Source organism: Mercenaria mercenaria, chromosome 4 (assembly GCF_021730395.1).
Source record: "Mercenaria mercenaria strain notata chromosome 4, MADL_Memer_1, whole genome shotgun sequence".
NCBI classification, from domain to species: domain Eukaryota; kingdom Metazoa; phylum Mollusca; class Bivalvia; order Venerida; family Veneridae; genus Mercenaria; species Mercenaria mercenaria.
This window is the reverse complement of record NC_069364.1, coordinates 15,227,849-15,284,676: the sequence shown is the minus strand read 5'-3', so window position 1 is coordinate 15,284,676 and position 56,828 is coordinate 15,227,849. Positions and strand designations below refer to the sequence as shown.

The following is a 56,828-nucleotide window of genomic DNA, read 5'->3' as shown; positions in this document are numbered from 1 at the left end:
CACACAACAACAACAAGAACAACATTTTAAGGATATCAGTCACTTAACATTGTATGTTTTGCGCAATTAATGATACACTGTATCTTTTTTTGTTACATGCATGGATCATAACAATAATATATATTTGTTCTAAAGACAATTTAGCTAGTTAAAACATTCCAAATATAAACGAAAAATACATGTTGTGGTTGCAAATTTCGAACAGCCTTTACGGAAGTCGTTTTACATGGAAGTGAAATCGACAGCTTTTGCTGCCCAAAACACGATCCTTTTAAGTAGCCCGGAAGCTATTACTTTAGTTTAGTAAAGTTTAAACTAATTAACTGAAAGCTTTGAACATAAAATAGTATGGTGTCCCGTTAGGGCCGTCGTCTCCTCTCTGATAGTAGCCGTGTGCTAAGCGTGAGATCGTGATATCAAAGCGCGAGATCTCGAAGCGCGAAACATTACACCATGATAGTGAAGCGAGAGATCACGATGACGAAGTGTAAAATTACGAACTATTTGCGAATTCGCGCCTTGTATTCGCAGTCTCGCGCTCCGCCATTGTGATTCCGCGATTCTCCATCTTGATCTTGCGCTTCGTGTATCGCCTTTGCATAAAGACGAGGTGCAAGATCAAGATACCGGAGCATGAAATTACAAAAATCGCGATTTCGCACTTCGTCATCGTGATCTCACGTTTGCAATCTTGAGTTCGCGCTTAGCCATTGTAATGTCACGCTTCGTGTATCGCCATCGCGTGATGGAGAAGCGCGAAGCGAGAAATCACGATAACAAAACACGAGATTACGGTGGCGAAATGCGAAATCGCGAATATTTCGTAAATTTCGATAAAGTATCGTGAAATAACGATGGAAATGAACGAGATCGCAATGGGTGCGAAATAATGAAACTTTCACAATTTTATTTTCTCCATCATGATCCCGCGCTCCGCCATCGTGATCTCACAATTATAAAAGAACGAAGGCTATGGCTCTAGCGGAACACCGTAAAATAAACATTGTAATAGTTGTACAACGTTACAACCACCGACAAAGCTGCATTATTTCTAGCCTTACATAAAACGTGTGTTACAATTATAAAAATCATGATCAAATGCGAAATAAATGAAGTGTTATAATCATTTCAGTCTTTTCTATTTCAAATGAAAATACTTAAGAAGTATGCATTGACCAGCCCTATAACTATTTGTGTTTGTTCGGCCGTATAAAGGTTAACAGCCAAATAAATGCCCTTGAAATCAAATGAGTTTCAGTTTTTACGACTTTTCTGCTGCTATGTGTTACCTCAACCTGCGTAGATAACAAACGCGTTTCTTCCAAAGTTTTAGGTTGTATAATGTGTCCTATGTTTTGTTTGGTTTGTTTTAGAGTCACATCGACATAATTTAGGTCTCCAGCGAAGACTCGAGGTGTAGAACCACCAACATTTCGTAAGCCAGCTGAATGGCTTACTCAGATGAAGAATTCTACGCCCCATTCGAGGTTTCAAACCCATATCGGTAAGGGGTAAGTGATTCGAAGTCAACGACCTTAACCACTCAACCAAGGAGGCCCCTTGCCTCCCATGTACCTACCCGAATGCTCTCCTGTGTTTTATCTGCTACACCTGAATCAGTATCATTTTCATCCGTTTAGTCCGACGTAAAGCCTTTTAACCTTAACCCTGCTATAATTCTAAAATGGACTGGCCCATCACTCAATTTGAGCAGCACTACTTGTTTATCAAAGGCGTGTTCACTGAACACGTGCAGGCTGACTTGGTCTGCACTGGTTGTCAAGGCAGAATCACTTGCCGCCAGCAAGCTAAAGGTTAAAATATAAAAGCGGTTTCAACGACCAAGCTACAAAGTAAATGTCATGCCCGGTGCTAAACCATGACATTGTCATGCAAACACTCCATAAGAGCCAGGATTCTACACAACAATTTCTGACATGTACAGTATCTTTAAATATCCTTTCCGCAGCCTTAACGTACTTAAACGTATTAGCGTCTGATGGCCCTTTCACGCTTCCGTAGAAACAACATTTATTACATACGGTGTTCCGTTTGGACAATCGTGACTTTTTATTTAATACTAAACCGTGATGCACGATAGGTACGATGGTGAATTTCTTCTCACAGTATACATTGAGATACATTCATCTATTGTTTACAAAAATACAAGTGTATGGGACTACGCATTTCTAACCGGAAGGCGATGGTACGATGGTGAAAACGCGATGCTACGATGGTGAAAACGCGATGGCACGATGGTGAAACCACAATGGTACGATGACGATATCGCGATGGCACGATGGTGAAAACGCGATGGTACGATGGTGAAAACGCGATAGTACGATGGTGAAACCACGATGGTACGATGATGATAACGCGATGGTACGATGGTGAAAACGCGAAGGCACGATGGTGAAAACGCGATGGCACGATGGTACGATGATGAAAACACGATGGCACGATGGTGAAAACGGGATGGTACGATGATGAAAACGCGATATTACATCGACATTTCACCATCGTACCATCGCACCATCGCGATTTCATCATCGTGACATCGCGTTTTCACCATCGTACCATCGTTGTTTCATCATCGTGCCATCGCGTTTTCGTCATCGTACCATCGTGCATCGCGGTTTAGTATTAAATAAAAAGTCACGATTGTCCAAACGGAACACCGTAATTACAAGAAATTTATTTTGAAAATACGAAATTACAAAAATCGCGATGTCGCACTTCGTCATCGTGATCTCGTGTTTGCAATCTTGATTTCGCGCTTAGCCATTGTAATCTCACGCTTCGCGTATCGCCATCGCGTGATGGAGTAGCACGAAGCAAGAAATCACGATAACTAAACACGAGATTACGATGGCGAAATGCGAAGTCGCGAATTTTTCGTAATTTCGGATCACGATAAAGTATCGTGAAATACCGATGGCAATGAACGAGATCGCAATGGGCGCGAAATATTGAAACTTTCACAATTTTCTTTTTCTCCATCATGATCCCGCGCTTTGCCATCGTGATCTCACAATTATAAAAGAACGAAGACTATGGCTCTGGCGGAACACCGTAAAATAAACATTGTAATAGTTGTACAACGTTACAACCACCGGCAAAGCTGCATTATTTCTAGCCTTACATAAAACGTGTGTTACAATTATAAAAATCATGATCAAATGCGAAATAATTGAAGTGTTGTAATCATTTCAGTCTTTTCTATTTCAAATGAAAATACTTAAGAAGTATGCATTGACCAGGCCTATAACTATTTGTGTTTGTTCGGTCGTATAAAGGTTAACAGCCAAATAAATGCCCTTGAAATCAAATGAGTTTCAGTTTTTACGACTTATCTGCTGCTATGTATTACCTCGACCTACGTAGATAACAAACGCGTTTCTTCCAAAGTTTTAGGTTGTATAATGTGTCCTATGTTTTGATTGGTTTGGTTTAGAGAATTACATCGGCATAATTTATGTCTCCAGCGAAGACTCGAGGTGTAGAACCACCAACATTTCGTAAGCCAGCTGAATGGCTTACTCACATGAAGAATTCTACGCCCCATTCGAGGTTTCAAACCCATATCGGTAAGGGGTAAGTGATTCGAAGTCAACGACCTTAACCACTCAACCAAGGAGGCCCCTTGCCTCCCATGTACCTACCCGAATGCTCTCCTGTGTTTTATCTGCTACACCTGAATCAGTATCATTTTCATCCGTTTAGTCCGACGTAAAGCCTTTTAACCTTAACCCTGCTATAATTCTAAAATGGACTGGCCCATCACTCAATTTGAGCAGCACTACTTGTTTATCAAAGGCGTGTTCACTGAACACGTGCAGGCTGACTTGGTCTGCACTGGTTGTCAAGGCAGAATCACTTGCCGCCAGCAAGCTAAAGGTTAAAATATAAAAGCGGTTTCAACGACCAAGCTACAAAGTAAATGTCATGCCCGGTGCTAAACCATGACATTGTCATGCAAACACTCCATAAGAGCCAGGATTCTACACAACAATTTCTGACATGTACAGTATCTTTAAATATCCTTTCCGCAGCCTTAACGTACTTAAACGTATTAGCGTCTGATGGCCCTTTCACGCTTCCGTAGAAACAACATTTATTACATACGGTGTTCCGTTTGGACAATCGTGACTTTTTATTTAATACTAAACCGCGATGCACGATAGGTACGATGGTGAATTTCTTCTCACAGTATACATTGAGATACATTCATCTATTGTTTACAAAAATACAAGTGTATGGGACTACGCATTTCTAACCGGAAGGCGATGGTACGATGGTGAAAACGCGATGCTACGATGGTGAAAACGCGATGGCACGAAGGTGAAACCACAATGGTACGATGACGATATCGCGATGGCACGATGGTGAAAACGCGATGGTACGATGGTGAAAACGCGATAGTACGATGGTGAAACCACGATGGTACGATGATGATAACGCGATGGTACGATGGTGAAAACGCGAAGGCACGATGGTGAAAACGCGATGGCACGATGGTACGATGATGAAAACACGATGGCACGATGGTGAAAACGGGATGGTACGATGATGAAAACGCGATATTACATCGACATTTCACCATCGTACCATCGCACCATCGCGATTTCATCATCGTGACATCGCGTTTTCACCATCGTACCATCGTTGTTTCATCATCGTGCCATCGCGTTTTCGTCATCGTACCATCGTGCATCGCGGTTTAGTATTAAATAAAAAGTCACGATTGTCCAAACGGAACACCGTAATTACAAGAAATTTATTTTGAAAATACGAAATTACAAAAATCGCGATGTCGCACTTCGTCCGGGTGATCGTGATCTCGTGTTTGCAATCCTGATTTCGCGCTTAGCCATTGTAATCTCACACTTCGCGTATCGCCATCGCGTGATGGAGTAGCGCGAAGCAAGAAATCACGATAACTAAACACGAGATTACGATGGCGAAATGCGAAGTCGCGAATTTTTCGTAATTTCGGATCACGATAAAGTATCGTGAAATACCGATGGCAATGAACGAGATCGCAATGGGCGCGAAATATTGAAACTTTCACAATTTTCTTTTTCTCCATCATGATCCCGCCTTTGCCATCGTGATCTCACAATTATAAAAGAACGAAGACTATGGCTCTGGCGGAACACCGTAAAATAAACATTGTAATAGTTGTACAACGTTACAACCACCGGCAAAGCTGCATTATTTCTAGCCTTACATAAAACGTGTGTTACAATTATAAAAATCATGATCAAATGCGAAATAATTGAAGTGTTGTAATCATTTCAGTCTTTTCTATTTCAAATGAAAATACTTAAGAAGTATGCATTGACCAGGCCTATAACTATTTGTGTTTGTTCGGTCGTATAAAGGTTAACAGCCAAATAAATGCCCTTGAAATCAAATGAGTTTCAGTTTTTACGACTTACCTGCTGCTATGTATTACCTCGACCTACGTAGATAACAAACGCGTTTCTTCCAAAGTTTTAGGTTGTATAATGTGTCCTATGTTTTGATTGGTTTGGTTTAGAGAATTACATCGGCATAATTTATGTCTCCAGCGAAGACTCGAGGTGTAGAACCACCAACATTTCGTAAGCCAGCTGAATGGCTTACTCACATGAAGAATTCTACGCCCCATTCGAGGTTTCAAACCCATATCGGTAAGGGGTAAGTGATTCGAAGTCAACGACCATAAGTACTCAACCAAGGAGGCCCATTGCCTCCCATGTACCTACCCGAATGCTCTCCTGTGTTTTATCTGCAACACCTGAATCAGTATCATTTTCATCCGTTTAGTCCGACGTAAAGCCTTTTAACCTTTACCCTGCTATAATTCTAAAATGGACTGGCACATCACTCAATTTGAGCAGCACCACTTGTTTATCATAGGCGTGTTCACTGAACACGTGCAGGCTGATCTTGGTCTGCACTGGTTGTCAAGGCAGAATCACTTGCCGCCAGCAAGCTAAAGGTTAAAATATAAAAGCGGTTTCAACGACCAAGCTACAAAGTAAATGTCATGCCCGGTGCTAAACCATGACATTGTCATGCAAACACTCCATAAGAGCCAGGATTCTACACAACAATTTGATTTCTGACATGTACAATATCTTTAAATATCCTTTCCGCAGCCTTAACGTACTTAAACGCATTAGCGTCTGATGGCCCTTTCACGCTTCCGTAGAAACAACATTTATTACAAGAAATTTATTTTGAAAATATTTCTGAAATGCCTTGGTCTGCAGCTCTCAAATACGGCTATATCTTACATCTGAGGCATATACTGACACTGTTAGACAACATCAAAAATGACATTTTGAGCGATTTGATGAAGTTCCAAAATTATCAATGTACCCTTGGTCCGTTACGGACCCCTGTGGGATTTGTGTTTATCCCGAGCTGAAATATATTTTCGTAGATGAAAAGCTGACATGTCATACTAAAGCCCAGGTAATTTCAATTCGTAAGAAAGTGCTGAAAATTGACTTCCCAAAAGCAAAAAAAAAAAAAAAAAAAAAAAAAAAGTCCACGCGCATACATTTAGACGGGGTGAAACCTGCGCGTGACCCCTGACTATCTACGAATCAAAATACGGCTTTCGTTTTCTACTTTCATTTTCTTTACTTCCGGAAATAGCTGAAGGTCGAGTGACGTCATTTTCTGTGTTGCCAAAAACATACATTGAATAAATATGTGCTGGCCGTCCTAAGGTTATATTAAATGTGCATCTTTCACAAAAATTACTGATGTTTAGATACGCGCTTTAAATGAAGAAACTCATTATCAAATGAATTTAACTTGAATACATACACTAACGAAATGTGTTTGTGACGATATATTCACAAATAGAGACATGTTATGCATAACAGTCATTTGTTAAAAAAACTGTTTCCGGTTTTTTGTAGTGCAGATAGATAGAATGTTTAGGATTTTTTGCGGATGCGGCCTTAATTAAACCTACAGTACGTGAGTATCATTAATTGACAACGACGCCGCCAACAACAAAAACAAAAATAATGACGCGAGTGTAATTGAAAGTAAATGTACATTACAATAATTATAGAAATTTTATTCATTATTAACGACGAAGGAAGTTTGGATATACACTACAATCATGACGAGACGATGATGACGATGAATACGTTATATCCTATCTCATGACGCTTTAAGATAACAGTGAAGGTCAACACTATTTAATGCAAGTGGACACATTTTATGCTGTGACATATTTTAAAACAGGGTTTGTGATTTAATTCTTCCTTTCAAGACAGACTCGTGTTTTGCATTGGAGATACATGATTTGTTAGTTACTTTTTAAGCAATTTATTTTACATAGGATTGTGTACATGTAAGATAATCCATCGGCTATTGGTCATGTATTCGATTTGTCAGAAAGTTTAACGAATAATCATTTACTCAAGAAGATTATCAAGGGTTTTTAAAATTTGATTATTCTAACTTGGTCGATTTGATAAACGTACTAAATGATTGTAGTATTACATTCTTTAAAATTTGCATTGAAAGTAAAATATTTAACAATAATTCAATAGAAATGCACGTTTCTGATATAATTATTACGTCCCGCTTTTATCTTGTTTGCTCAACCATTGCTTTTGATGCAAGTCGCATTCATATGATGGATTTTAAATGATGGAGGAAGACCCCTGCCACGAGTGTTCCTCTGGGCTTTTGGACTTTTTTTCAGACACAGACTGGCAGCCAGGTAGAGCTACCGACCTCATTTATCAAGCATGAAGTCTTCCTTGTTAAGCCACCAAGATAAATTGAAAATAAATCTGTTTTATAAGATTGTTGAAAAATCCAAATATGGATGCTTTTCTTGGATTTGAAAGCAAAACGCAGCTTTTAGAAAATTAAAAGGGAGAGGTATCTAAGTGTTATAAACGACAATTAAACATACATTTCTGAAATAAAGGACCATTTTGTCCCCCTAATAAAGAATATACGAAAACTGAAAACTGTCACAAAATGTTGCTTAAATGTGATTCAAGAAGTGTTATCAAAATTAGATGTAATAACAGTAACTTTTAACTTTTAATAGCATATGAACGCTGAGAACACCCCTATAGATATTTCCAAGATGGCGGCTTCCATAGGAAATCTCGGTGGAAAGGTTGCACTAATTACAGGTTAGTTATGTTTAGTAATATCTTTACTATGCGATACATAAATACACACTTAAATATTTAGACACATACTCGGTGTAAATAATATGCTAAATGACATCTACAATGTGTAAAGCACTAGATTAAATGACCGGTTTTCCTGTGTTTACATTGTCGTGTTTACATCAATGCAGACTAAAGTGGAGGGGTCGTCTCAAAATGTATTCGTATTGCGTACTATATAGCACATAGAATAGAAAGCGGATGCAGTTTATTGCGTATCGTACCCAATATTAATGTTTTCTCTGGTAAAGTAGAATGTTTAGAAGCATTAAGGGCGGAGAACGCATCCAGAGGCACACACCATAATTAACCCATGCCAACCATATTTTTGACACTGTACTTTTTTAACATAGTGGAAAAATATAACAGGCTTAGTGCTACACACACTCATTTTTAATGTAAATAAAACGAAAGAAGAGATGGTATACAAGGCAAATTACATTACATATGCAAAAAAAATAGATAACAAAACAGATAAAAATAAATGAAACTATGGCTGTCACCACGGAACGACTAGATCTAGTTACTTTTTTTTTTAAATGATACTTGTTTTACACGCATTTATAGCTAGCAAACATCACCGATACCTTTAATAAATATGATAAATCCAAGGTATAACTGTCAGAACACAAAAGGTTTAACTTTTAAGGACATGCTGTTTTTTATTGAGCAAATTTATAAATGCAGATCAAGTACTATTTTAAAAGTCGGTCAGTTTTTGAAAATATAACTGCATGCACAACTGATACCGTAAATTGCTTTAGTGAATTCATTTCTTTTTCCTGCCCTGTAGGTGCAAGTTCCGGGATCGGCGCAGCAACAGCCAAGTTGTTTTCCAAGCTCGGAGCCTCAGTGGCTTTGACGGGAAGAAATGAAGAAAACTTGCAGCGTGTTGGCCAAGACTGTACGAAGGTATGGCATTCGTTTTGACTATATTAAAATTTGATGTCTAAAAATATTGGTTAAGACGATTCGAGCTCCTTCGGGGAAAATATGCATTTATTAAATTATTACAATGAATAAGCCCAATTATGTCCATTCCAATCCATACATTATCAGTATGTGTAATGGCCAGACATTACGAAAATTATCCGGAATTTAATCGTTTTGCCTGGTCTAATACAACTTCTTTAAAAAATAAAAAAAATAAAAAAAGATGTCCGTAAGAATGTAAACGACAAGTACATGTTTCAGGCACCTGCGATTATTTTATTAACATGTATTTCATTTAACATTTTAAAGTGATTATATAATAAAATTTTAAATATACATGCGTTTTCGCAAAGCCCTGTAATAAAGCCTCGTTCTGTCGTATAAGCCCTAGGCTTACGTACGGCAAAACTTGGAACTATTATTGGGTCATTATGAAAACACAACATCTTTATTAGCGTCATGATAATATCCTATTTTTAAAGTCGCGGTTAAGCCCAATGTGTTATTCTTTCTTTTCAATATCCAAAGAGTCTCAGTATTTTAATAGGGGAAGTAATCCTACATTTGTATGTACGCAGTCAAATATGACGATTTTCCTCCCCTGGACTGTTGTATTCTGATACAAGTATAAGGTAAATATATGGTGGCTGCTTTATGCCATTTCGTTATTTCGTTCTGTCGCAGCTGTACACTGACTATAACAAGAAATCGGCGTTACATGTCGGCAACACAACGATTATTCATTTTTCTCCTGTTGTATGAAATTTACCAAGCTCTTGATGTATTTCTTTTAATTGAAAACCCGTTCATTTAGCTAAAGAACGTCATATGAAGGCCGCGAGTTTGACAGAAATTAGAACGCCCTTTACCCTTGGTTCATGCTGGGAAGTTGTCAACTTTAGAACAAATAAGTGAACATGAACATTAGGACAGCTATGATTAAAAATATCATTGAACGTGGCGCTAACTTATCTCATATAAGATAAATAAAAATACTTTGTTTTTTTTATTTAGAAGCATATTTACCTAACTTTATGACGAAAATTAACTTATATAGGTGATAAAAAGGTGAAGGTTAGTCACAAATAACATTTTGTTATAGTAAACAGGTTGATCAGATGAAATCTGATGATTATATTAATGTTTAAATGTATTAAATCGTGTTTAAAATGGTTCTGCATAGGAAATTTGAGAAACTTTTCAGTATAAATTGCATGATCGCAGTTCTTAAAATCGTAAGAAAAACAATAATAATGAAAACAAATAAAGATTCCGGTATTTTATTGTTTATATTAAACGATAAAAGTGTGTTGGTCGTCACGTAAAAGCGTCGTCTAGTTAAATCTTTCGAAATTCATTTCATTTTGAGAAGGGCATTTATTTTCAACCTACTGGGCAAATTGGACAAAGGTTAACACAGACAAAAAAAAGGAGAGATCTTTTTTAACGTGAAATGAAATGAATCATGAGAAAGCGTAAAAGAACGCAGGAGAACCTTTTCACTATAAATTCCGTACTTTTTTCGCTTTGTCTTTTGTTCTCCACCATCGTTGTATAATTTGTTTTTTTTTTTTGGGGGGAACGTCGCACCGACACAATTATAGGTCATATGGCGACTTTCCAGCTTTGATGGTGGAGGAAGACCCCAGGTGCCCCTCCGTGCATTATTTCTTCACGGGCAGGAACCTGGGTAGAACCACCGACCTTCCGTAAGCCAGGCGAATGGCTTCCTCGCATGAAGAATTCAATGCCCCGAGTGAGGCTCGAACCCACATCGGTGAGGGGCAAGAGATTTTAAGTCAGCGACCATATCCACTCGGACACGGAAACCTGTGGCGGGGCGCATAATACTTTAGTATTAGTAACCAGTTGAGGGAAACTAGTAAATGATTGCATTTCAATTAACTGAAATACTAGTATACTTACGTGAAACCTAACAAATCTGTATACCTCCAAACATACGTGCCACTGAGTACTTTCTGAGGTCTGGAAAGTTTTGCTTTTATGTCCTTTTAACAACAATAATTTTTCCTTTGCTCGTAAATCTAGCACGTCAAACGAATATTTCTGTTTTACGACATTGACAGCTATTACGCTTTCCCATTTTATTATTTTTCTCAGTATATGTTAATTTGAGTGCATTAGGAATAATTGATATTTGACATGATGGCAATAAAATTGCATTAACTTGTAAGCAAAAAACAAAATAATAAAAGTTCCAACATTCTTCATTCACGTGACATTTGAAATTGAAGCAGAATCTGGAGTGATCTGGTGCGATTTGTCTATGGCACGGTAAAGAAAATGCGAATCATTTTTCCCAAAAGCAATGATTAAAATATGAAATATTAATGACAAATATTCAGAAATGATGCACACTTGATTAGACCTAATTGAATTTTATCATTACGTGCTGACTTATACAGCGCGTACCGTGCCGTAACAATGATTCTTCGTCAGTTACGTGTGTACTCGGGTAAATCAAGTTTCGTGTGTACGTCTAGTTATATCATAAGCTCAGTTTTCAGTTACTGGTTGCGGAAGGCATTCAGTACTATCTAGGTGTCCGTCTGTACTTTCTTTTAATTAAGGTGAGTAAAGTCTGTATTCGGCGTACAGAAATGAAAATCATTTTATGAATTAATGGCAACCAGTGAGTAAATTTATTTAAATGGCACTGTTACTATCTTTTGATATTAAAACGTCTGACATGTTAAATAACTCAAAATAATGTCTTAAAATTAGCGTGAAATGTGTGGTTCACTTTAATCATGGTCACATATCTCAAAAATAAGCACAGGTATCTATACATTTTATTTCATCACATTTACAGGCCAAGGGCTTATTTACAATTGTGAGAAGTTTCATTGAAATATGTTGAAACATTTCTATGCGCGAAAATGTTATGGAAGTTAAGATTTTCCCATAGACTCCGATTTATGAAAAATTGCGTGCGGACCAAGTTTTTCAAATCTGTCTAGCAAACAATCAAGCATATGACCCATCTTTTTTATTTGCTTAATTTTCTAAGTATATACTGAAGTTTTGAAAAATCAAAGTTTAATCAAATTCTACATTGTAGAAAAAAAACTCGATCCGAACGTGCAGAACTGTCTTAACTAGCACAATTTAAAATGCACGAACGAATAAACACACATTTCTTTTTGAAATTCTAAGCAAATGTTGAGGAATGTAGAATGCGGAAAAGTTTATTTACCAAAATACCTAGGTGACAAATTGTAAGGATTTATTATTACCTGCTTTATTTTTTTATAAATGTAATCGGTTCTGTACTTATTCTGAAGATACCCATCCTATATATATGTGTGTGTGTTTAAATGAATTAATTAGTATATGTTATTTCACTTCTGTTTTGCGAGGACGTTAATTTACCAGGAAACAGTCTCAATATATTTATGACATTACATTTGCTATATAATCGTTCTGGAACACGTCAAATAACGATGCATTTCGAGGAAAACGCTAACAACGAGAGTCTCAAGTTGTTTTTAGATATGTTTTTTAGTTTTTTAAGATTAGTTTCTTGAATGTTGTTTTACAATCTGAAAATGATTTTTTGGCCCATTAGTTTTTCGTTTTTCATCACAGACACATGTTTTGTTTTCCATTTTCTAGAGAGGTTCTGATTAAATGTTTTCCGCTAGCGTTTTGATTGGCATGTAACATGAAGTCACTGTTGCAATTTTCTGACGGAAAAAATGTTTTACTGTAATATTTGTAATTGAGAGAGGATATGTGTTTGTTTCAGGGTAAACTGAAATATTTTTATGAATAAAAACCAGATGCAATATTTTCACGAGTGGCCTAGCCAACAGAGAAATGTAAGATATGGTGTTCATGAGTGAATGATATTCTGATCTTGCATGTAGAACAAACAGATTTTCTTTTCATTTCATGTTTTGACTAAATTTACCCATTTTATAGTTTCTTACCAGTGAAAAAAATATTCGATACATTTTACTGTGAAAATATTAGATATATTTCACTCTAATATTTCGGTAACACACTGAAAAGCATGCAATTAAAGTATGTCTTAATCCCTGCATGTTCGAGTTACATTTGCAGCAGAATGTAACGAAATTCGTGATTGGAAGACATTGAACACTAGCCATTAATCCCACGTATTTTTTTTTTCAATTACATAAAGATGATGTTTAAAAAGAAATAGTATAAAAAAAGCTACTCACGAGCAGTGTTTTTGTAGACAAACATTTTGTTAGCATTAATGTTCCCACCTTAATATATGTATTTGAAATTGTATTAGAACGTACTAGTTACTAGTTCTAAAATGTTTTGAAATTTATGAATATTTCTGTAGAAAATAGTCTCAAGTTTACTTCTCAGAAGATTCCATTTCTTAAGACTGAAAGATTTTAACCCTTGCCCTGCTAAATTTCTATAATGAACTTGTCCATCTTTTAATTTGGAAAGTACCATTAACTGTTAAAAGGGATGCATACCAAAACGATACTAACTGAATGGCGAACTGTGTAGATTACGGATGTGCAGGCTGATCATGATCTGCACCAGTCGCAAAGGCAGAATCAATCGTGTCCAGCATGATAAGGGTTAAAGGCACTGACCTCCAGATTTTGGCTAAAAATGATCTTTCTTTAAAATTGCACTTTGGTCATATTATGAACATAAGGATATGTTTTTTTTTACTAAACTGTCTAAAAATGCTAAATCAAGAAAAAAGATGCAACCAATGCACCATGGAGGAATACGTATTCAACGATTGTTAATTATATATATTTATAGTTAAGGCAGCTCACCTCGAGTACCCCGTTAAAACGCTTTTCAGTTTTCAATGTAAAAGTTATTCTCATGTAGGCTGACAATATATCATATAGATTTGTGTCTATTATTGTCTTTGTAACTTAATATTACCCCTGTAAAGTTTCTGTCGGTGGCGCTTCTTCATTACTTTCATTGTTCTCTATTACATTTGGTCTAAAATTTTGCACTCCCCAAGTATGCTTCCTATAAGGGACATTTGTGAATACGTTGAATGTCTAGCAACATGTCCAATTAACCAACTGTCACGATGTTTTATTATCTAAGTGTTGTTAAAAAACTTTAAACTTAATACAAACAAACGAAATTCTCACATATAGTTATGGAGAACTTCCTTCAGTATATTTCTTTCTCATTTTACAAACATTCTTATAGGTTGACTTATTCGAGTTATACTTTCATTACTGTGACGAGTGTACGACCGTATTGGATGTGTACCATACGCCGGACAACGCCATTCCTGTGGACATCTAACATTTGGTGTTTATTTATTTTTCAGGCTTTGGTAATCCCTGGAGATCTTGTGAAAGAAGATGATACAAAGAAAGTATTAGAGACAACAATAAGTCACTATGGATGTCTTGATGTATTGGTATGTAGTGAATGAAACTGATTTCTAACTGACTTTGTAAAAGGCAAACTCTTTTCACAATCTATCATCATTTGAAATACTGAAGAACTTGTTTGCCGTTCTTCTTTAATTTGGGTTTTCGGGTTAAACTGGCAATTAGAGACGAGAACAGAAATGGGCCGATAGTCTGCTTGGACATAAGAAATTTCATTTTCATTCATTAAAAATCACAAGCATGTATGCCTCCAGTTTTTTTTAAACGGATAAAATGAATAATTGCAGTCATACCAATTATAATCAGTCTTTATGATCCCAAAGGAAGATAAATAATGACAACGCTGAGTCAGATATTGACCCATAATGTTTTTTTGCTAATGAAAACACAATGTTGCTAATGAGTAAGAGATCAAATTTCAGTATTGGAATCTCTTCCAAGTTTCTATGTTTCATCCTGTATTCATCCCAAATGGAGGCTGGCGTCCTGTTGCATGTTTGATGAAATAGATTATGTTACTGAAGAACATTAATTCATGTTTGTGATTCATTACTTCCTGGTTGGATATTATGTTCAGATTACTTTATTCAGCGCGGGTCGATCAATGCAAATCTTGAAGTTAATGTTACCAAAACAGAGAGCATAACTTAACCAGGAGTATGTTAACTTCTTGTAAGAGCTAGTCAGCGCCCCGTTTACTATGCTAATGTTTAACGTAACTGAGACTGAATTAAGAAGTACATATACTGGTATAATACCATCAACCATTTACGCAAAAAGGAAACAACCGTCATTTTTGGGTTTATACATTACTATAGCTGGTACTCGGCTTGACAGTGCATCTGCTGGCACAGTAAATAAGGTAAAAACGCATCAATGGGATTTCGAGAAGTTCTGATTTTTTTCTTATTTCTAAATGAAAATCTTGTAGTTATACTTACCTGTCGAGACTGGTAAACCAAACAATTATTTCTGTACATGTTATTGCTAAAGTTCAGTACTGTATCATGTTTTTATGCCCCCTCCCCCTCCATGAATGGTGGGGGCATATAGATTTGGTCTTGTCCGTGCATCCGTCCGTCCGTCCGTGCGTGCGTCCGTCCGTGCCCGCGAAATGATGGTTAAGTGACTGCATAATGGTACTTTCTCTTTGATGTCATTCATTCTGTTCTTTTTTATGTGACTGTTAGAACAATAGAGAGAACAATGGGGGTGTCACATAAATACCGTTTCATTAGAACTTCCGTCCGTCCATCCATCCGTCCGTCCGTCCGTCCGAAGTTCGTGACGCGCCTAGCTTGAAAAGTATTTGATATAATTGATGAAACCTTGCATGAGTCTTTATCATGACATGAACTTGCGCCCCTCCTATTTTTCGTCTGGCTCCTCCCCCTATTTTCAGAGTTATGGCCCCTGAAATAGTCAAAAATGCACATTTTTACCTTGTGACGCGCCTAACTCAAAAAGTGTTTGATATAGATTCATGAAACCTTGCATGAGTCTTAATCATGATATGAACTTGCGCCCCTCCTATTTTTCATCTGGCTCCGCCCCCTGTTTTTTGAGTTATGGCCCCTGAAATAGTCAAAAATGCACATTTTCACCTTGTGACGCGCCTAGCTCAAAATGTAATTGATATAAATTGATGAAACCTTGCATGAGTCTTAATCATGATATGAACTTGCGCACCTCCTATTTTTCGTCTAATCGGCGATATATGACCTTTTTGTGTCGATTCGCCGTAAAACCCAACTCATTTATTTTATTTTTCGTCTGGCTCCTCCCCCTATTTTCTGAGTTATGGCCCCTGAAATAGTCAAAAATGCACATTTTCACCTTGTGACGCGCCTAGCTCAAAAAGTATTTGATATAAATTGACTAAACCATGCATGAGTCTTTATCATGATATGAACTTGCGCACCATCTATTTTTCGTCTGGCTCCGCCCCCTAATTTCAGAGTTATGGCCCCTGAAATAGTCAAAAATGCACATTTTCACCTTGTGACACGCCTAGCTCAAAAAGTGTTTGATATAGATTCATGAAGCCTTGCATTAGTCTTAATCATGATATGAACTTGCGCACCTCCTATTTTTCATTTTGGTCCGCACCCTATTTTTTCAGAGTTATGGCTCCTGAAATAGCCAAAATAGTGGATTTTTTTGTGATGCTCATTGCTCAGAAAGTATGTGGCCTAGAATAATGAATCCTTTTCATAAAATGTTTGTTGAGGCTATACCCCATTAAGACTGCAAACACTTGAATTATTTCTCCTTATTTGTGACAAATGTACCAGTGGGGGGCACACCCTGTGTCCTACAGACACATTCTAGTTTTTGTTAGGTTTAACGTCACACTAACACAATTGTAGGTCATATGGAGACTTTCCAGCTTTTATGGTAGAGGAAGACTCCAGGTGTTCCTCCGTGCATCGTTTCATCACGGGCGGGTACCTGGGTAGAACCACCGACCACCAACCTTCCGTAAGCCAGCTGGATGGCTTCCCCACAAGAAATGCAACGCTCCGATAGAAGCTTGAACCGACATTGATTCGGGTCAAGTGATACGAAGTCAGTGACCTTAACCACTCGGCAGTGGAGGCCCCGAGGATATTTGTCAGTATATGCACAATTACAAACGGTTAATAGATAGAACCTAATAGCACGCACAAAACGTCTAATATCTCCGAAAGAATACTAAATGAAAACCTCGATGTTGTATGAATATGCAAACTGTGACAATGCAAATGTGCATGACCTCTATTACTTCATATAGACATGAATCACACAGACACGACAACTTTCATATCAGTTTCTAGGAAATAAAGTGACCTATGCATTTCAGTAATTGACTTTTTGATTGTAAGACTTCGACCTAGAGCAGTATTAATTTGATCAACATATCGCATCTGTATAAATCACGATTTCACATTTAAATGTGGCGCTGGTATAAGATGGATGCACCTCTGGTTATTATCAGAGCTTTGATTTATAATATACTTTTTCTAAAATAAACATCTTTTAAGATTTATATCATTCTTGTAAGTGATCCGCGTCATGACTGCGCGTCATGCGTCATGATTGATTAGTGTGCTATTTGTGAAATATTGTCTCTTTGATATGTCAACTATAATGATTTAATGTTACTGGCTTTTAGTTGAGTGCATCATATTATAATAAAGTATTAATCATGCCGCTACAGAAGACATGCACAGTACAGTATAATGCTTCAGTCAGTGTACTATCTCAAAACGGAACTTTGTTGTTTTGAGACCACATAATGATTTTTTTTTAAAAAAAGGTTCTTGAAAAGCTAATGGTTATTGTCAAAGACTTTGAATCACTTGCCCAACATCACCCCGCCTGGGTTATGGAATTCATCCAGATGGTCAGTGGTTCTACCCAGGTACCCGTCCATGCCTGAAATAAAGCTCGAAAGGGCACCTACTGTCTTCATTCAATATGAAAAGCTTGAAAGTCGCCAGTATGAAATATAATTGTATCGGCTTGACGTTATACTCAACACAGATAGTGGACATATTCTTTTATTCCATTTTCAGGTCAATTGTGCTGGCATTATTGAGCTTGGAAATATAGAGAACACAACATTAGAACAATACGACAAACTTTTCAACATAAATGTAAGGTAAGAACGGACAACAAAATTTGATAAATGTGAAAAGTAAAGTTTGCACTTACTGCAAACACACTTAAACCTCCTAAATTTCTAAAATGGACTGGTCCATTTTTCAATTTGGGCAGTTCCCACTCATTATTCAAAAGGATGTTAACTGAAAAATTACTGGCTAAAGACTGTGCATGGACGTGCAGGCTGATCTTGGTTTGATCTGATCGCAAAGGCAAAATCACTTACCGCCAGCAGGCTAAAAGTTAATAAAATAGAAATAATTAACATTCAAAACATGTTATAATGCAGTTGCTAACAATACTTGCAAAGGAAATGAAGGTGCTCATCATTATGTACTTTTTTATCTTCCAGGTCGATATATCATCTAACGATGTTAGCAGTACCACATCTTATCAAAACAAAAGGCAATATAGTCAATGTGTCCAGTGTGAATGGTTTACGAGCTGTAAGTATGCTATTTTGGTGTGCGTGTTTGTGTGTTTGGGGTGGGATGGACTACGTCGGTTTGATACTAAACCCAGATTGTCAATCTGTCTTTATTTTATTTATACCTACTTTCTTATCTGTTTTATTGATACCGACTTTATTATGTTTACGTTGGTGGACTAACACCCATTTTCGTAAGAACGTTACAAAGATAAATAGTGCGCATGTTATTACATAAAGAGGCTGTAGTGTTGTGTGTACAGTTATGTACTACAGTATAAATTGTAATTAATTATTACGTAAGGTTTTTGTAAAAGCTGACTGTTGAACATTAATCAAGGATCTCTCATATTTCCTAGTTCTGACTGTTGAACATTAATCAAGGAACTCCCATATTTCCTAGTTCTTCAATCTGCCCAGTTGTTATTGCTGCATCGCTTCATTGTTGAAAAGAATCTGTAATTTAAAGAGATTATTATTGAAAATGACGGGAGCATTGGCCTAGCCATGACGGTTTGATACCAGTATCCCTAATGTAACTACTAATGTCCATCAAGTTTGCTAATAGCTTTTAACGTTTTTTACACACTTCTAAAAGCTCTTGAATGTCCTAAGCAATTAATTCGTCAAGCCTACCATCTTTTGTTTTTCAGCATAATAACGCTTTGGAATACTGTCTGAAATGTGTTCGTATTTCATTCATTGGAGTGGTCGTAATATTAAGAGGCCTCTTGTCAAACATTTATGAAAAAAAAACCTTTTCAAACGTATGAGAACATATCAGGCCGATAGTTTTTCGAGCAATCAGTATGCAATTCATACTGAGAATTATTACATATTAACTCGGCTATTCAAATAAAAGTAAATCTTTAGAGCTGTCCTACTCATCCGGGAGTAATATCTCAGTAACCATTACATATATTTGCTTGAAATTTTACACAGGCCGTGACTTTATACAATGTAGTCATCAAACCTAAAGAAATAACAAAGATAACTCTTGGTTGAAATAAATTCAATTTTGGCCAGTTTTCGACAATAGGTTTGACGTTTACATGCATCTATCGACTGCGTCTTAGTAACAATTAAATGTATTGGACTGGAACTTCACGCAATGCTTCGCAGTCATCAGATTATGGCCCCTTTTCGGTTAATCTTTTTGCATGCAATTTACTCTCGAGCTGTATCTCAGAATCAACTGCTTACATTGGACTGAAACTTAACACAATGGTTCCCAGTCATCACCTACTGAACTAACAAAGTTAGTCACTCTTGGCTGTCTTTATTTCAAATTATGACCTTTTAGACTTAGAAATTTGGGATTTTTGACTTAGAAATTTCGTTTGAAGTTTTGCATTTAAGTTGTTATCATTGCCACAATAATTTGTATTACAATAAAATCTGTAAAAAGCTCCTTTGGGAGAATACAACCAAGAAGAATAATAGCAGACTCGGTTTGATTGAGTCTGTTCATGAGAGGTAATGAAATGTGCAACGCCTCTCACGCCCCCTAGCACCGGCTTAAGCGGAACTCTATTACACATATGTTGAATGGACTCCTTGATCCCATAGGACCAGAAAATATAACAACGCTGAATCCAAATACGGGGAGACATTTTACAGTCGCCACACGGCACTTAAATATTGCTGTTGTGATTGTTAATAAAATCTGTAAAAAGATCCTTTGGAAGCAAATAATGCAACCAAGAAGAATAATAGCAGACTCGTATCAGTTTGATTGAGTCTGTTCATAACTGTAAATTACTCATTTACGTAAATCTTGCCAAGTAATGACCCTTGTTTGACTAAGAAGCTGTAGAGTAGTGGAGCACGCTGTCTTATAGACAGCTCTTGGTTTTGATTTTGCCTCTATCCAACAAAAAATATTTGGTAAAATAGGGAAGAGATTGAAGTTAACGAAAACTTCGTAATAGTGTGAGGGAGGAATCCTGATACCTCTCTGGGGATGTCCACTGGTAGCGTGATCCTCTCGGCGAATGTGCTCTCGTAGCGTGATCCACTCAGCGGATGCCCACTGGTAGTGTCTGTCCACCTCTTGTGTGATAATATTATATTCACGAGCAATTAAATAAGATCTAAAACATTCTATTTTCAGTTTCCGAATGTTCTTGCATACTGCATGTCAAAGAGTGCTGTTGATCAGTTTACGAGATGTGTTGCTTTAGGTAATGTAAATTTGAATCTGTTTTCTATGAATATATTCATTGCTTGAAATACAGTATGTTTTAAAACTATAAGGATTTATTGTTGCTAAGAAATATATTAGAATTAAAGATGAATACAAGCCTATTTATCGATTTTTATATTTTTCAGTTAATTAAGAAGGGTTTCTGTGAGTCTTTAGTTTGTTTGAAAGAAGTTTGCTATTTCTGTGTTTCAGAGCTTGCTGGAAAACAGGTGCGAGTAAATGCAGTCAAGTAAGTAACTAGTCCTAATTTTCAAGTAAGGCCAACATTTTTTTATTTTCTGGTTTACGGGAGATTTTTCAAAAAATTGGGGTCGGGGGGGACAAATAAAAATAAAAATAAAAGTCCCAGTTTTGAGCAGTCGACCAAATAAATAAAAATAAAACATCCAAAAGGATACAATTTTTTTATTTTTAATAAACCACAGAAAACGAAAGCTTGCAAGCATAAATTGCATACACACTCACAAATGACCTATTCTGAACTGGTTTATATCTCATCATCTCAGTATACTGTTGTTTTCTTTATGTGTAGCTTGTATGAATAATGCCATTTTCGAAGTCACCAAGGATATGCACTATTTGTGTTTTTGTATGTATCTATTTTGAAGTTAAAATAGACTTGTGGAAACATTTTTCATTATTAAATATTCATATACCACAGTTGACATTATCATATCATAAGACCACAGCATAATGTTTATTATTTAAACATGAATAAAAACTGCTTTAAAATGGGTATATGCAATGACTACTTTAGGTCTGCATCCTGCATATATGCATATTGATTGGCTGGAGATGGAGTCTTAAAAGACAGGCATTGTCATACTAGAAATGAAAAATTATGAATTGATAAATATTATGCACACTCAGTGACACTGGCTTTAAAATTAAATTGCTTTAGTTAAGTTTCAGTGGCTTGAATATTGTTTTATATTTTGCTGACTGTCAGTGCCACCTATATTGTACGACAAGCCAAAACAATCTGAATTTTGGTTCAGCTAAAATGTGTACAAAATAACAACCTTATCGGCCGATGTTCAGACAACATTATCGGAGATTTATAAGACCCTTCACTGAGATGGGCAGGGTTTTTAACCAGGTTTTCAACGAAAACCTGAGTTATTAGATTGGGGTAGATGTCGGTCGGGCGGGCGGGCGGCGGCGGCGGTGGCGGCGGCGGCGGCGTCAAACTGGTGTTTCCGGTCAATAACTTTTGTTTCGGTAAAGATATTTGAATAAAACTTGGTATGTGTGTAGCTTATATCAAGACAAAGGCTGGGATTGATTTTGGGGTTTCTGGGGTCAAGGTCAAGGTCACTGTTACTAAAAATAGAAAAAGGGTTTCCGGTCAATAACTTTTGTTTTGGTAAAGGTATTTGAATAAAACTTGGTATGTATGTAGCTTATATCAAGACAAAGGCTGGGATTGATTTTGGGGTTTCTGGGGTCAAGGTCAAGGTCACTGTTACTAAAAATAGAAAAAGGGTTTCCGGTCAATAACTTTTGTTTCGGTAAAGATATTTGAATAAAACTTGGTATGTATGTAGCTTATATCAAGACAAAGGCTGGGATTGATTTTGGGGTTTCTAGGGTCAAGGTCAAGGTCACTGTTACTAAAAATAGAAAAAGGGTTTCCGGTCAATAACTTTTGTTTCGGTAAAGATATTTGAATAAAACTTGGTATGTATGTAGCTTATATCAAGACAAAGGCTGGGATTGATTTTGGGGTTTCTGGGGTCAAGGTCAAGGTCACTGTTACTAAAAATAGAAAAAGGGTTTCCAGTCAATAACTTTTGTTTCGGTAAAGATATTTGAATAAAACTTGGTTTGTATGTAGCTTATATCAAGACAAAGGCTGGGATTGATTTTGGGGTTTCTGGGGTCAAGGTCAAGGTCACTGTTACTAAAAATAGAAAAAGGGTTTCCGGTCAATAACTTTTGTTTCGGTAAAGATATTTGAATAAAACTTGGTATGTATGTAGCTTATATCAAGACAAAGGCTGGGATTGATTTTGGGGTTTATGGGGTCAAGGTCAAGGTCACTGTTACTTAAAATAGAAAAAGTGTTTCCGGTCAATAACTTAACTTAGGAATGAGCTATCATGATGAAACTTGGTGTATAGAAAACTTATATAAAGTTGTAGCTTGGGATTGATTTTGGGGTTTCTGGGATCAAGGTCAAGGTCATTGTTACTAAAAATAGGGTTAGGGTTAGGTTAGGGTTAGGGTTAGCATATCTTCTACATGCATGGAGGGATTTTGATGAAAGTTGGCACAATTGTTCACCATCATGAGACGGAGTGTCATGCACAAGAACCAGGTCCCTAGGTCTAAGGTCAAGGTCACACTTAGAGGTCAAAGGATACAAGAATGAAAACTTTGTTCGGGGCATATCTTCTTCATGCATAGAGGGACTTTGATGTAACTTGGCACAATTATACACCATCATGAGACGAAGTGTCTTGCGCAGTTCCCTTCTTTAGAATTACTTCCCTTTGTTGTTACTATAAATAGCTTATATTGTAACTTTTTCATTACTAGACGTAGGGAAAAATCGAGACCACTTTTCCGTAGTACAACATGCATGTTACATCCAATTTTGAGGTGTATTTTGACCAATCTCTACCTGGTAAGGATTTCTGTGTGGACTTACAATTTTTCTTTTTGTATTTTTTTTTTTTTTTTTTTTTTTTTTTTAAGATTAACTTCCCTTAGTTGTTACTATAAATAACTTATATTGTAACTTTTTTATAATTGACCGTAGGGAAAAACCAAGACCACTTTTCTGTGGTACAACGTAGTTGTTACTTTCTAATTTTAGGTGTATTTTAAGGTATCTCTACTGGTAAGGAGTTTTTTTGTGGACTTAGAAAAACAAAAGAATTACAATAATAAACAACCACAAAATTAAAATTACATCTGCAAATACAGGTGCTAGAGTAAAGAAATTTGCTGTGACGGGCATATATTGTGACATTCTGGCACTCTTGTTTATTCTTATGAAAAGTGTTGAAAACCTGGTTTCGTGGCATTGCCGCGTTTCTTGTTTCTTCCTGTTTTGTGAACATAGCCTATACCCCCAATATTGGGAATTTTGACGCGTAAATGTTCCAAATTGGGAAATATTTAGTCCCATAGGATACAGTAAGGATGTGTTTAAGTACCTTCTCATACACTTGTTTCACATTGTACAACCTCTTTAAGATACTGCCATTACAAAATTATCCATAATTTGGTCAGTGTTTGTGCAATTTTGATGAAATTTTTTTTCAGAATGTAGATTGGGAATTTTTGCACTCATTTTGGGAAAAATACATACTTTTTGGCATTGGGAATATAGCCCAATAACGGCTATAAAACGGCCGAAAAAAAACCCTGATGGGATTTGGAAATAATAAGTTATGAGTCCGAAAAAACATTTATTACTGGATATGGCATTATATGTTCCTCAGTGTCAAAGGCACATGTGGCATATAGTGTCTGAATGTTTGTCCCAAACATACTTTCAAAGGGTCTTCTTACAGATTTTGTTGGTATACTTTATTAAGTGAACATGACAATATATTGCTCGGAGTTTCATGTTTCATAATTATCTTTTGAGTTATAGTACCTGGCTAGAACTTGATCCTAGGAAATATTGAGATAATCTTTTATATATGGCCAATATCTCCACTGGATTAGATTGCCCGTCACAAATATTAAACAACCGTTAATCTGACGGTCCAATTATTTTGACTAGTTTGAATCTTTTATCACATGTATCATTGTCAAGCATTTGCAGGGACATGTCATTTTACATTGAAATTGCACTTTGTTTTGAACAGAACTACTGAAAATTGTGGTATTAGTTAGTTTTTCTTCTCTAACCCTCAAGACTTCAAAGTAAAAAAAATATGTTTAGCAAGTTGATACTCACTTTTGCTCTTCCATTTTGCCATTTCTTTGGTTTCGTTCCTTTTTATCAATTGTGGTATTTTTCTGACAGTCCCACATGAATTCGATCGTTGTCCAATTATAATATACAGACAACAAATCTTGTACATGTGATACGCCAGATTTCTCAACATCTGGACAGCTTTGATACTGATAGTGAAGGCCATTTTTCGTAGGTGATTACTCCTAATGTTGAGCTTTAGGTGCCGTAATTTCTACTCAGATCCAATTTCTTTACAACTCTTGTTATCTCTGCCAACTCATTCCAAAGATTATTGTCTGTAAACTTGTATATTTTTCCAATTTAATTTCACACAATTTACACTTATGCAGGCCGCCATTTTTCATGCGTCTACTGATCTAGATTAAAAACCTCTACCATACAGTTAAACTTTTATTTTTGGCAGCAGCAATTACGGGCGGTCGGCGGGTAAAATAAAAATAAAAGTACTGAAAATGACTTTTATTTTTATTTTGTTTTGTCAAAAAATAGGGTCGGCGCTCCCGTAAACCAGAAAATTAAAAAATGCTGGCCTAAGTTAACCGAAACTGCTACAATAAACAAGACTAAGTTCTTACGGTGCAGAATACATGTAAATTCAACGTTTCTGTTAATATGTTGAAAATGTTGTAGTAATTGTAATTCAAAACTAGTGTTGTAGTAATTGAGTGTTGTAGTAGATGTAATTCAAACTATAATTTATGCTTTTAGTCAACAGTTTTCAGTACGTTTCAACAGTTTCTTGTAAATTATTTTCAGTCCTGGTGTAACTGTAACAGAATTACAGAAACGTGGAGGATTGGATCCAGATGCGTATGAAAAGGTTATAGCATTTAATTTCTGTTTATGGTACAAATGTTGTTGAGCCTTTAGACTGCTTTTGTTTGTAGACAGACGTTGTATTTAGAAGATTAAGTCGTAACTTCAAATAATTTGCCCCTCATTGATCTAATCAGGGTGTAGAGTGTTTTCATGTGAGAGAGCTATAAAGCCTACTAGCGGGTAATCGGTGATTCTGCTCACATGTGTCCGTAAGGACCTTAAATAACGCGGTTTAAAGTACTTCTTCTGTACAGTTTGAAACTTTATAGAACCGACAAAAATAAAAGTGAGTTTTTTCAATGAACATTTTGATACTCTGACCCAAAGAAGTAAGTGTAGCAAGATATTAGAATCTAAAATCTCCGGTTCATTTTACCTCAACAACGAGGATGTATATTTCATTTGGTATATTTGTAACACACGTACAATTGTCAATAAACATTTAACTTAGTTTTGCAGATAACTGCATTGTCGTCTTTGTTACTTTTAATACGTTTTTCATTAAACTTTCTCGCTACATCCAACTTAATTTTAATCGATGTATTCGTTTGTTACCATATTATACGACTTTACAGTTCCGTTATGTTCTTTTCAGTTTCTGGAGCGTTCAAAGGAAACGCATGCGTTAGGTCGACCTGGTCAACCAGATGAAGTGGCTGCTGCTATAGCGTTCCTGGCGTCAGACAGTGCTTCCTTTATCACTGGCGTTACTATACCTGTAGACGGTGGAAGGCATGCTATGTGCCCTAGATAAAAAAAACTATTCGCAATAAAATCTTACTGCGTGAACTAATGAATAGTTTCTTTTATGGAATATTTTTAAAAGTTTGTACGGACGAAAATGGAACACGGCACTTATATCTTATGCAGCATAAATTGCCAAACGTGTGATTTGACAATCCAGTTTGTATGAAATTAGTCTTTTTGCGAATAAAATGTATTTCTGTTTATTAATAATCGGTTATAATTTTGAAAGTAGTCTTATCACACAATGCGTAAGATCACTTGACAGAGCTCTGCCGGAGAGCATCCACCAGTTTATTAAATTCTACACTTTGTTTCTAGTCAAATGTTTTATTAACATAAAACCAGGCAAAACGTTACGGTATATTATAGTTTATCGTGAAACGCTTTTGTCAATAAGATTATCTAGTTTTAACGGTATTATGCCTGTATTTTGATGAAAGTATTATGCACTTAAATATGATAATGATTTCAGTAGACATGTCAAGTCAAAAGTGCATTCCACATAGGTTATTTATCATGCCTTGCATCAACACTTTACTTAGTAAGGTTGGCATTAATGCTCTCCATATTGAGAAGACATGCCCAACACGAGACCCAGGTTCGTTTATCTCAGGTCAATGTCACACACTGCCTGCTCTAGTGTTAATTTCGTAGCCATAAAGTGATATAAATATCTAATTGCCCAAATGTGATCCTTATCGGTACGATGTGTCCAGCGCAAGATCTAGTACCTGTGACTCTTAGGTCAAGACCAAAATGAAGATAAAAAGTATTTCTAGACGCTGTGTCGAACTTAGGGCCCCCGCCCTCGACTCTAAAGTCAATGTCACACCTGGAGTTCAACGGCTTGCATGGTCTATTTTGTGTTCTCTGAAAATAGAACTTCAAGGTCCAGTCTCAAAAGTCCAGCCTCTCAAAAATAATATATTTCGTACAAAATGTCATTAGGTGAGTGATTTTCTAGTTGATTTTCATGATATATGCACCAAGGGGAATTTTAGAGCTCCAATAAGATAACAAAAAAGCAATTTCGTGTTGAGCGTCTGTAATTCATTTTCTAATCTAAAAGTTGAATCATTGTATAAAGTTTTTTTTTCTGACACATGGTCGTTTTGTTTTCTCCATAAGGCGCTGATTTGATTTTTTATTTGCTAATATGAAAAGGGGAAAAAACGTGAATTCACTCTGGCAATTTTCTCTTGCTTTGGATTTATTAGTAACTGATATATGATATTTTGAAACGTTGACTTTACAAACAACCCTTTACCACTGCCTAGTTTTGATATGGAATACTTTGAAGTGTACCATTAATATAAACAATTAACATGATTGTATCACTATCTAAAATAACATTATGTGTGTGTGTTATGTGTTATGCAACCACTTTCTACACTTCTGTATACTAAGTATCAAAAATGAAAATGAATACAATTATATGTTTGCTTTTGACATTTTTATACGTTAATTATCAACATTTTGGTCTAACGATATGCTACATTTTGAAAAAAGTACTTTAAGTAATTGTTTAGTTATTGAAAAAGGTAGATGTTTTGATTATCATATGTTTAAGAAGCTATAGACTGACGAAGACAATTTAAGGTGGTTGTTTTGGCGTAAGAAATTATTTTCAAAGCCCAAATAAAGAAACAGTTTCAGAACACGTATTCATATAGCCCAGTGTTCGCAAGATCGGGAGGAAGGCCCCGGGATCGATTCCTGGCTACTCTCCTTACGGCTGTACCTCGCGCAAGGCACTGTTGAGCAGTATATGTCATAGAGCGAATATATAAAACGAGTGAAATATTCGACCGAATATATATTTGATCGAAAACAACACGCACATAAAACGTATATGATACAATCATAATAATTTTGTGATGTATATGTTTGGACTTAGGTTTTCATAGGCACACCAAAACGAATATGTCACATGCAGATATGCAGCTATTTTTTAAGACAATCAAATATTATTGACACATTTCAGTTATGCCACATATAGAATCTGCTAAGGGTAGATTCACACTGCCAACCAAATCGACCCTATCGCCCCAACCCATTGTTCGGGAATTGCACTATCCCGCTCAGGAGTGTGGCTGGGATGATTAGTCTTATGTCTTTAATTTGTACAAATGTTTGATCAATTACCGATCGAGGGGTTTGGAAAGTTATCGACTGCGTTCGTACGCCCGTCAGTTGGCGGTCGAGTTAACATTGATAAGAAATTGGGAAATGGTCGTTAAATGATCGAGCTCGAACGGTAAGAGATCGGGATGATCGTTATAGGCCTGCTTAATCAGCAATGCATGTACTTCTTATCCATTATTTTTGATATGTAGAAAAAAATTGAGTAGCGCTCGGTTGGCAAGGGTTCGTGAAGAGATCATGAAAAGATGATGTCGCAATCGACTCTTCATCGTTTAGAAATGGCCTTGATCGGAAAAAGATTGAAAAACGATACTCGATTGCTGTACAAAATCGCCACCCGATTGATGAGATCTGCTGTCCAGATTAGTTCGAAAGCCATTCGATTGCACTCGATTACATCCCCGATTCTCCCCATTCATTAGAAAAGCTGTTCGGATAGGGATCGTGTAATGATTGAATTGATCGTCGTGTAGGAGTCGTGAATGCTCGTATAGGAGTCGTGTAGGAGTCGAGAAGAATCGATAACATTCGTGTTTGGTCGGCAAACTTATGCAAATTATGCAATCGGGGCTCATAATGAACCGCATTTTTGAATGACCCTCGTAGTTGAATGCAGTAAAACTTTAAAATATGGTTCATTTATCATTTCCGTATCATTAACTCATTAGGGCCGAAATGCGACTAAAGGCGCTATATTTTCTACCCCCGTAGCGTCGATATCCGACTATATGCGCGTTATCAGGACTCCCCAGGACGGCACCGAGATCATGCTGATTGCGTCACATTCTTGTTAATTTTTGATAATCCTGATAAAAGCAAAATTATTTTGCATACCGGCTATTATTTCTTAGATGTTAAAATTATTAATTATGCTAATAATTAGTTTCCTTGTTAAAATAAATGTTTGTAAATATGCGGTAAAGGAAATAAAAAAGACGAACTCCGCTGTGTTTCGTTCATACTGTATTTCAAAAGATTAAAATAATGTCGGATTTTTCTTACATTGAGATATTCATTATCATGCTGATTTTGACGTATCAGTTCCGTCGGATGCTGATTCCGACGATGAAATTTCATTATCAGAGAAAAGAATGGTCGGAAAATGTTAAGTTTTAGAAAGCTGAAATATTCGTACACTTACATCGCATTAAATTCAAATGGATCAAAATAACACAGCAAAACATGTTTCATACATAAAAATTGTGTAAATAAACGCTTTTTGTAAATTAAATAGTTCTTCAAAGATGGGTGTAAATATTACAACTTAACTGTCTCAGTGCGTGTCACACAACGTTTGTGTATATGTTTAGAAATTAATTTACATCAAAATAAACCATCGATATTCACTCAAAAGTGGGTGTTAATTTTGAGTAATAGTGATGTAAATACCCTGTGTTAATAATGTATTTCTATTTATTGAAATTAAATGTGTTTACATGTGAAAAAATTAATAAAATCGGAAATGTTCAAATATTTATTAAACGCAATAGGTGTGTAAAAATGGTGAATGTTTCGAAGTGAAATTATTATTCTGTTTGGATATAAGTTACGGACGAAAGTGGATATATATAAATATTTGTTCAAACTTGGAAGGTTTTATAAGTATAGTTTGATTTACACCCATGTTAATAATATTTCCATGCATGATTTCAATTGACTGCATGCGAGTGTGATTATGATAAGATCTGTATATTATGATATCGGCCTCAGGGAGTTAAACCATAAAGTTTTCCATAGATATCTCGTCTTGTTCAAATGAATGCCCCACAGATTAACTTATAAATACTTTAAAGGCACTGACCTCCAGGTTTGGCTAAAAAATAATTTCTTTCAAATTGAAGTTTGGTCATATTATGAACATTAGAATTTGAATTTTTGTTTCTAAAATATTTTAAAAATTCCAAATCAAGAAAAGAAAATGACGCGTCGGGAATCGAACCCCGGTCCGCCGCGGCAATAAAGACATTTTCCCATCGTCGTAACCGATATGTCTATAGCTGAAGTAGTGAATAATGACTTCAAAATATAGATATCTAGCGTGATAAACGCTTTTCGATTTTCATCGTAAAAATAGTAAAAACAACAAATTCTCATGTGTTTCATGTAAGTCAGTTTGTCAGTAATTAAGTTTTAAAGCCTTCCTAAGAAATATAGCATTTATTTCAAGATATCTAAAAAAATTATGGTGTCGAACGATTTGGAGGCATGTCGCTATAAGACCCGGGACGGATTACCAATTATTACGATACTTTATATGAAAACATGCCCACAAAGGCATACAGAAGTCGGTACAACACGGAAGCAATATTTGTCAATGTACAAAAAATATTAGAGCCGACGTGATTCTGTTGTAGTAAAGTTATAAAGTACACCAATTTTAGTAGACCTTATGCTGAGCCGTATATGTCACACTGCGAATATATAACACGGTGTGATATATTCGAATGTAAAATTGACATTTGTCCAATGTGGCATATTCGCGAAATGTATATGCCACATACGTTGTGATTTAAAAGTGCATGAAACTACAAATTATACTTTTACTCACTCCAGTCCCACTCACCCCCGAACCCCCACAGGGGCCGACCATGCAAATATATCAAGTTTACTCTGTGTTTAAGTTGATTGCTTTGCAATGAATTTATTGTTATGGTCATGTGACTGGGACTTTTATAGATAATCCCGTCACTGCATTTCGGCTTTACAAAAAATACAGCTAAGCCTACATGGTGAAGAATGAAATGCAAACGGATTTCTACCGAACACTGATGTTATACTGATAAATGTAAGATGTTTTATACTCATTGGTGGTAGTGGTAGTGGTGGTGGTGGTGTTTGTAGTAGTAGTGTTGGTGGTGGAAGTGGTAGTGGTGGTGTTGGTGTTGGTGATGGAAATGGTAGTGGTGGTAATGGTAGTGGTGGTGGTGGTGGTAGTGGTAGTGGTAGTGGTAATGGTAGTAGTAGTGGTAGTAATAGTGGTGGTGGTGGTGTTTGTAGTAGTGGTGTTGGTGGTGGAAGTGGTAATGGTGGTGGTGGAAGTGGTAGTGGTAGTGGTGGTAGTCGTAGTGGTGGTGGTGGTGTTGGTGGACGTGGTGGTGGTAGTGGTGGTGGTGGTGTTGGTGGAGGTAGTGGTAGTGGTGATGGTGGTGGTGGTGTTTGTAGTAGTGGTGTTGGCGGCGGTAGTGGTAGTGGTGGTGGTGGTAGTAGTGGTGGTGGTGGTGTTTGTAGTGGAAGTGGTACTGGTAGTGGTGGTAGCGGTGGCGGTGGTGTTGGTTGAGGTAGTGGTAGTGCTGGTGGAAGTAGTAGTGGTAGTGCTGGTGGTGGTGTTTGTAGTAGTGGTGTTGGTGGTGGAAGTGGTAGTGGTGGTGGTGGTAATGGTAGTGGTAGTGGTGGTCGTTGTCGTCGTCGTAGTATTGATGGCGGTAGTAGTGGTAGTGGTGGTGGTGGTGGCTGTTGTAGTGTTGGTGGTGGTAGTGGTAGTAGTAGCTGTGATGGCGGTTATGGTAGTGATGGTAGTAGTGGTTTTAGTGGTGGTGGTGGTGGTGGCTGTAGTGGTATTGGTGGTGGTAGTAGTAGTAGTAGTAGTAGTAGTAGAGGTGATTGTGATGGTGGTCGTGGCTGTAGTGGTACCGGTGGCAGTGATAGTAGTAGTAGTAGTAGTTATGGTGGTGGTAGTGATCGTAGTGGTGGTGGTGGTAGTAGTGGTAATGTTGGTAGCAGTAGTAGTAGTAGTGTAGTAGTGGTGGTGGTGGTGACTGTAGTTAATAGTTGTAGCAGTGGTGGTGGTGGAGGCTGTAGTAGTAGTAGTAGAAGTTGTTGTTGTAGTGGTGGTGGTAGTGGTGGTTGTAGTAGTAGTGTTGGTGGTAGTGGCAGTGGTAGTGATGGTGGTAGTAGTAGTAGTGGTAGTGGTAGTGGTAGTGGTGGTGTTGGTATTTGTAGTAGTGGTGTTGGTGATGGAAGTGGTAGTGGGGGTGGTGGTGGTTATATTGGTGATAGTAGTAGTAGCAGCACTAGTAGTGGTGTTTGTGGTAGTGTTAGTGGTATTGGTGGTATTAGTAGTGGTGTTGATGGTTATTGTAGTGGAGGTGGTTTTTATACTGGTGGTAGTAGTAGTAGTAGTAGTTCTTTTTCTAGATTCTTTTTCTGTTTTTATAAATCATCTTGCGGCCACGCGATAGAAAAAAGTAAAAAAAACCAACAAGCTATCCCGTGGCCATGCAGTAACCTTTTGAATTTTCTTTCTTTTTTATTTCACGTGGCCACGAGCTTTTCGTTTTTTGTTTGTTTTTTTTTTTTTGTTTTTTTTTTTGTTATCATGGGGCTACGAGATAACTTTTTTTACTATTTTTCGGGAACTGGACTGTCCCGCTCGGGAGTGTGGTCGGGATGGTTGTCTTTAATTTGTATAAATGTTTGATCAATTACCGATCGAGGGAAATAGACGGTAGCTGGTTGAGCTCGATCGGCAAGAGATCGGATGATCGTTATAGGTCTACTTTGGCCGACAATGCTCGGAATTTTTAACCTATATTTTTGATACTAGTATGTAAAAAAATCGAGTGGCGGTCGGTTGGCAAGGGTTCGAGAAGAAATCGTGAAAAGAGCATGTAGCAATCGAATCTTGATGTTTAGAAATTGCCTTGATCGGAAAAAGATCTAAAAACGATACTCGACGTAGTCGCCATCTGATCGATGCGATCTACTGTCCAGATTAGTTCGAACTACAACTACTACCACTACCACCGCCACTACTACCACTACCACAACCACTAACACCATCACCACTACCACCACCACTACCGCCCTCACTACTTCTACTACCACCACCACTTCAACTCAAACAACTACCACCACCACTACTACCGTGTCATAGGGTCAAATATTTACTATCCATTGTATTAAATAAAACAGTTATAAAACATGATATTCATTCAGCTTGTTGTTTTCGTTTGTATTATTCCCTTTTCCTAAACCTTACAATTAAGGGGAAATAACTTAGATATTACTACAAGTCCAGCGTATTACGAAGTACAATCAAACTCCTGGCCCTATCTCCTATATATTGATCTCTTATATTGTCCTATACATGGTCCCGTTATACGTTCACTAACATAATACTAACCCGCCACCCGTAACATTACAACAATGTTGTTATAAAATAAAGCGATGGATCATTGCACTCGCCATCGCTACAACAAGTAGTAAACATTTATACATTGTTGTTCTGACAATTAAATATATATATCTACGATATATCTATTGTCTTTGCAGGTTAGTTTAATATTTTAGTTATTGTTTGTACTCTGAACATAAAGGATGCTTTAATTGTCTACTTTGTAATTTAATATAGATAACAGTTTGTAAAAGGAACGTTCTCATTTCACCATGAATGTGTATTGTACTGTTTTATATGATATGCTCTATCATTATAATTATGTGATGTTATACTATATTTGATTGCACTCGCCATCGCTACAACAAGTAGTAAACATTTATACATTGTTGTTCTGACAATTAAATAATATATCTACGATATATCTATTGTCTTTGCAGTCCTTTTGCCAGTAGAGTCCAGAAGGTAGAACCCTCTGCCCATGCAAATACAAATATGTTGCCATGGATAGACAAAGGTCGGCACAAATAGCAACATTCTAAGCTCTACCGAAGCAACCCGTGACAACTGGCGCCCAACAAGAATTCTGGATCGAAAGCATCAGGACATTGCATTTTATTGATCAATTTTGAAATTGGAATTTTTCCAAATCAATATGGAATAAGTGACGTCACCAGTCAAATTGGAATTCCATTGGATATCGTATCCATTTTACCTGTTTACAGGTAAACGTTTGTTTACATTCAACACGTGCACGATGACACCGTCTACTTTCATTTTAACAAGATCTTGAACTTATCATTTATACGTCGACGTAAATGATGTAGGCCTACATATCACGTTTATCAACGATCAGGAGTATAGTGCTTCGTCGCCGTGGATTGTTTACATCAGGACAGTGTGCATTTTTTACACTGAGGAATTATGGAACTCATGTTTGTGTATGTGTGCTTGTTATTCCTTTGTGCATATATTGAATGTGTTTAGTGCTAAGTGTATATAGTGATTTGTGGAACTAAGTGTTTTTGATTTGGATTTAGGAGTTAGAAGTAAGTGTATTTTCTTCGGGTTATATTTTTACATAAATTTTCACTTAGATTAAATTTTTTGAATTAGGCGTAAATTTTTGTTTCTAAAGCTCATTAATAGATTTAGTTACAAAGAGTACAAATTTGCTCTCAGTAAGATAGAAGATAGTCCTTTACTTCGGAGTATTAAGAGGTTTTGACAGGTTTTTCAGTTGTTAGTATACCCACTCTAAAAATTACTAACAAATAAACGTTTTTAACTCCCCTGATTTCCTATAATTAGAATCACTATAGAAACTATATCCAATAAACCCGAATGCCCCGATAGCTCAGTGGTTTCGCCATTGGACTTGTAATCCAGTGGATACTTAGTGCGGTGGTTCGCTCCCTACTGGCGTCAAGTGTTTTTTTCTCAAAGTATAAAATACTTTGCTCACATTTTTTTCACATGATCCATATTTCTTTTTGCTTTAAGAAAAGCAGATAGAAATATTTTTATTGAATTATCAATACAATTAAGTTTAACATAATACAATTTATGAGAAACTTAATTAGGCAGAGCTAATTACAAAATTATAAAAATACCAGTTCAGACGTAGTGCACTAATTTTCGGTCGCGAGATAGCAGCGTTTGTTAAAAAGTCTTGAAAGTGTTGCTAGTAAACGCAGAATTTTGATATGTTTAGCAACTTTGAAAAATTTCAAGAATTTTAACTTACACTCGAAAATTTCGGAAAACGGTCGACTTAGCCGCGCGATATTTTGTTGAACGCAGTTTAAATCATAGTCTTTGTTCATACCAAAGAATCTCGCATATTGTTATACATTGACAAAATGTACCTGTGACTTCAATAATTATTGATTATACCCTAAACGTAACGCATATATATATCAATTCCTCCATAGCTCAGTGGATAGTACAGGGAGTTAGGAAGCGAGAGGTCTTGGGTTCGATCCCCAGTCAGAGAAAGTATTTTTCTACCTTCATATAGTAAGAAAAGGGTTTCAGAACAGAAATTAGTTCATAGAAACATGATATGAAAAGTAATTAGATTAATCAACTAATTAAGCAGCATAGTTACCGCATACATTACAAATGGTGTAACATAAAGTAAGGCTAGTAACTCAGGAAAGCTATAGTACTACAAGTGGTGTATGATAAAGTAAGGGAGGTAATAGTGTCAGAATATAGATCTACAAGTGGCGTCTACTAAATAAAGGTAAGTAACTCTGTGAAGATTACAAGTGGCGTATAGTTGAATAAGGGCAGTCAAGTAGTTAAAGTTGTGTATAGTTGTGTAAGTGGCGGTTACAGATACCGTATACTAAACAAAGGGAAGTAACGTGATATAATCTATAGAAATATACTAGATATATGCTAATGAAGGTTGTTGTTGAAACGTTCTTCATCATTTATTGAACCTAGATTTTTCTGTGTTGTAACCGGATTTAATGTTCTATGAAAGTGATATATCTGAAGTGATAAACACTTACATTACTATGAGTGACATACATATTCTGTGAAAGTGAAATATCTTCAGTGATAAACACTTATAAGTGAAATATATTACTGAGAGTGAAGTATATATTCTATATATGAATGTGATAGTGTGTATTGTGTGTTTATGTAAACTAAAGTGCTACTTAATGTGAAATTGATGTGAATTGACTACTGTACGTGAAAAATAGAATTGTGTTGAAGCAAATAGTTCATAAAGGAAGGATGGCTCAATATATGTCAGATAGAGAACTCAGATTAAGGAGAAGAGAAATTCAAAAGGATGAGGAGGAGAGGAAACGAAAAGAACAATTAGAAATAGAACTAATGGAAAAAGAACTTGAACTAATAAGAAAACAAAGAGAGCAACTGAGACTGAATAGACAAAGGGAGAGAATAACAGGAGTAGATGATATAGATGTTCAACATATGGATACTGTTAGCCATAGAGAAAGATATGGAGAAATTGCCAGTAAAACTGAGGATCTTGATGGAAGTTATATAGGAGAAGAGTTTCCTGAACACGGAGAAACTGATAACACGGAGTTCAACATAGTTGATGAAACAGGATTTGAGGAGGAATATATCTCACACAATTCAACTCATATACTTGAGACAGAAGTGATTCAGAACAAAGATGATAACGATAACATGAATGAAAGTCATGATATCAGTGCTGAGATTGAACAATTGAATACATTTTTAAGTGAGTTAAATGGTCCAGATCAAGAGCAAACTTTCTCAAAAGTGACAGAACAATATACACAAGATAAAGGATACATCTATAGAGAAAGTCCAGCCAGAATAAATAGGAAAAATCCGACAGTAAGCTTCACGGACATAAGGCAGGATTATACAAATAAAGGAATACAAAGCCAAGATAAAGGAGAATTACAAAAAGATAGTTATAGAAAACATAAAGTCTTAAGAAAGGAAGGGGATGAAAGGAGAACACCCATGTCTGATGGTAGCAAGTATTTGGACCAGATAAGATCTCATAGAGCAAAAACAGATGACAAGTCTGAGAAATTACGGCAGTACAAGGAAAAGGAGGCCATAGAAGAAAGAATTAAACAGAAAGAAAGGGAAATGCAATTATTGAAACAAGAAGAAAGTATGAGAGAAAGGAAAGCCACTGAAAGATTAGAAAAGAAAGAGTATGAGTTGGACAAACTGATAGCTGAGCAAGAAGAGTATCAAAGGAAGTTAGTTGTAAGACAGAAAGAGCAAGAGTTAGAGTTTTTGATGGAGAAGAAAAGATTATCAGATGAAGTGGAATCATTTAAGCAGCAATTAAATGAGGACATGTTAAGAAAAGAAACAGAAATGAGACAAAGGCATGACATGATAGAGGAGATAGTAAGGAAAGATATGGAAATGAGAATTAGAAAAGAAATGGAGGAAAGTATCAGAAAAGAATTGGAAGTAAAAATGCAAAATGATACAAAGGAGGAGCGACGAAAAACAGGAGGAATCGGAAAGAAGGAAGATGTTAGATAGTGAAAGAGAAATGGAAGCAAGAAACCGAAAGGAAATAGAAGAAAGAAGAAGAAAAAGAAAAGGGAAGAAAGAAGAGAAAGCATTGAAATTAAGGAGAGAGAAGCAAAAGGAGGAGGAAGATGAGCTGATGAAAAGCATACAGAAACTTAAAGTTAGAGAGGAGGAAGTAAATGCTGAAACAAGAGACGGAAAGTACTGATGATGAAGAAGGCAAAGAAATAGAGGAGAGGATAAGACGATTAAGGGAAGAAAAAGAAAGCTTGGAAAAGAAACATAAAGAGAGAAGTGGGAAAGCAAAGATGATAAAAAGGAGCAGAAAGATGAAGAAGATACGAGAAGATACTCAGCAAGCCCAAAATACCACAGTTTGACGGAAACCAGTTTGAAGAATGGAAATTGGAAATAACAAGTCTCATTGAAACAAAGCTTTACAAGGAATACATACTGGCCCAAGCCGTAAGAAATTCGATAACAGGAAAAGCAAGAAAAGTTCTACTGACTCTGAAACCATCAGCTTCCACTAAGGAGATACTGAAGAAAATGGAGGACATCTATGGAATATTAGAAGTGGAGATTCCATCATACATGATTTTTACTCGGCAAAGCAAACCAGAGGAGAGCCGTGTTCAGAATGGGGTGTTAGAATAGAGACCTATTTATCAAGCACTGGAGAGAGGTGAAATAGAAGAATCAAGAAAGGATTCAAAGTTAAAAGAGCGATTTTGGAGAGGACTTTTATCTGAGAAAATAAAGATAGCTACAAGATCAGCATATGAATCATCAGGATCATTTGATACCCTTCGAAAGAAAGCAAGGATTGAAGAATTAGAAATAGAAAGCGAAACTTTACCATCAGAACATGGAGTGAAAGATTCAGATGTCAAGTCAGTGATTCGAAATATTCCAGAACAGGTGAATACACACCAACCAATACGTAGAGCAGAAGAAACAAACGCAAAGATGGATGAACTACTGAAAAAGATGATGGAATTAGAGAAAGAAATCAGAGACATAAAAAGTAACCAGAGTGGAAATACAGAGAGTAAAAGAGGAACAGGCGGATACAGACCACGACCATATGGAAGGCCTTATAGATGGAGACGGTATGGAGATGATAGAAGTGTTGATGATAATCCGAAGAAGTCGGAGGAAAAGAAGAAGGAAACCCCACCAAAAGAACACTCATCAGAGAAGTCAAAAGACAATTTAAACTAGATGCGGTCTCTGTTGAGGGGCAAACAAGAGACAAACATCAAAGCCCTGACTTGAAAAGAAATATGTTTCATAGAATAGTTGGAGAAAGCAATGAAAGTACAATCATAGTTGAAGATATAAGAACAAAAGGCCTCATTGATACTGGATCGATGGTCACAACAATTTCTGCCAAGTTTTATCAATCATTAGATCCTGTTCCACCATTATATTCACTAGACGAGTTTGAATTGGACATTAAATGCGCCAGCGGACAAAGTTTACCTTATTGTGGCTGTACTGAAATAGACATCAAAATTCCATCATTATCGGACACTGTCTTCAGCATTCCTGCACTGATCGTTGAGACCACCGATTACCATCAATCTGTCCCAGTTATCATTGGCACGAACTTAATTAGAGAAGTGAAGGCAAACTCAGAAAATAGATCAGAAAGTGAAACTTCAGCTTGGAATATGGCATTTGAAGCAATTTCCAATTGTTCAGTCGGAACCGTTAAATCAACAAAACCCATTACTCTACATCCAATGGAAACAAGAACAATTACAGGATTTGTCAGGAAACAAAAGAATATCAAGGCAGCAGTAACAGAACCATTAGAGGATACATTTGAAAGTCGAGCAGCTGTATGTCCAAGAGTTGTCAGTCTAAACAATCCAGGAAAGAACGCAAGGGTCCCAGTTAGAATCTGCAATCTATCAGCTAAGATGATAAGTATTCCAGCAAAGGCCAATCTATGTCAACTCCATGAAGTGAATATCATACGGGAAGCACCTATCTTCGACCAGAAGGCAACATCTGAAAAAGAAAGTGACAAAGGTTATAATCTTGATCCATCGAAGTCCGCAAACATCCACCAGCAGCAAACAGCACCTGAAAAAGAAAACAAAGATATGAGTGAACATAAACAATCCAAGAACAATCCTGAAAAAGAAAATACATCTACAAATACATATGGAGTGGACTTGGAAGATTCCAACTTAACAATAGAACAAAAAGAAAAAGTATATGCTCTTTTTGAGAAATGGAAGTCGATATTTCCGAAGAGTCCTACAGATCTTGGCCATACTTCAGCTGTAAAACACCACATCGAGTTAACAGATGAGAAGCCATTCAAGGAGCCTTACCGGCGTATACCGCCTGGACTCTTCAACGAGGTCAAAGAACACCTGCAGGAAATGCTTGCCAATGATGCCATAAGAGAATCCAATAGCCCGTGGTCGTCGAATGTAGTCATTGTACGGAAAAAAGATGGCAGTATCCGTTTTTGTCTGGACTACAGGAGATTAAATAGCCGCACAAAGAAAGATGCATATGCCATACCACGAATCGATGATACACTTCAACTATTGGCCGGTTCAAGATATTTTTCTAAACTTGACCTCAAAGCAGGTTATTGGCAAGTTGAGCTGGAGGAGAAAGACAAAGAGAAGACGGCATTTCAAGTGGGAAGTGGACTTGGCTTTTACGAGTGCAACCGAATGCCTTTTGGGCTATGTAATGCGCCAGCCACTTTCCAACGCCTTATGGAAAGATGTATGGGTCAGCTCAACCTCCGCGACTGTTTAATCTACCTGGACGACATCATTATCTTCAGTGTCGACGTCGATAGCCATATTGACAGACTTGATGCAGTTTTCGAACGACTTGCCGAATACAACCTGAAAATAAAACCATCTAAATGTGAATTTTTTAAAACAAAAACAACTTACCTTGGTCACGTCGTTTCATCAGAAGGAATCCAGGCTGATCCACAGAAGATAGAGGCAGTTAAATCTTGGCCTACACCAAAATCCGTCAAAGAAGTACGCCAGTTTTTAGGATTTGCTGGGTACTACAGGAAGTTCATTAAGGGATTCGCTTCAATTGCTCGACCTCTCAACAATCTCCTCATCGGCCACCCAACAAAGAAACAGAAAGAGAAACAAAAGAAACCAGTTAAAAGAACACCGTTTACATGGAAGGACGAACAGCAGACATCATTTCAAGCAATCAAGGACATACTTACCAATCCTCCAATCCTGGCATATGCGGATTACAGTAAACCATTTAAGGTACACACGGACGCTTCGTGTACAGGACTAGGCGCAGTGCTTTACCAGCGACAAGACGACAAGGATAGAGTAATTGCCTACGCCAGTCGTAGTTTGAAAGCAGCAGAGAGGAATTATCCTGCTCACAAACTTGAATTTCTCGCTCTCAAATGGGCCGTGACTGAAAAGTTACACGACTATTTGTATGGCGGGAAATTTGAAGTTGTGACAGACAATAACCCTCTCACCTATGTGAATACATCAGCTAAGCTAGATGCTACCAGCCATAGGTGGCTTGCTGCTTTAGCAAACTACGACTACAAGATAACGTACAGGAGTGGTTTACTAAATGCCGATGCAGATGGTTTGTCACGCATTAAACATAATGAAAATGCAGAGCAAGGAGTTTTACAGGCATTGAATTTGGCGACAACAGCAGATACAGGACCTTTTGTTCATAGCCTACAACTTCCTGATGACACCGCCAATGATGAAACAGACCAACAAATTCCTACCAACTTACTACTTGCAAGTAGTCTGTCAACCAAAGACTGGATAAAGGCTCAAACTCAGGATAGAGTGATATCTTGCATTGTTGAGCATGTCAGAAATGGATCGATTCCGTCTAAGACGACCGATCGCAGTTTTTCTGACATCAATACTTACCTGAAAGATTGGAATAGGCTCACATTAATGCAAGGAGTACTCTACAGAAAGTCTTCAGTCTTTGGTGACACACGGCTACAACTCATCCTTCCAGAGAAAGTACGACCAGATGTTTTTCAAGCGCTACACGATGACCTTGGTCATCAAGGTCGAGATCGCACTACATCTCTCTTCAAGGAGCGCTTCTATTGGCCTGGAATGGATGCAGACATTGCTAGAATGGTCAGGAATTGTGGACGATGTACACGACGGAAAGCAACTCCAAAGAGAGCTGAACTTGTCCCCATTCAGTCCACGTTTCCCATGGAAGTCGTATGCATAGACTTTCTGTCATTAGAAAGGTCAAAGGGAGGCTATGAAGACGTGCTGGTGATCACGGACCACTTTAGTCGATATGCACAGGCATATCCAACAAGGAACCAGACGGCAAAAACAACGGCTAAAGTGCTCTTTGAAAACTTCTTCGTCCACTATGGTTTCCCAGCACGGATTCATAGCGACCAGGGTCAGAACTTTGAGTCCCACCTCATCAAGGAGTTATGTCATCTTGCCGGTATTGAGAAAAGTAGGACAACACCATATCACGCGATGGGGAACGGTTCTGTCGAAAGGTTTAACCAAACATTGCTCAAAATGCTAGGTACCCTAGAAGATAGCCAGAAAACTGATTGGAAAGCGCATGTAGCTACTTTAGTTCATGCTTACAATGCCACACATCACGAGAGTACAGGGTTCTCTCCGTACTATCTGATGTTCGGCAGACATCCACGACTGGCTATTGACGCATTCTTCGGGCTGCCAACAGACAATGTGTCTGCTAGCAAACAATCGGAGTATGTGGTTAAACTCAGAGACAGTCTCAATACGGCCTATCAGAAGGCTAGAGAAACCGCAGCCAAGACAGGAAGACGAAACAAACACGTCTACGATGTGAAGGCTCGAAGTTCTGTCCTGGCTCCTGGAGACCGAGTCCTTGTAAAGAATGTCTCCATCCGAGGGAAACAGAAGTTGGCGGATCGATGGGAACAAGAACCTTATCTTGTCGTTAGACAGCCAAACCCAGACATCCCAGTATATGAAGTGAAACGGGAAGGAGGAAGATACAAGAAGTCACGGATGCTACACCGTAATTTGCTCCTACCGTTCATGTCTACAACGGATGTTCCAACAGACATTACAGAAGACAATCCGGACACTGATGACAAAGTTCAGACTTCTGAAACAAGCTCTAATGGTCCTTATGTCATCCCAATGCGTAGACCAAAGGGAACTCCAGGGCTGTCACCACCATCGAGGCCTAAAAGACAACGACGAGAGCCAGACAGATTTGGAGATTGGGCGTAGTATGCCATGACTTTTATTCGTTTGTGAGTGATCTGACTGACAGTGTTCCTGTTTATTTTGTATATGATTACTTATGTTTATGTATATGTATGTATACATGCATGTTTTGTGTTACCTCAGGTAGCTATATAGATTGACAACATAGCGGTTCTCAATCAGTTTAATTAATCCTGTTGTTTTGTGCTAGAGATAATATTTCAGCAATATTTTATAAACAGGTGGAAACATCTAAGGAACCATAGAAGTGACGACTTCAATTTTTCCTGTGCGATACTAATTATGTACCTTAGGTACTTTTCTATTCATTTCAGGAATCAGACGAAACAGGATATCTTATTTCTGTTTGAATACAAATGTTTATTTGTATTGTTATTACATACGTAATTTTCAATCATTCATACATTCATTCATCCTATCATACACTCATTCATTCATCATTATTAATGTTTCCTTTTTGCAGCGGAAATGTCGGGACGCCATTTTTTAAGCAGGGGGAGTATGTCATAGGGTCAAATATTTACTATCCATTGTATTAAATAAAACAGTTATAAAACATGATATTCATTCAGCTTGTTGTTTTCGTTTGTATTATTCCCTTTTCCTAAACCTTACAATTAAGGGGAAATAACTTAGATATTACTACAAGTCCAGCGTATTACGAAGTACAATCAAACTCCTGGCCCTATCTCCTATATATTGATCTCTTATATTGTCCTATACATGGTCCCGTTATACGTTCACTAACATAATACTAACCCGCCACCCGTAACATTACAACAATGTTGTTATAAAATAAAGCGATGGATCATTGCACTCGCCATCGCTACAACAAGTAGTAAACATTTATACATTGTTGTTCTGACAATTAAATATATATATCTACGATATATCTATTGTCTTTGCAGGTTAGTTTAATATTTTAGTTATTGTTTGTACTCTGAACATAAAGGATGCTTTAATTGTCTACTTTGTAATTTATATTAGATAACAGTTGTAAAAGGAAACGTTCTCATTTCACCATGAATGTGTATTGTACTGTTTTATATGATATGCTCTATTCATTAATAATTATGTGATGTTATACTTTATTTGATTGCACTCGCCATCGCTACAACAAGTAGTAAACATTTATACATTGTTGTTCTGACAATTAAATATATATATCTACGATATATCTATTGTCTTTGCAGTCCTTTTGCCAGTAGAGTCCAGAAGGTAGAACCCTCTGCCCATGCAAATACAAATATGTTGCCATGGATAGACAAAGGTCGGCACAAATAGCAACATTCTAAGCTCTACCGAAGCAACCCGTGACAACCGCTACCACCACCACCACTACCACCACCACTACCACCACCACCACTACTACTAGCACCACCACTACTACCACCACAACCACCACCACCACCACTGCTACTACCACCACGACTTCCACCACTACTACCACTACCACCACCACCACTATTACTACCATCACCACTACCACTACCACAACTACCACCACTACTACCACCACCACAACCACTACTACTATTTCCACTACCACTATCACTACTACCGCCACTACCACTTACAACTACCACCCCCACCACTACTACCACTGCCACCGCCACTACCACTACTACAACTACCACTACCACCACCACTACCACTACCACTACTACCACTACCACCACCACTACTAACACTACTACCACTACCACCACCAATACTACCACTACCGCCGCTTATAAGGTTTGTAATCAAATTTAAAAAAGAGCGCTAAAGTATGTCATCTTAATCCGCCTGAACAAAAATATACCGTCGAAAGTCTACCATCTTGGATCTGCAGTCATCTTGGAACCGCTAAAGGAATAAGGTCAGTAATTCGGTCGAAAATGTGCTTCCGTTGTGTAGTCGAAAGAAGTCCATAATAAATATATCCTAATTTTCCCATTTTTTGCGCAAATTCGTGTAGAATGAGTGCTTTAATCACACTTTTCACAACTAGAATACATTCTACATGAAATGAGACGGTTTTCATGTTCATACACACCACATTGCAAGTTTTGCAGGTCGAAACCGGAAGTAGGAATCTTGCGCAGACAAGAGCAAATATGCGCCATTTTTAGGGTAGCAGACCACAACTGACAGGCATTTCATTAGTAACTATTCAACCCCCTATTTTCTTTTCATTTTTTCGTTAATTTTTGATAGAACTTTCATGAAAAATAGGTGTAGGAAAAAGTGATGTTCTATAAAGATACGTAAAGGCGACCTGAAGTTGTCGTTTTTCTTATGAAACAAAGAAGCATTTGAATAACTGACCTTCAGCCTAAAACATGAGCGTCGTCATCTTAACCCGCCAAAAGTCCACCATCTTGGAAACGCTAAAACATCAGCGCCGCCATCTTAACCTGTCAAAAATCCGCCATTTTGAACCAACGGTTCTGTCTGTAAAACCGTAGCCGCGAGGTTATTATTTACATTTAAAAAGATATACAGTATGTAAGAAAAATATTGTCCCTATTTTAACGTTTGTATAAAATTGTAGATCGGGATGTTGTTTTATGCCAAATTGTAGCCCCAGATCTATAGTTATCCATATTCCTAACACAAACGTGTTTATGGACAACCGCTAAGATTCAAACTAAACCACTGAACTACTTAAGGACTTAGCCACAGATGTTAACATCAGTTACTTTTCAAAATATTAAACAATTCTGATGAATTTAATCACGAAATATTACAGGACAATTATTCGTATGTTAGTGCCGACAGTGAGAATTTATTGATCAGTAGCGCATGCGCAGTCTCATCAAAAAGAATTGTGTTTGGATTAACCTACAGATACATTAGAAATTTAAGGTAATAACTATCAATTTAACAGTTTTCTTATATACTATTATCTAAATTTGACATTTATAAAAATATACTTAGGTTACTATTTTTGTACACAGGTTTATAATATAGAGTTTCCATTTTAAATTTTCATTTTATACTACGTATCTAAATCATTTGGCACTAGATAACATGTCTGTCAACAAGAACAAAAACTACATCTGCTACGGAAACCTCGGAGGGACACTTGACTTCTGTAATCCCACTTTTGACTTTTAACTTTTGCACTTCTCTTTTCACATCCAACTTCTTGACTTTGTACTTCCTATTTCTAATTTTCGCACTTCTGAACTCCAACTTCCTGGCTTTCGACTTCTTTTTTCTAACTTCCGTACGTCTTACTTCCGACTTCTTGACTTCTTACTTCCTTCTTCTAACTTCTGACTTCTAACTTCCACATTTCTGACTTCCAACTTCCTGACTTTCAACTTCAAATTTCCAATTTCCACACTTATTACTTCCGACTTCTAAAGAGGGAAAATTGGAAGTCGGAAGTTTTGAAGTCGGAAGCCGGGTGTCAGGAAGTTAGAAGTCAGAAGTGCAGAAGTTGGAAATCAGAAGTGCGGAAGTCGAAGGTCAGAAGTTGGAAGTTGGAAGTCAGAAATAAGAAGTTTTGAAAGTTAGAAGTTAGATGTCAGAAATTAGGAAGTTAGAACTAGAAGTTTGAAGTAAAATGAGTGGAATTTATAAGTCAGAAGTGGGAAAGTTGGAAGTATGAAGTGTAGAAGTTGGAAATCAGAAGACAAAAGTCATTAAGTTAGAAGTGAAGAAATTGGAAGTCTGTAGTCGGAAGCGAGGTAGTTAGAAGTTAGAACTGAGGAAGTTGGAAGTAAGAAGTTGGAAAGGTGGAAGTCAGAAGTCAAGAGGTTAGGAGTCAGGAGTGCGAAAGTTAGACGTTGGAAGTAAGAAGTCGGGAACTTGCAAGTGAGAAGTGCAGAAGTCAAAAATTAAAAGTTTCGGAAGTCAAATGCCCCTCCAGGGCTTCCATAGTCAACCGACAAAATTCGGCAACTGCTTTGGTAGGACACTAACGAGTTTAGAAATACAAGAAATTGCAAATATGTTTTTCTAATTTTAAAAGCTGATTTTGAAGGCTAATTTTTGAAAGCTGAATAAAAGTAAAAAAAACAACAACAACATATTTACAGGCGTTCATATGTGTGTGTAATTTACCTTTAGTGATACTCAGTCGATGAGTAATGTTAAAAAACTGTAAGTTATAACTCTTTCTTACTTAAAATGCGGAAAAAAAATGTAGAAATTATGTTAGGTCTCCTTTGACTTGACTTTTGAGCCACTCACCACTAAATAATAGTGATTTTTCTCTAGTGGTGAAAAATATGTGTAGGTCACTGTGACATTGATCGTTGACTCCTAGATCAACAGAGATACACAAAAATATAGCCCATAGAGTTGTATTCATAATAATGACATACATATGTATCAGGTTTCAGATGTCAAAATGATTAGTAATTTACCTTAAATCAATATAACACACCCATTACACATAATCAATTATACACAAAATACCTATTCAGTTGCGTTTTTCTTGTGCACGCTAGTCTCCTAAAATAAAAATACATTTCTTGAGTAATTTGTGGTATTTGGTATTACAGATATAAGACTTATCGTATCTTGTATGCATTTAAACAAAACAAAATCAAAACGAATCATTGTTATTAAACCGTTCTATAATTCCTAAGGTTCGGTATTAAATTAAATAACGGGGATATGTACACCAGTCAAAAGAACAGCCCGCCCCCTTAGCTCAGTAGGTAGAGCGTTGGTCTACTGGTCTACGGATCACGGGGACCTGAGTTCGATCCCCGGGCGGGGTGTATGTTCTCCGTGACGATTTGATAAAAGACATTGTGTCTGAAATCATTCGTCCGCCACCTTTGATTCATGTGGGGAAGTTGGCAGTTACTTGCGGAGAACAGGTTTGTACTGGTACAGAATCCGGGAACACCGGTTAGGTTAACTGCCCGCCGTTACATGACTGAAATACTGTTGAAAAACGGCGTTAAACCCACAACAAACAAAACAAAGCAATCAAAAGAACAAATGTCTTGTAATATGTTTTAAATCTCTTACACATTAAAAAAAGGATTTTCTTCATGTGGTTTTAAAAATACTTTAACTTTTTTCATTTGTTGTGTGTTTTCAAAGTTATAGGCTCTGTACTTCCTTATCACATTTTCAAAGTACTGTGAAAGTACTGTGAACTCCTTACATACCAATTGCATGATATTTCATAATTTAGCCACAACGATTATTTTGTTAGATATGAATCTTCGGATTTACAAAATGGTATTTCTTTTGTTCCTGTCTCTTATGCCTGATCAAATAATGAACCTAGCTAAATTTACAAAGTTTTATGTATTGACATTGTTTAGAGTGGCCGTGTCAAGTACTGTGCCTAATAAAAGATCCGGAAAAGTTACAAGCTTAGGTTTTGTTCAGCCATCACATATATAGTGCACAGTTAGTAAAATTTTTACTGAGCATTTGACAAACATAAATCCCATGTGGAATCTTAATTGATACAAAACTGACGTTCAATGATACGACCAACGCTAAGTGATACGAAATCGAGACCCGCTAAAAGTTACGAAAACTAACGCTAAATGATACAACATTTTAGGCTCGCTAAAAGCCACAAACCGTTGACGCTTAAAGATACAAATTTTCTGTAGGGGTATATTGAGAATTTCTACATTTGTTGACGATTTCACGAAATTATTATCTTATCTAATGCACAATTTGTCACACGGAAATCTAAATATACGTTTGTATGTTTCCTGTTAAATAAATATTTGCATGATTCCAATTGTATTTTTCTGGAGTGCTCGCCAGTAACAACTGTACACTCATTGTATTCATAAAACGAGTTTAAAAAAAAACTAGTTAAAACTGAAAGGAAGATGGCGACACAGGCATATAAGCCGGCAATACAGGTCATATCATATTTCGCCTTTTACCTTTTAGCTGTCTGTCTTACGACAAGAGAGGATGGCTGGATTAAGAGGCTGCCGTTACATAGCTATGGTGTGCCATTTCTGTCGAAATCTGCTGCGCGTGCGCGCACATTTCAAAATATACGTGAAATTATAAAAATATATGTTCAAATGTAAATGTATATGTGCATGTTTATATGGACGTGCGCGTTTGTATAAATTTACTCGTGCGCGTCCAGATATGCGTGCAAGCGTATACTAGTATATACTTGCTCCTATAATTGCAAGTATAAATTTACGCTTGCAAGCATATTTGTAAATATACAAGTACCCAGAATCAAGCAAGTACGTATAAAATAATACACATACAATGGTAAATATAAAGGTATACACACATGTATATATTATAGAACCCAGAATTACGCATGTACGGGTACGTATATATTTATGCGCACACTTTTAAATATGTAGATACATGTGCATATTTAAGTGCAGCTAGAATGTGCATACACGATTAAATATACATATACGCACACGTGTATTTTTTCAAACGCACGTGCGTACATATATGGGTGCCCCCGCATTCATAGACAAACACGCGTAATGTCTTGATTACCTTGAGTGATTGATAAGGATCAGACACGAAAGCTGGGTTTATGTGTTATGTGTATTATGATAATAAAAATAAAGGAGACTATTAAGGTTTTAAAAAATATAATGCAATACATAAAGGAAAATTATAGGGGTATAAATGGACCAAGTTGTAACTTTATACCATGACAGAGCTCATTGAGAGGAAGTGCGATGACAAGGAACAATAACTCTATGTGGTCCCATTTTTAATTATCTCCCTTTTTGAAAACCTTGTCCGGGGCATAACTCGAACACTCTGAAAGGTGTTGACTTGATACTTTATATATATTGATAGTGGTCAGTAAGAATGAATGCAATGACAAGGAGCCTTAATTCTAGGTGGTTCCATTTTTAAAATCATCTCCCTTTTTTGGAAAACATGGTTTGGGTAATAAGTTTAATATAAGTAAAGTATTGAATTATTAATGTACATATTGATAGAGGTCAGTGAAAGGGAGTGCAGTGACAAGGAACCATAACTCTAGGTGTTCCACTTTTGAATTATCTCCCTTTTCGGGTTAACACGAATATACTACATGTATTCAATCTCTTATAATAGTAAGCATCAATATTAACTACTGTCTATGTCCTGATAACACTAGACATACTGTCATATCTAGTGTTACCTTGTTCCACTGTTATAGCAGATTCCAGTCTTTTTGTAAAGGATCATGTGGCAGGATGGTCGACCGGGGACAGAAACTATACGAACAATTTAATACCCATTACAATATTTACAAGTTTATTTACAGAAAAAAAATGAATATTTGCAATGAATGAAAGAAAACTAAATAGAAGAAAAGAGAGAGAAAAAATCTGAGCTCAAGATCTGATGGTTTATGAAAGATGTTCAATTCTCAGATAACTTATATATTGTCATCGTGACGGTTAAACAGATGTTTCAGTTTTTACTTTAAACTTAGAGCAGCACTAAAATGTTTATCACTAGTGAAAGCACTGTCGCATTAAATCGCGAAGACGTTCACCTCATTCTGGCTCACCATATCCGGTGTTTGTATCCCTGAGCTTTCTCAGTCGATTACAAAGGTCAGCAGCTTGGCGGTTAAGGCACAACCACGGGACGTAGCCTCTCAGCGCTGGGAATTCAAATCCAGGCGAGTAAAGTAAACCACGGGTATAAGACTTCTGGGTCGTGACATCACCAGGAAAATGTCGTCTGGTGGAAGAAGCTAAAATATATAACATATGGTAAGCACCATACCAGATATAAATAAAAGCACAAAACTGTTCCGTTGGGTACACCATACCTCTGCAGGCTCCCATAAATAATACGTGCTACTAATTCAAAGTATACGTGCTACTAAGTTCATACGTCACGTGAATACAATACGTCACTTATTACTTCCATCAATTTTCAAATTAATTACTTACTAGACTAAAGTTCAAGTATGATAAAGATATGAAAGGATTATGATGAAAAATTACAGATAAGAAAATGATTAACTGCAGTTATTATTTACAAACACAAATTAACAAAAATGCAATGCAAACTAAACATAAAACGACAGCTGGTATGAACGCATTATTGACTACCATACAACAAGATGGACATGTTATAGATATGCAATGTACTGGCGCACAATTTTAAATGGCAATTAAGAATTAAATATACGGTACTATACTTGTCAAACTATACATTTATACATAACAATAAAATGCAGTACCGGCGTTCCATAATTTACAACGAAAAGATTGACAAATGCGATTTGACAAAATTTACTTGCTAATTATCATATTACACAATTTTCAATATAAATTTACGACTTATACAAATGAAACATTTTAGATTCCTCTTTCGTAATAAATAAAATTGCAAAAGTCAGAAATATTTAATATTTTAGCCTGACATCTCGAAACTAGCTAACAGCTTGCCGAAAAGTAAACATTTTACACAATTCTGTAAAATGAACAAAAATTTACTCAATAAATTCATAATTCAAAAATCATACAAAAAATTACAAATAAACTTCTTACCTTGATCGAGCAAAAAATTTACACCAAGAATACAAGAGTGACATAGATTCATCAGACTGTAATGTGATGTGCGCTAAGCATATCTGGTCTAGCCAATTTGTATCGTTATGTCCCGCCAAATATTGGATTTAGCACGGGGATCACGACATAGCCGTGAGCTCGGACTATTATGGCGCGAAAGGAAAACGGGCAGTTTCAGGCCCGTTATAGTGGTTTTGGAGATAAAAACATAAATTACTGAAGTTTAAAAAATATCAACTTCTTTATTACTGAACCGAATTTAATGAAATTTACATGGAAATTTAAGTTATTAAATACAGAAAAACATAAGTGGTATTTTATGTGTAAAAACTGACATTTACCTGAAAAAGTAAAAAATTTATAAAAAGATGATGCAATACCTTTATTTTTGCTACAGATACGTTGAGGCCCGTTTGTCAGTTTGTGACACATTTCCCTCCTTTGAAAGAAAATGTATAATATTCTTACATAAAAACAAAATTACATACTATAAAGAACAAAAACTGTCACTGTCTGTACACCATATACTATAGCCACCTGTCTGCACTCTACTAATATAATCTGCAGCTACATTTTCTCTACCAGGAATGCTCTAATACTGATCTTATATGGCTGCAATGCCAAGGCCCATCTCATCAACCTGGAATTGCTAAGTTTAGCTTTATTCAAATAGGTGAGCGGCTGATGATCTGTTTCTAAGACAGTCTGGTTAACAACTGGGTAAGTGCTACAACCTGTTCTGGCCATGTAATTGTATACACAAGGATATCATCAATGTAACTATCTGAGTGCCAAGGTTCTTCAAAACCTTCCGCATCAGTCTGCAAAACGTTGCAGGGGCATTATCCAATCTAAATTGCATTTTACGGAATAGGAATAAACCTTTTGGGGTTTCAAAAGCAGTCATGGGTTTTGCCTTTTCAGACAAATTAACATACCACTAACCTTTGCTAAGGTCTAATTTAGAAAAATGTCAATACTAAGATAGTTTTGAAAACATCTTCACCATGTTTGGCATAGGCTCAGCACCGAACACCGTCAATTTGTTAACCTGGTTGAAATCAGTACAGAACCTGATACTGTCATCTTTTTTCTTAATATGGACAATTGGGGAGGAAAATGAAGCATACGCCCAACTCCAACATTTTATCTACTTCTCCTTTCACTTCTGGCTGCGAATGAAAAGGAATAGGATAACCTTTTATTCTTATCGGATCTGTAGTTGAAAACTGAATATCATGTTAAACTACGTTGGTATTCCAAGAAATATCTGTCAGTACATCTGAGAAATTTTCTAACAACTTTATTACTTCTTGCTTACATTCTACTGGTAGCTCTAGTTTTATATCTAAGTCTTTGTACGTTTCTGTACTCTGCTTTATAGGACATGAAACTATATCCTTTTCTAATCTGCTCGATATCTCATCACTACTTTTATTAGGATCTAATCTATCGCAATCTCTTTTATCCTCCTCTACAATAGCTGCACCAACCTTACTTAATAAACCCTTATCCGGTATAGAGTTATTATAATCATTTCTTTCACAGTACTGTTTCAGCATGTTTTCATGAAAAGTTCTCAACTTTCCGTCTACATCTATTCTGTAATCTAGTCTATTTACTACCTCTGCTACTACGTAAGGACCTTTCCAATGTAACAACAACTTATTATGTTTCGTAGGTAAAAAAAAGTTAAAATATGATAAAGATATGAAAAGATTATTATGAAAAATTATAGATAAGAAAGAGATTAACTGTAGCTATGATTTACAACCACAAAATAACAAAAATGCAATGCAAATTAAACATAAAACGATAGCTTGTATGAACGCATTATCGACTACCATACAACAAAACGGACATTTTATAGATATGCAATGTACTGGCGCACAATTTTAAATGGCAAATAAGAATTAAATATACGGTAATATACTTGTCAAACTATACATTTATACATTACAATATAATGCAGAACCGGCGTTCCATAATTTACAACGAAAAGATTGACAAATCCGATTTATGACAAAAATACTTGCTAATTATCATGTTACACAATTTTCAATCTAAATTTAGCTTGCGGAAAAGTAAACATTTTACAAAATTCTGTAAAATGAACAAAATTTACATAATAAAATCATAATTCAAAACTCATACAAAAATTTACAAATAAACTTCTTACCCCGATCGAGCAAAAATACATTTCTACCAAAAATACAAGAGTTACATAGTGTCATCAGACTTTAATGAGGTATGCGCTAAGCATATTTGGTCTAGTCATTTTGTATCATTATGTCCCGCCAAATATTGGATTTTGCACGGGAATCACGACATAGCCGTGAGCTCGGACTATTATGGCGGGAAAGGAAAACGGACAATTTCAGGCCCGTTATAGTGGTTTTGGAGATAAAAACATAAATTACTGAAGTTTAGAAAATATCAACGTCTTCACTACTGAACCGAATTTAATGAAATTTAGATGCATATTTGAATACAATATTTGCAACAAAACTGACCTTTTATAAATACAAGTTATACGGCTGACAAATACAATAGATCAAAAAAGAATAAATCAATGCATATCATCAAAAATAAAAAAGAACATAAATTCCAACAGGTATATCCACATTCAAGGAAAACAGCCGCAAATACAGCGTCAAAGTCATTGTATTTACTTAACAAATAACCAAGGCCTTCGAGTTAAACAATTTACAATATGCCACATTTTGATTTGTTTAGCTCATATCTTTCCATCGTTCAAACCCCACAGCAACACCAGCCTTTGTAAACAAATGTTTTAATTTCTTTACAGACGATGGCAACTTTAGATAATGAGAGGTATTTGAGACACATGCTGTTGTTAGGTAAGGGAGGATTGCTTGTGTTAAGAGGCATTGTAACTAGAGAAGCATCAAGACGCGGTCAGACCCTCGAACATATACTTGAAACAAAGAGAGCAGTATTTCAAAATCTAGTCCATGAACAGCGTATGAGACTGTTTCCATCTACCTCTACAGTTAATGCAGATGTAACAACCTGGGATATTTCCCTACTTTTGGTCGTAGTGAAAAGATTGTTCATGGGCAAGTCATGTCTATCGCCAGCAGACATATCTTCTATTAAAACCTTAAAAACATACAGAAATCACATTCAAGGGCATCCCACTAGCATGAGCATGAGCGCAACTGACTATGATACAAATCGACGTTTGCTAAAAACAGCTCTTCAGCAACTAGCATCAGGTATTAGTGCAGATACGGATACAGAAATCAAAGACATTATAAGGAGAACAAAATCAGGGTACAGTGATATTCAGTCGTCATTGGGACACATCAAAGAGCTACATGAATTCAAAACTAGTTATCTAGATACATTAGAAAGCAAATTTACGGATATGAATCGCAGGCTGAACGATATTGAAAGTAAGTAAGCAAAACAGTTTGAACAAAATCATATTTACATTTATCTTTACATACTGTCCTCCATCTGAGATATCAGTTTAATCCCTATTCTGAAATGATTCGATAGTATGAAACTTAAACATACAGTTCTGCTTGTTTAATATCATTGCAAAGATGTAAATTAGTTTGGTACAAAAAAGAAAATTGCATAACTTTAAAGTGTGATGATTATGTAATATTCTCTACAAAGCCCTGCCCTATGATCCGATAATAACTACCCTCATTCTATAACAATGTTTCGCTTTACATTTTCATAACGCAGAAAGGGAGAGGTTTCAAGATATTACATCTTTGAATATGGTATCACTTTCTCTGTTAAATGCAAATTTAACATTACATGTATTTACTGCATTTTCAGTTTTTATTAAGCAAATCGGCAAGTTATTTGCCGTTGGCTATTAACATAATCAAACAAATATGGCAAAGACATAACATAATACAAGGAATTTCAACAGGTACATACTGGTAGATAGCAACGTGAGCAATTTCATTAAAAAAAATTTCTTAACTAAGAAGCAGTTAACTCGGAAAGGCTTTCCTTTCGTAGCTTGCCATAAAAGAAATAAACATATGAATATTCAGTCAAGCAGTATGTCTTAAATACGCGAGTCTTTCTGACAAGTATAATGAACCGCACAATAGAAAATGATATTTGGATTAAATCATATTACATGAACAAACTTTACAAATACGTGCCTCTCTAATAGGTCCAGAAAATCTACCAAATTCTATTTCTAGCTCATGCGAACTCAGTCTAAAACATGTTAATTGTTTTTTTTAATACATTATTAGCTACCATATCTAGATAATTTTCATAACAAAAGTTCGATTTAAATTTTCTAAAATATTCCAGCTTAGGCATGGTCTTGATAGTAGCATGCCAGTTTTGGATATACTGGTCCCTCAAGCGTTGTTTAATTACAGGAAAATTAAGTTAACATCTACGTTAAAATCAGTGCATATGTAATTTAGTCCAAGTCTTTCTAACAGTAGTTTCACTCTCATTGCCCAGCAGTTGTTATCATTACTATTACATTTTTAGTAAAGCATGTATACATGGGCGAGTCATTACATTTTATTGTCTTAAGCCAGTGTTTAAAGGCTTTTTCCTTGCAAATTACAGACAAAGGGTATCTGCCTAATTCGCCAAACAAAGCCACATTCGGTGTCTGCTGACGAACAACTAGTATATCTTTGCAGAATTTAATTTGAAGTTTGTCTATTTCTTTAAAATCATATATTCCCGAAACATTAGCACTATACAACAGATTTGGGACTACCATTTTATCAAACAAATCACTTATTCAGTCTATTTCTAAGGGCAAGAGAAAATATTTTACCCATTACATTTACAAGTGTTATTCCACGTTAGAAGGATTTTCAAAATTCCCCTTCTTGTGTATTAGAACAATTACTCCTTTACACAATGATTCGGGGATAAATGCCTGTATAAACAAAAACAAGATATAGTGAGGCTAACTGATTAGTGTCTATGGAAAAATCAGACACATTATTACAAAAATCACTACTCTTGTTTTTTTTGAGGAAACATATTAGTTTGGAGATTTCTTCAACTGTAAACGGGCAGTCTAACTCGTCAATAACTATTGATCCATAGCGAAAGGTGTCATCATCAATTGAAAACTCTCGCTGGGAAGAATTTGAATTTTTTTTGAAAAAGCTCTGCGAAAACCATGTAAACTTATATGACGTGTACCAAATATAGTGGCCATTATAAGCACTAAGGTGACGATCTTTTACCAAATTGTTTTGCGGAATTATCAGTGCTTATGCTCATGAGATATATAACGGGCTTTCATCGTTCTCTGTTGAAGCTCCCAAACAAACAATTTGAAACAAACATTCCTTTCAATGGCGAAGACATATATTTGTGAAATTTCATTTCCGTACTTTATTTAACCTTTAAATAGAAGGCCATTGTTAATACTCTTCGTGTTTTACCTTCTGAAAATAAGGTTATTATACCTCGTTTCGTGTCGCAGTCATAATTTTTAAACGATTCAAGAAATTTAATGAAACAAA

General features: G+C 36.5%; 4 protein-coding genes across 5 annotated transcripts; 3 read left to right on the top strand and 1 right to left on the bottom strand.

Annotated features, from left to right (window-relative positions):
* The first annotated feature begins 7,140 nt into the window (after positions 1 to 7,140).
* LOC123552684 (3-oxoacyl-[acyl-carrier-protein] reductase FabG-like) lies at positions 7,141 to 26,505 on the top strand. Of its 2 annotated transcripts, none has more exons than XM_053540534.1 (10): positions 7,141 to 7,255; positions 8,078 to 8,165; positions 8,998 to 9,116; positions 14,455 to 14,547; positions 18,079 to 18,164; positions 18,519 to 18,612; positions 20,707 to 20,776; positions 20,992 to 21,028; positions 25,493 to 25,556; positions 26,151 to 26,505. In XM_053540534.1, the coding sequence occupies exons 2-10, from the start codon at positions 8,081 to 8,083 to the stop codon at positions 26,307 to 26,309; spliced, it is 807 nt and encodes a 268-aa protein (XP_053396509.1). In that variant the 5' UTR covers positions 7,141 to 7,255; positions 8,078 to 8,080; the 3' UTR covers positions 26,310 to 26,505. The 2 variants fall into 2 exon arrangements, with proteins under 2 accessions (XP_053396509.1, XP_053396510.1); XM_053540535.1 differs by lacking the exon at positions 7,141 to 7,255 and adding an exon at positions 7,295 to 7,317.
* Positions 26,506 to 31,202: 4,697 nt separating this feature from the next.
* LOC128556556 (uncharacterized) lies at positions 31,203 to 34,337 on the bottom strand. The gene is made up of 4 exons (XM_053542059.1): positions 34,276 to 34,337; positions 32,354 to 32,544; positions 31,688 to 31,993; positions 31,203 to 31,465 (listed from the first exon to the last, which is right to left on the bottom strand). Exons 1-4 carry the CDS (start codon positions 34,335 to 34,337, stop codon positions 31,203 to 31,205), a joined length of 822 nt encoding a protein of 273 aa, XP_053398034.1.
* A 1,974-nt stretch (positions 34,338 to 36,311) lies between these two features.
* On the top strand, positions 36,312 to 37,586 carry LOC128556555 (calponin homology domain-containing protein DDB_G0272472-like). Its single transcript, XM_053542058.1, has one exon. The coding sequence runs from the start codon at positions 36,312 to 36,314 to the stop codon at positions 37,584 to 37,586; it is 1,275 nt and encodes a 424-aa protein (XP_053398033.1).
* A 10-nt stretch (positions 37,587 to 37,596) lies between these two features.
* LOC123530377 (uncharacterized) lies at positions 37,597 to 38,801 on the top strand. The gene is made up of 2 exons (XM_053542057.1): positions 37,597 to 37,752; positions 38,394 to 38,801. Exons 1-2 carry the CDS (start codon positions 37,597 to 37,599, stop codon positions 38,799 to 38,801), a joined length of 564 nt encoding a protein of 187 aa, XP_053398032.1.
* Positions 38,802 to 56,828: the final 18,027 nt, after the last annotated feature.

Bases quoted from the DNA above. Each gene is read 5' to 3' on its own strand.
- LOC128556556 (XM_053542059.1), bottom strand. From the start codon at position 34,337: ATGAAAGTAGACGGTGTCATCGTGCACGTGTTGAATGTAAACAAACGT. The intron at 32,545-34,275 runs GTAAAATGGATA...TACTACCACCAG, and splicing joins AAACGTTTACCTGTAAACAG to TATAAAAACCACCTCCACTA. The intron at 31,994-32,353 runs CTACCACTACTA...ATACCACTACAG, and splicing joins CACCACCACTACCACTACCA to CCACCACCACCACCACCACT.
- LOC123530377 (XM_053542057.1), top strand. From the start codon at position 37,597: ATGGAAGCAAGAAACCGAAAGGAAATAGAAGAAAGAAGAAGAAAAAGA. The intron at 37,753-38,393 runs GTAAATGCTGAA...ACCCTTCGAAAG, and splicing joins TTAAAGTTAGAGAGGAGGAA to AAAGCAAGGATTGAAGAATT.
- LOC123552684 (XM_053540534.1), top strand. From the start codon at position 8,081: ATGAACGCTGAGAACACCCCTATAGATATTTCCAAGATGGCGGCTTCC. The intron at 8,166-8,997 runs GTTAGTTATGTT...CCTGCCCTGTAG, and splicing joins AAAGGTTGCACTAATTACAG to GTGCAAGTTCCGGGATCGGC. The intron at 18,613-20,706 runs GTAAGTATGCTA...TTCTATTTTCAG, and splicing joins GTGTGAATGGTTTACGAGCT to TTTCCGAATGTTCTTGCATA.
- LOC128556555 (XM_053542058.1), top strand. From the start codon at position 36,312: ATGGCTCAATATATGTCAGATAGAGAACTCAGATTAAGGAGAAGAGAA.